Source organism: Macaca mulatta, chromosome 14 (genome assembly GCF_049350105.2).
Source record: "Macaca mulatta isolate MMU2019108-1 chromosome 14, T2T-MMU8v2.0, whole genome shotgun sequence".
Classification (NCBI taxonomy): domain Eukaryota; kingdom Metazoa; phylum Chordata; class Mammalia; order Primates; family Cercopithecidae; genus Macaca; species Macaca mulatta.
The window spans coordinates 2,168,526-2,229,473 of NC_133419.1; the positions used below are offsets into that span (position 1 = coordinate 2,168,526).

Consider the following 60,948-nt stretch of genomic DNA (forward strand, 5'->3'; position numbering starts at 1 on the left):
TTGCTTACAAGATGCTTAAGAGACCTATTAAGCAAACTTGATGTGTGGACCTGCGGTGCATCCGGATTCCATAAAGCCAACTGTACAAAACCACGAGACCCTGTGAGGACTGTGCCCTTGGCTGGGTCCCTGATGATATGAAAGAACGGTGGTTCATTTGAAGGGGTGATGTTTTTGGGGTTTCCTTTAGAGGCACACATGAAACATTACAGGTGAAAGGATTCAAAGTCTGGGATTTGCTCCAAAGTAATGCAGGGATGGGGTGGGGGATGGATGGGGCAGTAAGGGCCTTGAAACTGGTGCTGGAGGCATTCCAGGGCCCACCTGGGGCCCAGTGCATCCTCCACCAGCCAGACTGTACAATGGTTGGATCCTGTGTCTACCACTAGGACCCAGGCTCCATGAGCACGGGCTTGTGTGGCACACGGATGCATCCTAAGTCCTGGCACAGAGACTGCTCAACAAAGGCCTCGGTGCTTTTGCGTATGTTTGAAATTTTCCATAATAAAATGGAAAATGGGAAAATGGGAAAACAAAAATGGCAGCACCACTTACCCTTTGCAGAGTTTTGTCCACTTCGTGCCAGTGGGTGGCAGTCCTTTCCTCTGCCTTGGCCTTCCATGATTTCCCACCTACCCGCTTCACCTGCCCAACAGCCCCCTGCGGTTCTGGCAGCTGTGGACCTTTCCTTGAGGTCAAGGTGTGGAGCCCTGGGGACAGCTCAGGTCCTGTGACTCAGGGAGGCCACCGACCCGGGTGTGGATTCTGGGAGAATGCTGTGGGAGGGCCCTCCATGGGTGGCCATGGCAATGTACCCCCTCCTGTCCCTTGGCCAAGGCCAGTTCCCTGAGCCCTGCAGCCCCAAGCCACAGCTGGTCTACTGACCTCAGCTGAGCCTGGTCCTCATCAGACCAGGTGACCCCTGACCCCAGCTACAGACTCGGCTTTGACCTTGGCTGCTGGCTGAGGAGCCCCCACCCGGACTGAGGCTGCAGCTGGTGAAAGAGGAGCCCTGAGCTCCTCTGGTAACAGGGGACCTGGCCAGCCTGACGTTTGAGACCCATGCACCCCGGCAGCCTGTGTTGCCATGGTTATTCGGGAGCCACCCACTCTGGGACAACACCAGCTGCTCCCACCTTGCAGGGCTCCCATGGCTCTGTCCCAACCACTCCTTTCTGAAGGAAGGGGTGCCTCTGTGCCCTAGGGCAACCAGGGGAGCCCCACAACCCCTCCCCTACCAGGGCACTAAAAGGGAGCTTTGGGCACAGAGAGACTTCAAAGCCTCCTAGGCCCTGAGTCAAAGGTAGAGCCGTGTGATATCCTGGTGCCAGCTCTCTGACTGGGGGGAGCCTGGCGCAAAGCTTCCAAGCCTTCCTTGTTCCTTTCAAGAGCCGCTCTCAGGATTCAGGTGAGCAGAGGCCTGCGGGGCCTCCCCCGTGTGGGCAAAACCCAAAGCCAGCGAGAGGACAGCCCCCAGACACCTCTCACTAACTCCTCCCAGAGGCCCCTGAGGTGGGTCTGGTCAGTCCCATTTTCAAGTTAAGCCACTTGCCCTGGGCTGCCCAGCTGCCATAGCAGTGGAGATCTGAGCGTGGTGGCCTGCGCGGGAGCCCATGCCCTCAGCCCCACAGCAGGAGCTCTCTGGTCAGACCACCTCAGCCTAGCCCCACACCCAGCACTTACCCAGCCCTCGGGATGGGTCAGCAGCCTCCAGCCTGCCGCTTCCAAGCCAGCAAGCAGCCCTGCCTGGACAATCCACCAGCCCACCACCTCCTGGAGGACGCCCCCAGCCTCACAAGGTGTCCCGATGGCTCCGCTATCAACGGCCTGGCTGGACTCCAGATCTCACCCAGACCCACCCTGAGGAGGCAGCAGGGTTCAGGGAGTAGTGACAGAAGTATGGCCGTCACCTGGGAAGTGTAGGTGACAGGAGCCACTGGTAAACAGAACTAATTTATTTATAAAGTTCACGCTCCCTTAAAGAGGTGTGCCCCACACAGGCTTCTCCCTAGCTGTCATGGGAGCCTCACGCCAGGGACCCCGCCCCTCAGGCACCACTCGCGTCCAGATTTTGGCCTGCATGGAAAACTCCAGATAGTGGGGGCGGGGGTCCAGGTCATCTTTATTGTGCCCCAAGTCAAGGGTTCTTTGTACAAAAATAGGTCTCAGTTTGCCAGCAGTGTCCCTCCAGCAGCTCAAGTTAATGTGTAGAAAATAGATTCTCTGTGCCCTTAGAAAATCCTCTCCCCTCCGGAAAAATCTGCAAGTGTTGGTGCCCCCCGCCCCACTGCAGTCGAGAAGTGTGGGGAGGGGCGGCATCGGAGGAAGCTGCCAGCCCTCACAGGGCCAGCTCGAGGCCCGTTTCCACCGGGCATTGGTCAGGCAGGGCCGGACGGTCGAGGCGGGGTCGACAGTGGTGGCGCGGGGGCGGGGTCCCCGGCTCGCTGGGGGCGGAGCGCGGACCGGTCCACCTGGCGGGCTCCCAGACGATGAGCGCGCCGGCCGCTCGCTCGGCTTCCGGGGCTGAGGCTGCAGGGGGAAGGTGGGGAACCGAACGCGCGTCAACGCGGGCGCTGGCCCGGAGCAGACACCGCCCGGGCCGGCCCTGCCCCCACCTCCCCCAAGCGAAGTCGGCAGTTTCGTTTGCTCGGTTGGTTTTGGAGTCTTGAGTCCGTGGGTGCCGCGACTCGGTCTGAGACAGGGCGGGGGCGGGGCGGGCGCTCGGAACGGCGGTGAGTCAGGGCTCCACGCCCGCCGACTCATTTCTGCCGCCCCGGCCCGGGAGCGCGATTTGCAATGCAAAGTCACCCCGCCTCCAGCACCCCAATCTGCCCCAGGATCCGCCAGCACTCGAGACCTCAACGGCCCGACGGCCGCTCCCCTCCCCTCGTCTACCCCTCCCTCGTCGGCGGCTGAGCCGCGAGGGGAAGTTTTGCAATCCCGGACAAACAAACGCCGGTCTTGCACAGGCTTGAAAAAGTTTGGGGGAAATGAAGAGTGAGCGAAATCGAAGCCATAGCTCGGGCCTGGCGCTCGGCTCCGCTGGCTCCTGGGGGCGCGATCCGCCGGGCCTGCCCCCCACACCCCACCCCGTCCCTCCACCCCGGCCCCCGACCCTCCCTCCTCACTGCCGCCCGGCTGTTACCTCATAGGTCGAGGGCGCTCAGTAGCCCCCTAACCAGCTGGAGAAGTCGAGCAGCTCGCGCTCCGCGGGACTCAGCGCGCCCTCGCAGCCGCTGTCGTCCGACGAGTAGGCGGAACGCGGGGAGCCGGGCTCCGAGCTGCCCCCGCGGCCCGGGGACGAAGAAGCGCGGGAGGGCGAGGCGGCGACAGCGGTGGTCCCAGGCTGCCCGCGGGGCGCAGACGGCCGCACAGCCGGCGGCCGCAGCCCTCCCGCCAGCGCGTTGCGCACGGCGTCGTGCTCTGCCAGCAGGCGCTGCAGCGCGCGGATGTACTCCACGGCCGAGCGCAGCGTCTCCACCTTGCTCAGCTTCTTGCTGGCGCCGCCGTGCGGCACGTGCTGCCGCAGCGCCTGGAAGCCCAAGTTCACCAGCTTCACGCGGTTGCGCTCGCGCTCATTGCGCCGCGCTACGGCCGCTGCGCTGCCCCCGGTCTCTGCGGTGGCGGGTCGCCGCCGCCGGCTGCAGCGCAACAGTTCCGGGGACGTGGGTCTCCGCCGGGCAGCGCAGCTGACAGGGACGCGGGGCGCAGGGGTCGCGGACCTGGGCAGTGCGCCGCCGTCCATTGCGCCTGCATCCACCCGCCCGCTCCGGGTCCCGGCGCGCCGCAGGAAGGTGCAGGCAGAAGAGCCCGAGGCGAAAGGGAAAACGGTGGCGCCCCAAGGGGGCTTCTGGCACGGCGCCGCCAGGAGACTCCCCAGGGCACGTGTCCTAGGTCGTCTGGAGCCCGGGGACAGGAGGCCTAGTGGTGGCGGGCCGTACGCGCCAGGGAGCGTGGGACGCTCGTGTCCCGCGCGTGCGGCCGGACTCTCCCCGGTCTCCGCAGGCGCGGCGCAGGCGGCTCGTTTTTAAATGTATAGATAACCCTCCTCCGCGCCGCCGCCACCTCCTTTCTCACGCCCTCCTTCCTTGCCTCGCCCTCCCGCCACGCTTCGCCCTCCCCCTCGCGCGATCACATTCTGTAAAGCCCACAGCCTGCGCGTGTCCCCCTAGCCCATCCCCCGGGCGCAGTCCACAGATCCCCAGTGCGCCCAACTGGCGAAACCTGCGGGTTCCCGGTGCGCCCCCTGCTCCCGGCAGGTGCTCAGTGCGCCCCCAAAGCAAGGTGCGCAGGTCCTGAGTTGAGCCTTCCCGTACCCCCACCCTAATCCTGCGCGCAGCCCCGCAAGTCCCAAGAGCTGCCAGACCTCCGCACGCGCAGCGCGCGCTGTGGGAGGGAAGGCGTGGCCCTGGCGACAACACGGCAGTCTGGGAGGCGCGCTAGACCCCCCGGGGCAGCACGCGCGGAGCAGTCCACACCCGCGCCCCGCCCTCCTGGGGCCGAGGAGGCGGGGGCCAGGGTCTCAGCCAATCCTGGGCCACCCGTTTGGCCAATCGCGCAGGGCGCGGCCCCACGCCCGGCCCCATTGAGGAAGCGCGTACGCGCGGCGCGTGGCTCGCGGGGAGCATCGCTAACAAAGCTCGGTGCATGCTGGGCCCCGCCCTACTCCTCGCCCTCGCGACTGGGCTGGGCGAGCTGTCCCGAGGCGCACCTATGTCCCGAGCGCGCCTCTACCTGTGCGTTAATTTACTGGGAATGGGGGTGGACTGCGCCTTACCTGGGGCGGGGCGGGGCTTAAGGAGCGGTCGCGACTGAGGCCGGGTAGGAGGTTCAGGTTCCCGGGGCGCCTTCCCCAACCCGCCCCACATTCCCCTTTCCTCCACGCGCACCCTGCCTGTGGTTTCCGTGCGCCCCGGGCCTGAGGGCTCTGGAGGGCCTGAAGGTTTGAACCCGACAGCCTTGTGCCAGGACGGTGGTCGGGTCCACGCCCTCCCCCAGAGTGGCTCCCTACATTTGCACTATCCCCCACTTCCACCCCGTTCTGCCCTCCTGTTCTCCGTCGCGCTTCCCGTCGGTGCCTCTGGGATCTCACAGCCCTAGCTCCTCTTTCTGTGACCCAGGCTGTTTTTCTTCACCCACCTCTCCCCTGAGGGCACTGAGATTGGGCCATTGGCGGAAAGGTCTCTGGGAGCAGCACCCTTCCAGGGGAGGTGGGACGTCGAGAGCTTCTCCCTAAGAGATGCGGGGAAATGGTGGAGTATGAGAGTGCAAGCACTGCAGAAATGCGAAAAATGTAGTGTTAACGGAAGAGTTTAGGTCCTACCTCACTGTCCGGGAAACGCGTGCCCTCGGGGAAGCCTTTGCCAAGCCGGTTTTTCCCGAAGGTGACCAGATGCTCCTGGGCCACTGCTTGAGACCTCAGGGAATGGAGCTTTTTGTGGACCCAGCTGCCTGGAGCTGCTTTCCTGTTCCGACTGGAGGAGGTGAGGCCCAGGACCCCTCTTGGGAGCCTGGGAGCAGATAGCAACTGTTTACTGCCAGCCTCGGGGTGCCCACCTGCTCCGATTACCCTGCAGGATGCTGCTGACTGGCCCACCTGGGCCCCTAGCACACCTGTGCCCTGAGCACTCCTGGCCCTCCTGCCTTGGGAGGGGCCGGAAGAGTGGTGCCCACTTGGGAGCTGGTGGGCTGCAGTCTCTATTTAGCAGATGAGGAAGCCGACTTGGAGAGAACCCCGGATGTGTCCACTGTCACTCCGCCCAGTGGAGCGATCCAGGCAGAAATCGGGGCCCTGGGTCTGAATCCGGGTTCTCCAACCAGGGCAGAGGCGGGCTTTCCTCTACTCCCTGTCCCTGGTCTGAGACCCCATTCATCCCAGACGGTCACTTGGCAAATCACAGCCTGTCATGGATTGTCCTGCCCTCCTTCCGCTGCCTCCCTCCTTCCCCTTGTCAAGGCTGCAAGATAAGAATCCAGGAAGGATCCTGGAACCCTGCAAACTGGGCCTTGGAAATCCCTCCCGGACTTTGACCTCCCAGGCTGGGAGCCCCTCAGTCATCTGTTGCTGTGTAAGGAGCCACCAGGATTTTAACGGTCTGAACAACGATTTATTATTTCTTTTTTTTTTTTTTTTTTTGAGACGGAGTCTCGCTCTGCCGCCCAGGCTGGAGTGCAGTGGCCGGATCTCAGCTCACTGCAAGCTCCGCCTCCCGGGTTCACGCCATTCTCCTGCCTCAGCCTCCCGAGTAGCTGGGACTACAGGCGCCCGCCACCGCGCCCGGCTAGTTTTTTGTATTTTTTAGTAGAGACGGGGTTTCACCGTGTTAGCCAGGATGGTCTCGATCTCCTGACCTCGTGATCCGCCCGTCTCGGCCTCCCAAAGTGCTGGGATTACAGGCTTGAGCCACCGCGCCCGGCCACGATTTATTATTTCTCAGGATTCTGTGGCTTGACGGGTGGGCCCTCTGCTGCTCTGGGTAGAGTTGCATACACCCTGGGGGTCAACAGGGACGAGGGGTACAGCGGCTAGGTTGCTGTCTGTCCCGTCTTCACCCGAGTGCCTCCACAGCTGGTAAGATCTCCGGAGCAGGACCTGTAAGGCCTCTACAGATCACCCCAAAACTTCCTGTCTAAAAACTCAAGCCTCTCAGCGCCCAGGCATGGCTTCTTGCTACCCTGCCCCCAGGCACAGTCCTGCACTCACCTGCACCTGCTGTGCCACGGCCAAGCCAGTCCCCCACCACCGCCCACACCTCTCTCCACCTTCATCCTCTTCCCAATCTGGTCCTCCCACCACTGTGGAAACCCCGTCTGCCCCCAACGCCTAGCTTTGAAATAATAATTCCCTAGAGACCTGTGTCTCTCCCTGCATCGGCCCCTGCTTCATTCCTGGGTGCCACCGGCTGTGCAGCTTTTGACGCTGCAGCACCCCCCTTACTTCGGAAGCAGGCTGTCTCCCGGACTGGTGGGTCTCCATGCTATCTGGGCCGTCTTCTCTGGCACTCTTGGTCTCTCAGTCCATCCTGAGAAGCACAGTTCACAATAGCCACATGTCCACCAACAGATGAGTGGATAAACAAAACACGGTCTAGAATAATGGAAGGTTATTCAGCCCTAAAAAGAGACGAAGCTGTTTCTTGCCATGATGTAGGTGAACCTCGAGAACATGAGGTCGTGTGAATGAAGTCAGACACCGAGGACCACATAGCATGTGACTCTCAGTCTATGAAATGTGCGTAGTGGATGGATTCACAGACAGGAGATTCATGGTTACCGGGGACTGGGGGGTAAGAACAGAGGGATGGGAGTGACCGTGAAAGGTACATAGTTTCTTTCCCAGAGCCTGAGAATGTTCTGACATGGCCTGTCCTATTGGCTTCACAGCTCTGTACAGCACACACACAAAAAACATTGAAATGCACACTTTATGGAATGTGAACTGTATCTTAATAAAGCAGTTAGAAGACCTTCGAACATAAGCATGCGGCCTCATGAGCCCTTTGCCTGGGCACCCTGGCACCTCTCCCAGGCTCTACCTACCTCCAACTCTTCATCCCTGAGCTCTTGAACAGGGGTAGGCAAACTTTTTCTGCAAAGGACCACATGGTAAATATTTTTGGCCTTGCCGGTCACATGTCTCTGCCACGAGTCCCCTGCCTTGGGGAGCAAATGCAGGCATGGGCAGGGAGGAAATAACAAAACATGCTTCCTGGTCACTGAAACATGAAGTCCAGGTCACACTCACTGTTACAAAATACTCTGAATTTTCAGACTGTGGTTCAATACACATGCCATAAAATGGACCTTCTTAACCATTTGTAAGTGCACGGTTCTGTGGAATTAAGTGTGTTCATGTGGCTGTGCAGTCATCACCACCATCCATCTCCAAAAGTTTCTCATTTTCCCAAACCGAAAGTCTGTCCCCATTAAACACCAGCTCCCCATGACCTTCCCCCAGCCCCTGGCACCCACCATCCACTCTCTGTCTGTACAGATTTGACTGCTCGGGAGACCTCGTGTAAGTGGAATCCTGCAGCATCTGTCTTTTTGTGGACTGGCTGCTTACACTGATGGTGATCCCCTCAAGTTGCATCCATATTGTAGCCTGCATAAGGATTCCCTTCCTTTTTATGGGTGAATACTCTTCCACCGTGTGGGTAGACCACGATGTTGATCCGTTCCTCTGTCAGTGGATACTTGGGTGGCTTCTACCCTTGGGCTATTATCAATGATGGTACTGTGGACACAGGGGTGCAAATATCTCTCTGAGACCCTGCTTTCGATTCTTTTGGGGATAGACCGAGAAGTGGAGTTGCCAGGTCATACGGCAAACCTCTGTTTAACCTTTTGAGGAACCGCCATGACGTTTTCCACAGTGGCTGCCCATGGTGCATTCCTGCTGCACACGAGGTTCTAACGTCTCCACATCCGCGCCAACACTTGGTGCTTTCTGGGTTTGTTTTGTTTTTGTTTGTTTTCGAGACGGAGTTTCGCTCTGTCTCCTAGGCTGGAGTGCAGTGGCGCAATCTTGGCTCACTGCAACCTCTGCCTCCTGAGTTCCAGCCATTCTCTAGTTTCAGCTTCCCGAGTAGCTGAGACTGCAGATACCTGCCACCATGCCCGGCCAAATTTTTATTTTTTGTAGAGATGAAGTCTGACTATGCTGCCCAGGCTGGCTGAGGTGATAATAGTTTTTTGATAATAGCTAATGGGTATGGATTTTAATTTTTTAACCACTTAAGAATTGAAAGAAAGTTCCTAGCTTTGGGGCGATACAAAAGCAGGCCAGGGGCTGGATCTGGCCTGTGGGCCTCGGTCTGCTGACAGCTGCTCCAGAGGACTGGTATGTCCATGTGACACCTGGGCTGACCCTCATCGTCCTGCAGCTCTTCAAACTCAATTTGTTGCAGGTTGAACCCGGCCTCCTTTCCTCTAAGGAAAGATCCCTCTGCAGAGAACACCAGGTTGGCAGTGTGGGTGCTGCCTTTCCTTTCCCCTGTCCTCTGCTATCCGTCAGCCCAGCCACTTCTCCAGCCAGGTCCCCATCTTGCCCTTTGGACACTGCCCCTGCCTCTGCCCTGGTCTCCTGGGTTCTCAGTTTGCTGCTTCTGTCTGTGTACCACCTGGAAGTGGGGGGCCTTACCCAGCATCCAGCCCAGCTAGATCATGTCCGGGCCCTCAGGGTTCAGGCCCAACACCCTCGCGTGCCATCATTCACTGTCTCCTGTCCAGCTTGGATGTCATATCACCTGGAAGCCTTCCCTGATCCCAGTGGCCTCCTGGAGCCTCCTTGCCCCTGTGCTCCACAGGGAGCTGTGGCTGCCCAGATCCGCTCTGTCCAATAGGCTAACCTGACCTGCTCCTTCGACATCTGAGGTGCTGCTCATGTGTGTTCATGACCTGGGGGAACGTTGGGGAGCCCAGGCTCAGCAAAGAGGGGCAGGAGCAGGCAGCACTGGGGCTGGCGATGGCCCAGGGGAAGCTTTCGGCCTGGTTGGTCAGAGCTCCTGGTGACCAAAGGTGACTTCAAAGTCAACGTGAGCCTGACTCACATAAGATGAGCCTAGAGCATCCAAGAACAGCTCTGTGGCTGGCCAGCCGGGAGCTGCAGCCCACAGTCCTGCTGTCCCCCCAGGGAGCCGGCTCCTGCTCCTGGGATGAGCAAGGCTGATGTTGACTTTGAAGTCACCCACAGGCTGTTTGGAACTGGGGTGCAGGAGCTGGAAGTGTGGGGCACCCTGGGGAATCACAAAACCTGACTGATTGGCAGGTGGATGTGTGGCGGGAGTTGGGGAGATGCGGCAGGACACGGGGGTATCTGGGGGGCACCAATGTGGGCCGTGGACTGGGAGGTATCATCAGTAACTTCAGATTGTTTCGTAGTGACACTTAAAAAATACCTGAAGAGGGACGGGTGGAATGAACTTTAACATCATACCCAAAATATTAGCATTTCAACATGTAATCAGTATAAAAATTACTTGAGAGCTGTTTCACATTTTCTTTTCATACCAAGGTTTTTGAAATCAGGCATGCGTCTTTTTACATTCACAGCACATCTCAGTGTGGACCGGCCACATCTCAATGCTCAGTGGCACCCAGGGCTGGTGGCTTCCATCTTGGACAACACAGATCTGGACCGGGAGAGCCTCAGCTCCCTTGTGATACCAGTTTTCTAGTCTCTGTATCTGGCAGTGTGACATCTTGGGGACTTTCTGACTGTGAAGGGCCACCTCTCCCAGGATAAACTAATTCCTAGAGACAGTGAAGGAGACCCTTTCATAGGCAAACCCATCACTGCAGAGCCCAGCTCCAGCCCCCTCCTCTATCAGGGTCTCATACACTCGAGGGCACTACCCCTGCCCTTGTTACCCCAAGGCAACAAGCAGCCCCTAGGCCCCAGAACTCTGAACTTATTCAACCTGACCAATCCTAAGCCCATGTACCTTGCCTTGCCCATTCCTTCTACAGAAACCACAAGAAAGGTTCCTGCCCAGGTCCCCCTGTGGCTCCCCCACCTTCTGACTGACCCTGTGCCCACCTCCCTGCCTGTGGCATAGCATGCCACCTGCTTTGAGAACTGTGAGTTAGTATCTTTTCTATGGCAATTGACTCTTGATCTGTTAGCTTCACCGTACCTGAATAATAACACAACCTACATTTTAGAAAGCCATTGCCTCGCGAGACGGACCAGAAAGTTGGGGCCCAGAGAGGAGAAGCCACGTGCTCGAGGCTGGCCGGTGAGTGAGAGGCAGAGACTCAGGAGCCCATCACGGGGGTCCCTCAGTTCAGCTTCCTTAACATCCATCTCCGTACCCCACCGTGGAGACTTGGGGTTGAGAAGGGAATTCTGTGGCTGCACTCCAAGGGCTGGCCAATTCCAGGCAGGAGGCGGCACTCCCAGCTGGCTGGAAGAGAAGAGGCTGCTCGTTTGTCAAGCTCATGCCATTCCCCCATGAAACTGAAAGCTGTCCGGATATGAGACCATGGAGAAGACAGGTCTCATCCTCTGGGTCATGTTTCCTAATCATAGTACAATAAGGCTAGAAAGAAAACCTCAAAGTCCCAGCTCTAACATGGCAAATGCATGAAGAAAAGAATAGTCTTCTGAATAACTCTTAGGTTAAAGAAGAATCAAAACAGTGATGATGGGCCTTTTGAAAATCAACAGCCAAAACAACTTTATAACCTCAAACAAATTCCTTCAAAACAAGAAACTGAACACAAGCAAACAAAGCATTCAACTCTAGGACATCAGGAAAAGAAAACCCAAAATACATGTAAAAGACATAATAAGGGCGAATTAATGATGATGAGGAGATAAATTAACACGGCAGAAAAGTGAACTGTTGCTGAGTTGATATAATGAAAAACTGCTATTTTTAAAAAGACCAACAAAATAAGCACATTTAAACAAGAAAGAAGACACACTTTTAAAATAACAGAAAGGTGAAAGGTGACTTAAGTACAAATATGGAAAAGATTAAAAACTAAGGCTGTTCATTTGTGACCACAATGGAGAAACAGGAACTGAATTTACTTCTCTTCCCCCATCCCCTCCAAAACAACAATAACAACAAAAAGGGTCAAATTCAGGAAACAACAGTTTTCAAGACACTGGACCTATGGCAACAAAAGACAGTAGTCCTCAAGAGATGGCAAACAGGTGAAGGGGGCCCTACAGCTTCCCAGCTGCTCCCCTGAGTTTCTCAGCCATGGCCCAGAAGGAGGTACCCAGGCAGAGCCCAGTGGAGTGCTTGGAGGAGGAGACAGAGCTCAGAGCCAAGGAGGCCCAGGCAGCTGGGTTCTCAGGACAGAGCAGTGGACTGGAGAGAGCTGCATAGAGGGAGAACCCCAGAGAGCTGCAGAAAGTTCCTCCAAGGACTCAGCAAAGAACTGATCAGGGATGTGTGTGAAGAGCCAGAGGCTAGGGAAGAAATTGTCCTGAAGGATCAGAGAGAAGTGCCCAGTTCTCATTCAGGACTGGAGGAGGGCTGTCCCAATAAGCCAACATGGGAAACTCATAGTTCATGAGACCATGGACAGAGTATACAGCAGGCTCTTACCTCACTGGCGGGGATCTTTTGCTATAGACTGGACACTGTTCCAATCCCGCCTCACCCCCCAAAATCAAGTGTTTCTAAGTAACTCAACTATGCCCCAGGCAACACTAAAAAATAAAAGTACAAAAATATCTAGCACCTAAAAAGATAAAATATCTAGCACCTAAAATGATAAAGATTACAATGTATGATAGTTAATAAAAAATGCCAAGCATGCACAAAGCAGAAAAATATACCATCTAATAAGGATATAGATAAAAAGTAAATAAATATCCAGAGCTGACAAAGGCAGTAACCAGGAAAGAACATTAAAACAGGCGTTATGATTGTATTTCCTATGTTGAAAGCCAAGTGGAGACATGGAAGAGATGTGTGTGTGTGTGTGTGTGTGTGTGTGTGTGTGTGTGTGTGAGACACACATATGTATCTTCTATGTCTCTGCTTAGGGGGATTCTATGGCTGCACTCCAAGGACTGGCCAATCCCCAGCAAGTGGCAGCACCCCCAGCCTGCTGGAAGAGAAGAGGCTGCCCTTCTGTCAACCTCATGTCATTCTTCCATGCAACCAGAAGCTGTCTGGATATGAGATCATGGAGAAAGTGGCCATACACTCAGAACAGGACAGGTTCATTTGGGACTATTTATTTGTTTATTTAGAGATGATAGCTACAATGTCTGAGATAAAGAATACACTGAGCTGGAAAAACAGTAAGGATATTATGAAAGAAAAGGTCAATGAACTTGAAGACATTGCAATAGGTGATATTCAAAATTAAGCATAGAGAGAAAAGAGAATTGTTTAAAAGCAAAGAGAACATTAGTGAGCTATGGAAAAATTCAAGTGGTCTAATATACTTGTAATCAAAGTCCCGAATGAAAGGACAGAAGAGACAGAAAAAGTATTTGGAGAAAAAAATGACAGAAAATTTTCCAAAGTTGATGAAAATTGTAACACACAGATCCACAAAACTCAACAAATTGTGGTAAGGAGGAACTTGAAGAAAATGACAGCATCAAGACACATCTTTCTTTTTTTTTTCTGAGATGGAGTTTCACTCTTGTTGCCCAGGCTGGAGTGCAGTGGTGCGATCTCGGCTCACTGCAACCTCTGCCTCCTGGGTTCAAGCGATTTTCCTGCCTCAGCCTCCCGAGTAACTGGGATTACAGGCATACATCACCACACCCAGCTAATTTTGTGTTTTTAGTAGAGACGGGGTTTCTCCATGTTGATCAGGCTGGTCTCGAATTCCCAACCTCAGGTGATCCACCCGCCTTGGCCTCCCAAACTGCTGGGATTATAGGAAGACACATCTTCATCAAATTGCTTGAAATCAGTAGTAAAGCAAAAACTAGATAAATAAATAAAACCTTAAAAGCAACCAGAGGAAAAACGATATATTTACATATGTACAAAAGAACGACTTATGTACAGAGGAATAGAAATAGGTTGAAACAATATTTGTACGCCTGTGTTGATAGCAGCACTATTTACAATAGCCAAAAGGTGAAAGCAACCAACTAGCCATTGATGATGAATGAATAAACAAAATGTGGTCCATCCATGCAGTGAAATATTATTCAGCCTTGAAAAGCAAGGGAATTCTGACACATGTCACAACATAGATGAACCTGGAGGACATTATGCTGAGTAGAATAAGCCAGACACAAATATTGTACGGTTCCACTTACGTGAGGTAGCGTCATTAAATCCATAAAGGCAGAAAGTAGAATGGTGGATGCCAGGGCATAGGAGTTAGTGATTAATGGGATCGAGATTCAGTTTGGAAGGATGAAAAAGTTTTGGAGATGGATGGTGATAATGGCTGCACAACAATATGAATGTACTTAATACCATTGAGTTATACACTTAAAAGTGATTAAGGTAGTAAATTCATATGTCATGTATATTTTACCACAATTAAAAAATTAGACAAAATACAAAAATAAAAAAGGATGATACAGATTTCTCACTGGAAACAATGCAAGGAAAAGACAATGGAGCAACATCTTTAAACAACTAAAAAATACTGTCAACCTAGAATTCTATACCCAGTGAAAATATCTCTCAAAAGTACAGATGAAATAGTTTGTTCAGACATTCAAAAGCTGAAAGAATTCATCACCAGCAGACCTGCACTACAAAAATATTAAAGGAAGTCTTTCAGGAAGAAGGAAAATTATATGAGATAGAATAATAGAATTATGCAAACAGATGAAGAGCACCAGAAATGGTAACTATACGGATAAATACGTATAAATTTTGTTGCTATGTAAATATTTTTTAAAAATAGTGACTACTTAAACAAAAACAGTAACTGATAGGGAGTTGATACCATATGTAAAATTAGATCGTATGGCAATACCACAAAGGCGAGGAGGGAAGAAATGGAGGTATACTATTATAAAGTTCTTATACTATATGTGAAGTTGTATCATTTAAGTTTAAGGTTGACTGTGATAAGTTGAAGATGTAAGCTATATACCCTACAGGAAGCACTAAATTAAAAACAAAGAATTACAGTAATTAAAAATTAATGGAATCATTAACAAATTATTCAGTTAATTCCCACCACCACCAAAAAAAAAAAAAAAAAGAAAATAAAAGAAAAACAGAAAAAGAGAGGAAATGGGACCAAGACAGATAGAACAAATAGAAATGACAGTTTTATATACTCAGGCCTAACCACAACAATAAACACATTAAATGTCAATGGTCTAAATACCCAGTTAAAACCTCATAGGTTGGATAACAAAGTAATACCTAACTCTCTGCTCCCTTCAAGAAACACACTTCAAATGTAAATATAGAAATATGTTTAATGTAAGATGGTGCTATGGTAAGTGGCTTTTAAGGAGGCCCCAAGTATCTTAGTATTCACACCCATGGCTGGGACTAGGGGGAGGCAAATAAGCCACTTGCCTCAGTCATGAAATTCAAAGAAGGACCAGAAAATTCAGCAATCAAGACAAATAATATTTTAATGCAATATTTTTAAAAATACAAATTAATGCAAAAATATATGAAGACCAAATTATCAGAATTTTAAATAAAGACAGGATGAGTAACAGTACCATACCATGCTGAGCCTCTGTTGGAGCCTGAAGCAAAAGGGAGAATTCAGCCTTCTGAGAAGCCCTGATTTCGAGGCACCAAGCTAAACTGTGCTTGGTTTCCTGGCCCACAGGAGTCTGTGAGATAAGTATCTGTTGGTTTAAGCCACTATGTTTTGGGGTATTTGTTAGACAGCAGTAGATAGTATGAAGTTCAGGATTCTGTGTTGAAACTAATCAAAAGAAAGCAGGAGTGGCCATTTTAAAAGATTTCAGGATAAGGAATATTACCAGGCATTAAGAAGGTCACTTCATAACAATTAAGGGGTCATTCATGAGAGCGTAGCAATCCCAAATGTTAATGAATAAAGCAAAAGCTGATAGACCTGCAAGGAGAAACAGATTAACTCACAATTATAGTCAGAGTCTTCAACACTTATTTCTAGATACTTGATAGAATAAATAGAACATCATAAAAATATAGAAAAGGTAAACAACACTATCAACTTACTTGACCTAGTTGACATTAATAGAAAATCCCACCTGTTAACAGCAAAATACACATTCTTTTAAAGTGCGCATGAAGTATTTACCAAGGTAAATTGTCTTATGGGCCATAAAACAAGTCTTGAAAAATGTAAAAGAGGATTCAAGTCATACAAAGTATATTCTCTGGCCATAATGAAGTTAAATTCTGCTCATAACAGAGATATATGAAAAATGCCCAAATATTTGGAAATAAATAAAATAGATCTAAATAACCCATGGTTTAATAAATAAATCAAAAGAGAAATTAGAAACTATTTTAAACCAAGTAAAAATGAAAACACAGCATTTCAAAATTTATGCAATGCAGTACTTGGAGGGAGATTTAGACAGCTAAACACATATATTAGAATAGAATAAAGGCCTGAAATCAGTGACCCCAGCTTCCTCAGAAACCAGGAATACAAACCCAGTGTAAGTGCAAAGAGTACAAAAATAAGAATCAGAGTAGAAACAGTGAAACAGAAAACAATAGAGCTATCAGTGAAACAAAAAGCTGGTTCATTGAGAAGGTCAATCATATCGATAAAAGCCAGACTGGTCAGGAGGAAAAAGAAAAAGATGCTATTTGCCAATATCATGAATGAGTGAGATGTCATCATTACAGATCCTACAGATATTAAAAGTATAATAAAAGTGTATTAGGAACAACTTTATACCAATAAATTCACCAACTTAGATGAAATAGACAAAATCTTTTTAAGACACAAACTAATAGCAGTTACTTAAGAAGAATTAAATAACCAGAATAGTACCATATTTATTCAGTAAATTAAATGCATAGATAAAATCCTTCCTTCAAAGAAAACCCCAGGCCTATATGACATCACTAGTGAATTCTATCAAATATTTAAGGAAGAAATAAAACCAATTCTACATTAATCCAGAAGCATTGAAAAAGATGGAATACTTTTAAATTCATTCTATAAGACCAGCATTACCCTGATACCAAAGCCAGACAATCACAACACAAGGAGAAACTACAGGCTGACATTCCTCATGAACATAGATGCAAGAATTCTAAAAAAAAGTTTAGCAAATTGAACTCAACCGTATACAAATGGGGCCTATTCAAGGAATGCAAGGTTGGTTTAACATTCAAAAAATCAACTCAATGAATTGACCACATCAAATTTAAAAAGAAAAACCATATTATAATGTCAATAGCACAGAAAAAGCATTTGACAAAATCCAAAGGCCATTCATGATTTTTAAAATCTCAGCGAACTAGGGATAGAAGTGCAATTTCTCAGCCTGTAAAGGGTATAAAACTTAACGGTACAAGACTGGTTGTTTTCCCCCTAAAACCATAGACAAGACAAAGATATCCTCATAATTTCTATTTAGCAATGTCCTAGAGGTTTTAGTCAGTGGAACAAAGCAAGAAAAAGGAACAAAAGGCTTCCAGTTTGGAAAGAGCAAAATTGTCCTCATTCACAGAAAATGATCAGCTGTGAAGAAAACCTGACCAAATCTGCAAAAACACTACACTAATTAAAATGAGTTTAGCAAGGTTGCAGGAAACAAGATCAATCTAGACAATCAATTGTATTTCCATATAATAGCAAAGAACAATTGGAAATTGGACTAAAAAATGTCACTTGCAAAAACACCAACATATTACTCAGCTATAAATATGGCAAAAGATGTGCAAATCTGTACACTGGAAACTGAAAAACATTGATGAGGGACATTAAAGAAGACTTATCTAAATGGAGAGCTATGCTGTGTTCATGGATTGGAAAATTCAATATTAAGATGTCAATTTTCCTCAAATTAATCTATGAATTCAACAAAATTCAAATCAAAAAAATATCAGAAGCCTTCTTTGTAGAAATTGGCAAACTGGTTTTAAAATCTGTAAATTCTTAATTACTCATACAAATGTATTTTCATTCTTCAGTTGGCATTTTATCTGTAAAAATCTGAGAAGTATCAGGTTGGCATGGAGCATATCATAATTTTTCACATTAAAAGTAATAGAAATATTTTTTAATTGCTTTTTCTTTCACAGAAGGGCAGTCATGAATGAATGTATATCTCTATATAATACATACACATATTATATATAATACATATATAATATACATAATACATATATATAATATGTATTGCATGCATATATTCAGAGACGGAATCTCACTGTGTTGCCCAGGCTGGAGTGCAGTGGTGCGATCATAGCTCACTGCGGCCTCAAACTCGTGCCCTCAAGCTATCCTCTTGCCTCGCCCTCCCAAAGCACTGTGATTACAGGCATGTGAGCGACTGCACCCAGCCTAAATGGATATTTGTAAGTGTGGAATATGTGTATACAAGAGTCTGCCTCCAAACTCTTTACCACTCTGTCTTTGGTCTAACTTTGCTCTTGTGCCAATCCCATGGGATTTTCCTATTAGGCTTCATCATATGTCTTCATATCAGACAGAGCAAATTCCTCTCTTTTTGTTCTTTTCAATCAAAGTTGACATGTAACAGACATATGCCAGACATCACTGGAAATGCTATACTCACCTGAGGACCTTGGTAGAATTTATTGCTACTACACAGACAGACATGTCTTATGGGGATGCCTTAATATCACAAAGCTGTCAAACCCCCCTACATGAATGTAAGGATCCAGTGCGATCCCAAGCCACATCTCAGCTGCGGTGTGGCAAAGGCTCCACGACCTTACTCTGACACTAAGATTGAAGTGTAGAATTCCGTGAGTGGCTCAGTCAGCTTTGAGTGTTTGCAAAGTGAGTGTTTCAGTGGCAAATATTCCTAGTATTCTCTGAGGCTTCATGTGCCTAAGTGTATTTTCATCTCGCTGCTGCATTTAAACACCAATCATACCCATTAAATCCTGTGTTCAAAGTTATCTTCCATGCCTTCGAAATATTACTCTTTTGTCTTCTCACATCCAGTATCACTCTTGAGAAGAATGATGCGACTCTTTCTTGTTCTTTTTAGGCAATTCTGCTGATTTTCTATGGGCCAATTTAGGACTTTGATATTTTAAAACTTCACTGTAATGCATCTAGGTTCTTTCTTATCTGTCCTTGTTGGCCTGTCGAGAGCCCTTGCCTGTGTTTCTTTAATTCTGGGGTATTTATTTTCATTGTTTCTTTAAATACCTCCTCTCTCTTTTCCTCTGCCTTCTGAGACTCTTCCTAGCCAATCCACTCATTTCTCCTTTTCTCCTCAAATATCTCTGCTTCCCTTTTATGTTTTTTTCTCATTATTGCTCCTGAACCTTCTAGAACAATTCCACCACTTGATATTTTATCTCACTTGTTTCCTAGCAGCACCCATGCTATGATGTAACCCATTCACTATTGAACTGGCTTCACATTCAATATTTTCCCCTAGCTCCTTTTATGTGCCTCTTCATCCCGTTTCACACTGTGCCAACACCATCCTTTTTGTTTTTGAGGGTTTTTTTTTTCTTTTTCCAAGGCTGGAGTGCAGTGGCGCAATCATGGCTCACTGAGCCTCAACCTCCTGGGCTCAAGCAATCCTCTCGCCTCAGCCTCCCAAGTAGCTGGGACAACAGGCACGAACCACCATGCCCGGCTAATGTTTGTATGTTTTGTAGAGATGGGATCTTCCCACGTTACCCAGGCTAGTCTTGAACTCCTCAGTTCAAGCAATGCGCTCACCTTGGCTTCCCAAAATGCTGGGATTACAGGCATGACTCACTGCACCCAGCCCAGCCATGTTTTTGAGTTTCTACCAGGATTGCTTTAGCCTCACAGTTCATATTTTTCAGCAGTTCTTGTTTGTATGCAATGTGATGATCAGATTGCTGCCTCTCTGCTCTCGCAGGTACGCCCAGGAGTTCGGGCTCTGCCTGAAGTGACAGCGACTGCGTCGGGCAGTGTGTTGCAGGAGGATCCAGGGCCTGGCCCTGGCTGGGCCATCCCAGGCCGTGGAAGAAGAGGAAAACGTTCCTTGTCTTCCCTTCCCTTCCCCTTTCCTTTAACACTTAAAACATATTTATTCCTCCCCTCCCCTCTCCTCCCAACTAGTAAATATAGTAGGATTCCAACTAATAAATATAGAAGGAAGAACGAGATTACAAGTGTCATTTGGCAACTGGCACAGTAATTATTTAGGCACAAATCCTCAACTGATGCTAAAACTAGTGAGTAAAAGTCTCAGAAGCCACAGGAAGTTATGTAGCATCAAGTCTCTCCCCACAAAATAGAAATTACCAAGCCGAGAACATCAACGTGACATTGGAGAAACCTGCCAGCTACAACTTTAACCGTGTTCCAAGTTAACACTGCCAGGTCTTTCTTCCTCTTTGGGCTGTGATGGAGCAGTTAGGACCACATGTGGCCTTCACTGCACACAACCAGCAACCGGGATGCAGTCGCAGTTTGTGAAGCAAGTTCTCAAATGCTGGACGATGCACCATGGGTGATCTGTGAAAGACGTGCAACCAGCCAGGGGAGCCTGGTGATCTTCCAGCTGACCAAGTCTCCAGGCTGGGCCCTGGGTCTCACCAAGGTGAGGAGACAGAGGTCAGAACTCAGCAAGGATGAGGCAACTAGAATTTTCAGGGCAGATATTTGAAGGGTGGAGGGGAAGAGAGAAAGACAGAGAAGGAGAGAGACAGAGGCAGAGATATGCAGAGAGGGAGAGAGGGAGAGCAAGAGAGGAAGGGGGGGAAGAGAGGGAGGAAGCGATAAAGACAGAGGGAGAAACAGGGATACAGAGAGGGAGAGAGAGATAGAAAGGGGAGAAGAGAGAGAGAAAGAGAGAGAACTCCAGGGATCTGCAGAGACCCTGAGATCTTTGGCTGAATATGGATCCACACATGCATGAAGAAAAACCACCTGAGGCTGGAGAAAGAGCCCCCGCAGCTCAGCCCACATGGGTCTGGAGACAGTTTGTGTTCCCACCAAACTGTATAATACACAGGATGTCGGGAAGGGTCCTCATAAGAGTCTCTCTCGAGTGCTGATTCTAAACCAACCCTAGACTAAAGGCAGCCCTGGATTCATCCTGCAAAGCTTAGAAGCAGAGCTCCAAAGATCATATGGGTATCAGGAACTCATGGATGCCAGAACAAAATCCAACAGCAACTAAAGGAATACAACAAAATCCAGCACCTGACCGTGCAATATTTCGTGGGGGGTGGTGGAAGGCCAGGCGTGCAGAGGAACAGGGAAACGTGACCCAGAACCAGGAGAAAAACCAGTCAGTGGTGGCCGGTGCAGAAAGGCCAGAGGTGCTACTGTGACCAGACGAGGACTGAAACAGCTGTTTTTAGAGGTGCCCCATGTGTAAGAAGGTCAATTAATAGAAAGAGGGTGATGAAGCAGTGGTGGCTGGGTGCCCACAGTTGGAGAATAGGCAGAGATACAGGAATCCTTTGTACTATTCGTGAAGTTTTTCTGCACATTGGAAATGGTATCAAAACAAAAAGTTAAAAAATGAAAGACAGGTGGGGTGAGCCTAGAGCAAGGAGCCCCGGGACCCACAGAATTTTGTTGATTCCTCTGACTGTTGCTGCTAGCCAGGCACCTTGTGTGAAATTTACCATTAACTCTCTGGAAAAAAATCTGCTTTGGGAGGAGGCCATTGCCCGTGTGGCCACCTCCAGGCCTGAGACCAGAGCAGAAGGTTAAAGGAACAACTGCTTGGAGACGGCTGGCGGATCTGCACCTGTTTATATCCATCCCCCTTCCCCTATGTAAGGTTTTAACTCTGTCCTGCTGTTCTCCCTGCTGTCCAGGCCATTGCTGCTGATTTCTGCAGCGAAGCGGCCAGCAACAACTGTCTCAAAGCAACCTGGGAAAAGACAAGCTTGCCTCCAACTACTGCTCTTGTCACTGCTTCTAGCTGTCTCCTCCCCAGGTTGCAGCTCCCAATACCACATACATGTGCGCATACACACACGCATGCATGCGTGCACACACGTGCACATATAGCACAGCATTCATGCATACATGTGTACCCATACATGCACACACTTGCACACACAGGCATGTACACACATGCACAATGCATACACACACACATATGCACGTGCACACCAGCTCACCACAGCTTGTAGTATCCTTAGAGATTTACTGCATTGTTGATTTTTCCTCAAGGCTGTTTCTCCTCCTAGATGCTGGAGCTTCTCCAGCATTGATTTTGGGGACGGAAGCCTGGGCGAGGTACACTTTCCGGCAGCCAGTGCCAGCTTTTAGATGGTCACACTGCCCATTGTGGACAGATTAGATGGGGGAGGGGTGGGACCTGTGAGTCCAGCAAGGGGATTATTGTGGGCAGAGGCGCAAGAGGCACCAGCAGGCTGCACGGGCTCCAGGAGATAGGTGCGGACCTGAGAGCCGTTCTGGACACTGGGCTCAGGGAAAGAAGCCGGTCACAAAAGGACAAATCCTGTGTGATTTCACGGGTAGAAGGTCCCTAGGGTGATCAAATCCATAGAGACAGAAAGTGAATGGTGGGTGCCAGGACCTGGAGGAGGGGACGGGGAGTGAGTGTTTAATGGGGATGGAGTTTCAGTTTGGGAAGATGAGAAAGTTCTGGAGATGAAGGGTGGCGACAGCTGCACAACAGCATGAGTGTGTTTAATGCCACTGAAATGTAGTTTAAAATGGTTAAGATGGTCAGTTTTATGTTATGGCGATTTTACCACACTGTTTTTGAAAAGAGGCATCCTGGAGAAAGCGTCAGTACTACTTGTGGGGGTGGGGTGAGGAGTCAGCTCCAGTGGCTGTTGGGCTCTGGTCTGAGATGAGAAGGGAGGCTGGCCCTCGGGGGAAGGGCTGCAGGGATCAGGGTTCCTGGGTGGATGCGTGGAGTCTGGGGTACCTGGGAACTATCCCCACAGAAATGGGAGGCCACTACTGAAATTCCAATGAGGAACTCGAAGTAAAAACTTAACAAATGAAAGAGAAGTGGGGTGAGCCCTAGAGCACAGAGCCCCAGGACCCACAGAATTTTACTGATTCCTCCTACCGTTGCTGAGGGGCTCATGGGAGGGGCTGGGCTGGAGGGTCCCCTGCAGTCAGTGGCAACCCAGCCCCTGGGCAATGAGGGACCACGCAAGAAGGAGGAGAGAAGAGAAAAGGCAGGAGCCCTTTCCCTTCACTGGCGGAGTGGGTAGAGTTAGGGAGAGGCTGAGAAAGAGCAACACAGTCAGCAACCAGAAACACGAGGAAGACTTGAGACGCTGGTCCCCCCATGCCTGGAGGGCTGGAGTGAGGGCACAGGGGGCCTGCTGGACCCGGGAGCGTGGAGCTCACTGGTGACACCTGAGAGTCAGGGGACTCCCAGGAATGACATGGAATCCAGGATACCATGTCCTCCGGCCTGGCAGCAGGGCAGGCAGCTGGCTGGGGCCCAGACTTCCAGGAGGATGCCACCGCTGCCCAGGCCGGCTGCAGTGCACAGCATAGCAGCAAGGGCCCTGGTGCGTTGAGCAAACGTCCAGGCTTAAAAAGAGCACGGCCGCCGCGTCCCTCCACCACCCAGAGCTGACTCAGGCCACGTGTGACCCACCCTACCACTAATGAGGCAGCTCCGGGAGTCCTGGAAGATGTACATTCCGCTCAGCTAGGGCAACACCGTGCCAATCCCTCCCACGGGCTTCCACCTGCACCTCTTGCTTTCTACGCAGCTTTATTGAAATATAATTCACATACTATAAAATTCACTCTTTTAACTGTACCATTCAGGGGCTTTCAGTATATTCACAGAGGCATGCCTCCCTCAGCACCGTCTGACCTTAGAACATCCGCGGCACTTAGAACCCCTGAAAACAACTCCCCACTCTCTAGCAGCCGTTCTCCTTACGCCAGCCTCTGCCAAACACTGACCCACTTCCCACCTCCATGGAGTTGCACATTCTGGACATTTCATATGAATGGAGTCCTCTGATTCCCCACCCACAATTTTTAATCATACTTAACTTCCAAATAAAGACAAAGTCAAATCTCTCTTCCACCCAACAAGATGCGGCCAAGCGTATACAAGAGAACAACACGCTCCCTTCTGCCCCAGAGAAGAGGAGAGTCCCTGATCCTGATTCATCTCTGGGTGGTGTTCCTTCCCCTTCCAAAAAAAAAAAAAGATTTCAAAAGGGGCATGGGATTCAGCTGACTCTTATTCTCCCTTTGATATCCTAGTTTTTTTTGTTTTTTGTTTTTTGTTTTGAGACAGAGTCTCGCTCTGTTGCCCAGGCTGGAGTGCAGTGGTGCAATCTCGGCTCACTGCAAGCTCCGCCTCCTGGGTTCACGCCATTCTCCTGCCTCAGCCTCCCGAGTAGTTGGGACTACAGGCTCCCGCCATCAAGCCCGGCTAATTTTTTGTATTTTTAGTAGAGATGGGGTTTCACTGTGTTAGCCAGGATGGTCTCGATCTCCTGACCTCATGATCCACCCGCCTTGGCCTCCCAAAGTGCTGGGATTACAGGCGTGAGCCACTGTGCCTGGCCTTTTTTTTTTTTTGAGACAGAGTCTCGCTCTGTTGTGCAGGCTGGAGTGCAGTAGTGCAATCTCGACTCACTGCAACCTCCACCTCCTGGGTATTTTAGTAGAGATGGGGTTTCACCACATTGGCCAGGCTAGTCTTGAACTCCTGACCTCAGGTGATCCGCCTGCCTCAGCCTCCCAAAGTGCTAGGAATACATGCCTGAGCCACCGTGCCTGGACTGATAGCCTAAAATTTAAACACTGAGATGTTTGAGATAATTAAATATCAACTGTTATCAACGGTACACTTCATACAGTAGTACCGTATGAAGTGGTAGGGAAGAGGAGAAGAAACAGTGGCTAATGTGGTCCCCCACCCAATACACTCGGATCAAAATAAGAAGAAAACACCCACATCTATTGTAGGCTTCATTTCTGCAGCAGCCGTGCAGCGGGAACTAGCGTTTCAGCCTCCGTCTCCCGCATAGCCTTTGCCTCTGCAAGCACTCAGCTGATGTGGCTCTTTGCCCGGTGGGATGACCTAAGCCTTCATTCCTGGAGAGCCTGGGTCATGAGTGGCCCTGCTTGGATCGGGGGTGATGGTTTTCCATGATTTTAATCACAGGACATGGGAACATGAAGAGGCGCTGCAGGGGACCCTCCGCATTCCAGACGTGCTCCTCTTCATCCTCCTTGTGCAACCCGGCCGATTCTGCCTGATAAAATCAGTCCCCTGGCCCGGGCAGTAACTGCCTTCTTTACCTGTTGATTTTCTGCAGTGAGGATCCCAAAATGACCTGGTGCAATTTCACCTTCCAGTCTGGTGGAGCCATTGTGGTGCCTCTGCGGGAAACCCTCCTCCCTCGAGAACTCAGACTTCTACACCAAGAAGACCTAGAGTTGTGAGGACAGGGAGCAAACACATGACCAGCAGAATTTCATGAGGGTGAAAGAGAAGCCATTGCTGCTTCCCCTCCTTGACTCCCAGAACCATGAGGTCTGGGCTGCAGGAGAAACCACTCCACAGACTGACTTTAATTCAGAGCCTGGACCGCCTCCTGGAGGACACAGCCCGTTCTGCAAAGCGTCCCCACTCAGCAGGCACCATGTGAGTCTCCAGAAGGCCATTCCACGGTCATGTTTGTGAGCTGCTTCGGGGAGAGGAGGACCACAGAAGAACTTCAAAGTCACGAGCATGGGGCCTTTGCCCTACTCCATTAACTGTGGCGAATTCCTTGAGCAGCAGTGTGAGAATGCTGAATGAGGCGCGCCAGAGTCCACAGGTGGTTTCAGCAAAAGCACCGTGGGCACGGAGGGCCAGTCCACCTGCAGAGCAAGCCTCTATCCTGGTGAAAGTACAGCAGTGCCAGTTCCATGCCGGCAGCTGTCTCATATCATCCACTCCACCTGGAAGCTGGTAGATCCCCTGCAACACTGGGGCAGGCGGGCACTTAGTGGATGGGCCTTGGTGAGTGGAGCTCCTGTGCTGAGCCTATGTGTGACCTCCATCCCAGCTACCTCAGTCCCTGTCTTCACCAGCCCACTGGCAATGAAGGGTGGCTGGGGAAGGAGCCTGACTGATGGCCGAAGAAAGGGCTGTCTTATCTACCTGGTCAGTGAGCTTCTCCTCGGCTGAGGCGGTTGCTCTTTGGCAAATGACACGTGGGCTGCAAGGATCTTCACACTCCGCCCTTTCAGAGGGCTCTAACCACACAATACTTCCCCACACCTCCTGTTACCGTTTTCCCAAATGCGTTCCTTCCAAGTCCCTGACCATCCATCTGGCCGAGCCAGGAGCAACTGATCATGAGTGGGTGGAACCTGTAGCTCTGACCTCTCCTTCCAGGCAAAATGAAAACACCCAGGGACCCTGCCCAGAGTTCTGCCCACTGGGAGCCCTTCCCTTCACTACCATTGCTCAGAGGGGCTGAGCTCCATGGTCATCCGTGTGTATCATGCAGAAGCATCTGTAAGCTGGGACCAGACTTGTTCTTCCACAATGATCAGGCTGCAGGGAACTTCCTACGAAGCCACAGGTGCTGGCTGAGAGAGTGACTGCAGAATGGCAGGAGTAGGGACCACAGGTGTTGGAGCCACTTTTACATGTAACTTGCTTGTGTCTTCAGGGCCTGCCTGAGCCCCCCGAGTTGTATATGCTGCTTCCACTTGAAGACAGAACATAGCTATGCAAGCCCGACTCTATGGCTTGCTGGGTTCAGCAACATCCCACTCATGATGTATAGTTCCAATCACATGGTGACTTGGTGGCCTGTCCAGTCTCTCTGAAGGACTAGATGCAATCCACAGAGTTATCCACAGATGATGGCAGAGCTTGACTGCCATCAGTCTGTGATTCAACTGCAGGAGCCTATCATGGCCCCTACACAGCATCCTTATCTGCCACAGACACCTCAAATGCCATAGGATCTGTTGGTCCCATGGCTCAAGTTGCTCAGCAGCTTTCATGGCCACATGCACTTGCTGCAGAGCCTTCTCTTGTTCTGGGACTCACAGAAAGCAGACAGCATTTTAGGTCATTCCTACATGGGTCGGGATATCACATATGAGCTGCCTCCAAGATCCAAAGACACCCACGAGGCACTGTGCTTCCTCTGAGGTAGAAGGAAGGGTCAGACATAGATCACAGCATGGCCCAGACCACTGGAACCCCAGCAATTTCATCAAAGGGTCAGGGCCCCAATTTGTATGGAATTCATTCCCCACCCTCCCCAGCACACACCATATTATCAAGTTGTGCTTGTGTCACTGCCAGTTCTGCTCACCAGGTTTGCAGACCAGTTCTGCAGCAAGATCAGCTGCCATTGTCAGTGCAACCAGCCAGGGGAAAGGTTGTGGAAGGGAAAGCTGGTCAAGGTAGCTGTTGACTAGATTATGACCTAGAGTTGATGTACCCCAGAGCAGGACAGTGCACGTGTATTCCTGCCCTTGCCAGTTGAAAGCAACTAGCTTCTGGTGGCCTTTACTCAGAGGTATCAAGGAATCAAAAGCATTCATCAGATCATAGCTGATAAGCTGGACTTCATTAACATGTAAAGACTTCTACTTTGCAAAAGACACCGTTAAAAGAATGAAAAGACAAGCCACAGAGTGGGAGAAAATCTTTGCAAAACACATATCTAATAAAGGACTTGCCTCCAAAATAGTCAAAGAACTCCTAAAACTCAACAATGAAAAAACAAACAACTGAATGTAAAAATAGGAAAAATTATGAACAGACTCCTCACCAAAGAAGATGCACAGATGGCAAATGAGCCCATGAAAAGAGGTTTCGTATCACATGTCATTAGAGAATTGCAAATTAAAACAACAATGAGATGCCTATAAGAATAACCAAAATCCAAAACACTGACACCACTAAATGGTAGCAAGAGAATGGAGCAACAGGAACTCATTGACATCACCAAATGGTGGCAAGAGCATGGAGCAACAGGAACTCTGTCATTGTTGGTGGAAATGCAACATGGGACAGCCACTTTGGAAAATAGTTTGGTGGTTTCTTACAAAACCAAATATAGTCTTACCATATGATCCAGCAATCATGCCCTAGGTGTTTACCCAAATAAGCTGAAAACGTACGTCTACCCAAGGACCTTGACATTAATGTTTGTACAGCTTTATTTATAATTGTCAAAACTTGGAAGCAACCAGGAAGTTCTTCAATACGTGAATGGATAAACAAATTCTAGTACACGCAAGGAATGGAATATTATTCAGTGATAAAGAAAAATGAACTATCATGGCATGGAAAGATGTGAAGGAACCTTAAATGCATATTGCCAAGTGAAAGAAGCCAATCTGAAGAAGTCTACCTATCTTTTCAGGTTGTATAATTTCCCACTATGTGACGTTTTGGAAAAAGTAAAACTATGCAGACAATGAAAAGATCAGTGGTTTCCAGGAGTCAGTGGAGACGGAGGGAAGAATAAATGGAGCACAGACAGATTTTAGGGCAGTAAAATAATTCTGTATGATACTGTAATAGTGGAGACATGCCATTACACATTTGCCCAAACTCATAGAATGTACACACCAAGAGTGAACCCTCATATAACCTGATCAATGACTAGGTCAACATTGGTTCATCAGTTGCAAAGATGTATCACACTAATTCCAGATATTAATAATAAGGGAAACTGTGTGTGGGGAGAGGTGCTATATGAGAACTCTCAAATATGCTCAATTTCTCTGTAAACATGAAACTGCTCTAAAAAATAAGATCTATATTAAAAATCAAAGCTTTCACCAGATCAATGGTTGTAGACCCGGTGTCCAGGGATGCTTTGATTTGCCCCGGTGATCAGTAGTCATATCTGGAACAGCAGTTGCAATTGGAGTCCTGGTTAAGTTTACCAGAATTCACTGTCCTTCCTTCTCCAGGACCCCCCTGTCTTCCACACAAGCCAATTTAATGAGTGGAACGAGGCTGCCATAGTGGTCGTCACCCTGCATCTTCCAAGTCCTCAATGGCAGCACTGACCTTTGTGGTCCTTCCAGGGCCGCAGGTTGCTTTTGACTGACGATTTTCCTAGGCAGAGTTCACCCCATGGCTTCTACTTGGCCTTTCCCACCATAGCAGCCCCCACCCCTCAGGTCAGGGGACACATGTGGGGACTCTGCTGGCTGCCACATAAGTCCATTTACTCACCTGTCTGAGGCTAGGGAAGTGACCTCTGCACCCACCGAGAGTTGGACCTGAGCTAGAGCTCCATGAGTACCCTGGCCTCCACACGCCCCTCCTCTGACTATTAGATCTGACGGGTGTTTGTGTCCCCAGGAGTGGGTGTCAGGGTAGAGTTAGTGTCCAGTAAGTCCCCTGAGTCTGAGGACAGACTAGCCACCCCAGCAAATGGCTGCAGGTCCCTGAGGGGAGACTGGGGGAGAGAAGAATAATGTAAATTTGTGAGAGTATGGCAACGTCCTTCCTCAGGGGCACACAGTCCTCCTTTACTTGGGCACCAGGTGAGGGAGGCCACCCATTGCTCCAGTTCCTGTGGCACCATGAGCCTCCGGCCAAGGCCACAGGGTTCCGTGGACTGGACTGTTCCAATCACTGCCAGAGCCAGTTGCCATCTCAGCCACAAGCCCAGGGCCTCGTGGCCACCCCTGCTGGGCTGTGCCCTGCCCTCCTTAAAGGTTGTGAATGAGCTCCCCACTGGGGCACCCCTGACCAGCTCACTCTTCTTTTGTCTGCCCTGGCCCTGATGCTGGTGTTTGAGATATCAGAACTCACTGGAAACCACCCTAAGCAGAGATCACTCTGGCTGACGCCGGGGTGCAGTCCACATGTGATGGACTCTAAGGCTGAGCAGTGTTGGCTGAGCCCCCACTGCACCTTCCCTCCCACTCTGGGGTGCTCAGCCTCTGCCCAAGGCAGGGGGGACACTTCTGGCAACTGGTGACCCAGAGATCATGGGCTGCAGGGATGGCTCTGAGTAGGCCACACAGCCATCCCGAGAGCCATCACTGGGGACACAGGGGGCCCTGCAGCCAGGGTGTCAGTGTGGGGGCAGCCCAGCAGACCCCAAGCCACCCACTGAGGTTGCTTCTCAGGGGAGCACTGGCAGGCTGTCGGCTCCTGCCTGGGCCCCGGCCTCTTGCCCCTGTCCCACCTCCCACCTGCATGGTCTCCAGCATTGCCCAAATTCACCATCTTCACTCCCAAGTCCACGGCGGTGTCTCATCCAGGCGGGTGAACACTCATGTGTTGGGAGGCTGGCAAAGCCTGGCATGGGGGGGCACCATCCATCTCCCTTCTTGGTCTCACTGCCTTTAAACACCCCACATCTATCACCTCTGCCCCCAAGGCTCCCAAGTTCACCCCATGCCAGCCTCAGCCCAACAAGGCCTGTGTTTCTGGCCAGCCCTGCTGGGGTTCTCAGGGCGTCTACCCTCTCTGCTCCCCACTGTCTCTAAACATATTTCACACATTGCTGGGGCAATATATGTGACTCACAGCTTCCCAGAGCCATCCCAGAGCTGTTCAGTAGACATGAGGTAAATGAACGAATGAATGAATGAATGAATGAATGAATGGGTGAGTGCTGGGAGCTGTCTCAGTTAGCTCCAACTGCCATAAGGAAGCACCAAGGGCTGGGCATGTAAACAGCAGGTGCTTATTTCTTGCAGTTCTGGAGACTGAAAGTCCAACATCAAGGTGCTGCTGATTCCAGTCTTTGTGAGGGCTCTCTTCCTGGCTTGCAGACGGCCGCCTTCTCTCTGTGTCTTCATACAGCTATCCTTCAGTGCATGTAAGGAGAGAGAAAGAGAGAAGAGGGAGCTCCTAAATGACTCTTCGTATAAGGGCACTAATTCTATGGGACCAGGGACCTTCATGTCCTCATCTGTCCCTAATTACCTCCCAGAGATCCACTTCCTAACACTATCTCATTGGGGGGCAAGGCTTCAACCTATGAATTATGCAGGAAAACGATTCTGTCCATAGTGAACGCTGACACTGAACCCGCCTCCTAAGGCTTTCTCTCACCATATTCCTCACTCTGCTTAAAGATCCTCTGCAACCTTGTGCCCCTCCCAAGGGTCCCTGCACCTGTCCAAGAGAGAGGGCAGCCTGGCAACAGGCCTGGGCCCTGACCCTTGAGCATCAGGGTCTGGCCTGAATGGGGATGGTCGTTCACTTCTAGGTTCCTGAGAGAGGCAACACTGCAGCTTTAAAGGTGTCGGGAGCTCACTGCCCCCGTTTGTCATGAAACAGTCTGTTCATCAAGGGCTAAATAAAGCACACTGACCACCAGGAATGGGGTTGCAAGCTTCTGCCCTGCAGTCTGCCTTGTCTGCACAGGGAGTGTGGGGACCATTAGGAGGAGGGTCCGATGTGCATTTTTCTGCCAGCGGGTCTTCCCCTGCCCCCAGTCCTGCCCAGGCCCAGGGGGTCACTCTAAAGGCATCTGGCTCTTACCCTGGGCATCTCCTGCCTCTGCCCCACTCCTCCACTCCCACGGGGTGCCGAGTCTCAGCCCAGGCTGGAGTGGCCCAGGCAGGACAGCAGGCTTGGTGGTGCCCGGCCCCACAAACTAGTGGGTGGCACAGCGTGGATGTGGATGGAGACACCTCCCCTACAGTCTGTCCCTGGCATCTGTGACACATGTGTGGGATCCCTTTAGACTCCCCTGGGAGACAGCTGTGTCTTTGAAGGGGCACCATCCCTGGGTTCCCTCTGCCGTCACTGAAGGCAGAGTCTAGGCTCCCAGGGGCGGTGGGGGAAGCAGAGTGCCCATCAATGCCCACTGGAGTTGGCCAGTGGAGGCAGCAGCCCATGGCACTGAGAGGGAAGGCCATGGACTGGACTGTTCCAATCACTGCCAGAGCCAGTTGCCATCTCAGCCACAAGCCCAGGGCCTCATGGCCACCCTTGCTGAGCTGTGCCCTGCCCTCCTTAAAGGTTGTGAACGAGCTCCCCACTGGGGCATCCCTGACCAGCTCACTCTTCTTTTGTCTGCCCTGGCCCTGATGCTGGGGTTTGAGATATCAGAACTCACCAGAAACCGCCCTAAGCAGAGATCACTCTGGCTGCCACGCCCCAGAACCTCCTTTGGTTGAGAGCAGAGCAGTGCCCAGAGCCCAGAACCCGGTTTGAGTATGATCTTGGCTCTCAAGGGACAGGCCAGAGTCCCTCCAGGGGAAGGGGGCTGCCCAGGCAGTGGGGGTTCAGAGGTCCCCTGGGACCCGCCCAGCTGACCCAGGCCTAGGGTGATCCAGAAGGGGAGCTGCCCTCCTCCTCCCTGGGCTCAGGAGAGGCTGTAAAGGCAGCTCCCGGGGTGCATCTGTGCTGCAGGGACAATTTCAGAATCAAGTCAAAGGACAGAGAGGAGCCAGATTCAGGCACCCACGTGGCCCCCACAGGTCTCTTCAAGCTCCAGGCCCCACTCCCTGTGACACAGGTGGGAAGCTCTTGAGTGCCTCCCCGATGGAAGGGGCCGCACTCACAGACAGCACAGGGGCCCCCAGGCTCCAGGCCCCAGAGCCCGGCTGCTCACCTGTGATGGACAAGAAAGGGTCCCTGTCTCAGGAAGGTAGAGGCTGCCACCTCCTGGCCCGAGGACGCAGCCTCCCAGTCCTCCCAGGCCTGCTTCTAAGTCCAAGTCCCACCCCAGCCGGATAACCAGGGGCAACTGCCCAGGTAAACTGCGACAGCAGCAACAGGCAAGCCAGTGCAGAGCTGGGTGATCCATAGTTTCATGAGCAGTGGCAGGTGGAACAAGGGCGTCATGGGCGGAGGGCTGGGCAGCTGCAGGTGGCATCCCTGAGCCAGGCGCCTCCTGGTGGGTAAGGACGTTGTGGAGCGAGCAGGCGCACCTGGGACCCAGGAATTCACAGGAAGGAGAGAGGAAAAAGGAAGTCTCTGGCGGGTAAACACTGTCACATATGCATGCATACACATCCACACCCGCACACACATCCACACCCGCACACGCGTCCACACCCGCACACACATCCACACCCGCACACACCTCCACACCCGCACACACCTCCACACCCGCACACACCTCCACACCCGCACACGCGCCCACACCCGCACACGCGCCCACACCCGCACACGCGCCCACACCCGCACACGCGCCCACACCCGCACACGCGTCCACGCCCGATCTCTTCCCTGGAAATAAAGCCAGGGGACCCTAGGCCAGCTTGCAGTGGGGCCCAGCCCTTAGGACAGGCTCCTTGGTGGGGTAGGGGTGGGGGCAGCTGTCCTCCTGGGCCAGCTCCTTGGGGCTGAACCCGCGCTCTAGGAGCCTTCCAGGCTCCCAGGGGCTGGCACCACCTCCAGAGTAGGTGGGCAGGGCTGTGTGGGGTGGGCAGGGGCATGTGGGGTTGGCAGGGGTGTGTAGGGTGGGCATGGGTGTGTGAGGATGGGCAGGGCTGTGTGGGGTAGGCAGGGGCATGTTAGGTGGACAGAGGTGTGTGGGGTGGGCAGGGGTGTGTGGGGTGGGCAGGGATGTGTGGGGTGGGCAGGGGTGTGTGAGGTGGGCAGGGGTGTGGGGGGTGGACAGGGATGTGTGGGGTGGACAGGGATGTGTGGGGTGGACAGGGATGTGTGGGGTGGGCAGGGGTGTTTGGGGTGGGCAGGGGTGTGTGGGGTGGACAGGGATGTGTGGGGTGGGCAGGGGTGTGTGGGGTGGGCAGGGGTGTGTGGGGTGGACAGGGATGTGTGGGGTGGGCAGGGGTGTGTGGGGTGGGCAGGGGTGTGTGGGGTTTGCAGGGCTATGTGGGGTGGACAGGGGTGTGTGGAGTGGGCAGGGATGTGTGGGGTGGGTAGGGGTGTGTGGGGTGGGCAGGGATGTGTGGGGTGGGCAGGGGTGTGTGGAGTGGGCAGGGATGTGTGGCGTGGACAGAGGTGTGTGGGGTGGGCAGGGATGTGTGAGGTGGGCAGGGGTTTGTGGGGTGGGCAGGGGTGTGTGGGGTGGACAGGGATGTGTGGGGTGGGCAGGGGTGTGTGGGGTGGGCAGGGATGTGTGAGGTGGGCAGGGGTTTGTGGGGTGGGCAAGGGTGTGTGGGGTGGACAGGGATGTGTGGGGTGGGCAGGGGTGTGTGGGGTGGACAGGGATGTGTGGGATGGGCAGGGTGTGTGGGGTGGACAGGGGTGTGTGGGGTGGGCAGGGGTGTGTGGGGTGGGCAACAGCCTCACAGTGGCTTCCCCTCAACAAGCCACTTCCTCTTGCAGAGGGGGTGTCTGGGTGGGAGGGTGCGGCCCAGCAAAAGGAGTGGGGGTTCCCCTGGCTCCCTGCCCCTGCTGGTGGGGCACAGGGAGGGGGGCTGTGGTCAGACCTGGTCTCTGGAGGGCCAGCCTAGGGTTCCCGTCCACCTGTCCGGGAGTTTGACGCCACTTTGAGATGACAAGTGAGGCCACCTGGGCACAGCACTGGTGTGAGAAGGTGCCCACCAGGACAGGTCAAGAACCCAGGCCTGCCCTGCTCCAAAATTCTTGAGACCTGGCGAAGAGGCACCCCATAAGCGGGTGGTGTTCCAAGCCTGCCTCACCAGCTCCAGGGAGGTCAAGGTTGGAGAAAGAATTCCAGGGATGAGCCGGACATAGCCAAGAGCAGCTCATCTTCCCTGGAGAGGACAAGCTGGCCACTTGCACAGCCCGGGGGCCTCCAGGCCCTAGACCTGGTACCTTCACTCTTGCTGCCACCCCTAGATCCATACCTGCGCCCCAGCCTGAGCCACACCTAGGCCTCCAGCTGAAGTGACACTGTGGGTACCAGGCATCTGAGGTCTCCACAAGCCCCCACAGACTCAGGGTGGGAATTCCTGGGGGCCCGAGTTGCAGAAGGTGCTGCCGGGGGTTGCTGGGCTGGACAGGGGTCCTGGTTGTCCCTGCTTCTCCGCCGAGGGAGGGAGGAGGTGGCCTGAGCAGTTCCTCCAGCAGCACTCCTGAGTGGGCAGCAGCTGGGCCCTCTTCCCACAGCCACGCTGGGGTTGCCATGCCTGCAGGTCTGGGGGTCCCCTCCCCGTCGCTGAGGTGCCGACCAAATGTAGGAGGAGCAATTCCAGCACCGAGGGGCGAGCAGAGCACCCCTGGGAGGGCCGGGAGTGGCCCCTGAACGGCGGACTCACCGGGAGCATCTTCACACTCTTCCGGCCCACCCTGCCCCAGAGGCCCACGGAAACCCTGCCTGTATTGGGGCGGCAGCGCTGTGCCCACCCACGGGTAATGACACGGCTTTGTGTAATTACAAATTCGAGGTTTACAAAGCCTCCCCCTGGAGGCCCCATGTGGGTGTGAGTGAGGCCCCAGCCTACCCCTGTGGCACCAAGAAGGCTCTGCAACAAAATACCCATTAGTGCCGCCCATGAAGGGTTAAAAACCAACGACCTTCTCAAAACGTAAGCTGTCACAGGACATTTCAAAGGGTGTTTCCTAAGAACACCTCAGTAACGATGTTCCAAGGAGACCCCATCTCCAAATTCCTGCAAGGATTACGCCCCCAAGGCCCAGTCCACACTTGCACACTCCCAGGACGGGCAGCTCACCTCCTCTTCCCCAGGCACTGTTTCCTCTGCATCCCACACCCAGCTCTGCCCATGACCTTCCCCCTCTCAGCACTGTCCTCGGTGGCCACACCAAGAAGGGCCTCAGATGTCGGCAAACGCCCTGGTGTCTTGGGCTGGGCTGGGGATACCAGGGTGAGGTTGAGGGGGGAGCCAATCTCACTGCCCCTCCCCTTCCTGCCTGCCCTTCTTCCGGGGCACCCAGCAGCTCGGTCCTAGGGCGATGTTGACAGACAGACAAAGAGGCGGATGCAACCTACCTCTTGGGCAGGGAGCTGCGGTCTGAGGCCCCTGCCCAGCTGGAAACCACAGGGAGGGGAAGGGAGGGGAGGGGAGAAGAAGAGAAGAGAGGAGAGGAGCCGTCATGGGGCCTTGGAGTCGAGTCAGGGTTGCCAAATGCCAGATGCTGGTCACCTGCTTCTTTATCTTGGTAACAGGCAGGTTGGGCAGGAGTGGGTGGTGGGTGGGGGTGAGAAGGGGTGAGGGGTGGCAGGGCCTCAGCATGGGGATTACCCCTCCTCTCACACACACACCAGCCCTACTGTCCCTGTCCTGCCCTCGTAGACATGTGTCTGGGGCTCCTGGTGGCAGACAGTCACAGGCAGTGACCGCCATGGGCAGCCCCCTCTCTCCTCCTGAGGGGCAGGCAGCACAGAGCCCGGAGGAGGCCTGAGTGGGGCCGAGGCCTGGGGCGAGCTGGGGCGGAGGAGCACTGGTTACCGGGCTCCAGGGATCGTCCCCCCTTCCTGCCCAGGAGGGTGCTGGCACAGGGGTGGGGCTCATCCCACTCCGTAGACAGCATGATCAGAGGTCCTGGGTGTCTGGGGAAGCTGGGCTGTGTGTGTATGCGTCTACCGTGTGTGAGTGCCTGTGAGTGTGCTGGGCGTCTGCAGTGAAGGCCCCCTGAGACCACTCCACAGAAACACTGGGAATCCCTGCAGCTGAGCCTGTCACGGGACCAGGAAGCTGGAGAGAGCCCCAGCCCTGTCCCCTGGGCCCAAGCTGCCCCATCCTGCAGCAGTCCCGTGTCCCACACTCTGAGTCTGTCCTATCCACAGCTGCTGGGCCTCTCTGTGGCCACCATGGTGACTTTCACCTACTTCGGGGCCCACTTTGCTGTCATTCGCCGAGCGTCCCTGGAGAAGAACCCGTACCAGGCTGTGCACCAATGGGGTAAGCGAGGTCCAGGCCTGGCTGCATCGGGAGGGGCTTTGGGTGCAAGGGCGGCTGGTAGGAGCTGAGCCCAGCTGGACGTCTCACTGGCGGAGTGGTGCCAGGCCCTGGGCAGGAGCCAGAGGTGGTCAGGGGCAGGGAGGGGCTGCCCTGGAGTCCTAGCTCCCCTGGACAGAGCCTCGGGTCTGGGTGATAGCCGGTGTTCCTGCCTGACTCTTGTGCCCCACAGGAGCGTGGGCACAGTGTGGGTATATGTTGGGCAGGGTCAGGACCTGGCTCTGTGCAGTCAGGGCTGAATCCCAGGCAGGCGCCACCTGGGAGTGGCCTGGGGCCGGGCTCAGCAGGTCCATGAGGGCTCCACATGGCTGATGTTCCACTCAGGACCTGGGACATGGGTGGGCAGGGGTGGGGCTGCTCTAGCCAGACGCCTCCCTGCAGAGACTCAGCAGCGACTTATCCAACATTCAGAGAGCGGGAGCGAGAGCCAGGGTCTGCTGGGGCCACTTGGGGGTAAGGCTGAGGAAGGCCCCTTTAATGAGGGGATGCCGGAACCAGACCTGCAGGGGACTCTCAGGCAGGAGCTTAGGGGGCCCAGGAGGGCTGCAGCCCGGGGGGCAGATATGGGGAAAATGCTGCCTTAGAACCCACTGCTTTTCCCCAGGTCTTAGGACCAGGGCCTCCCTGGAGGAGGACGCCTGGGGCCCAGGTCCAGGTCTGGACTGATAAGATGACAGCTCCAGTCCGGCCACTTGTCACTAGGGCATGGCGGGGAGCATGTGGCTTCTAAGATAGCCCCACAGGCAGGGAGGGCAGGGAGGAAAAGAGGGAAGGAGGGGCGGTCCCCCAGGCTGAACGAGTCCCGCCTCCCTCCTCCTTCCCTCAGGGCCCTGTCTGGTGGAGAGACGGCGCCCACTCAGAGCCCCCCAGAAGTCCCGCACAGCCCCTGACTCCGAAGTTAGATTTCAGACCCAGGCTGTGTGCACTCAGGACCTGTCCTGGGCACCCCAACCCTCCTCCTCTCTCCTCCCAACCAGCCTTCTCTGCGGGGTTGAGCCTGGTGGGCCTCCTGACCCTGGGAGCCGTGCTGAGCGCTGCGGGCACCGTGAGGGAGGCCCAGGGCCTCATGGCGGGGGTGAGTTCATTGTGTTCCCAGATGCCCATGTCCCCAGAAAAGAATCAGGAAGGAGTGAAGAGCTGGCAGGCCTGTGCGCCACCCCCACACCTGAGTGACTAGGCAGAAACAGAGGTCCCAGGGATGCTGACCAGTCGAGACCCCCCACCTGGGTAGCCAAGTCTCCTCCACCAGGCCCTACCTCACCTTGTCATCCACACGCCCAGCAAGGGTTCCTATAGGAGCCCTGAAAGAGAGAGATGGTGCTCCGCACAATGGGAGCTGTTTCCAAAGTCCCTGGGAGGGTCTGATTCGATTGCCCAGCAAGCTCTGGGAGGGCACTGGGAGCACCCCATTTCCTGTTCGGAGGAGGCCGGGCCGGGCAAGGGAAATGCCTCTTGAGCTCTCCAGCCTGGGTTCTCCTGAGCTGCTGGGGGTGTCTCCCCAGCCCCGAGGCCCCATAGGCCCCTCCACCCCACCCCATAGCAGTGGCCCCTTGTCGCCCCCATTCCTACTCCTCCCCATGGGCTTCTGTCTTGGTCCTTGAGGGCCCTCGAAGGTCATCGCAGACCCCACCTGGCGGCAGCCTCCCCACGCCTGTCCTGCCCCTGCCAGGCCCACAGCCCTTCTCTCTCACCACAGCTAAGGCAGCTCCTCCCTGGCGCCCTGGGGTCCCACCTGTCCTTCTAGCCTCCTGTCTCCCCATTCCAGCCGTGAGGAGCTTGTGCTGGGGGCTTTGCTCTCCTGTCTGGCCTGTGAAGCTGGACCACTCTGGAAGTCCCTGAGGGCACAGCCTCCTGGGTCCCCAGGGCTGGCAGGGATCTCAGCTCAGCCTTCAAGTTCAGCAAATGCTTGTTTAATGACCCTGGTTTATAAATGTCTCCAAGGATAGGAATAGAGTCACCTCCTGGAGCTGCTGCGGGGCCAACCAGCCCTGGGTGGGCCCATGGGGAGCAGAGAAGGACCCAGCAGCTCCAGCACTAGCCAGGATTCCTGCTCTGGGGCACAGGAGCGTGGGCAGGGACAACCCCAGCCTATGCTATCTGGCTTCAGGGCCAGGTGGGAGGCCCCAATGGGGAGATGACAAGGCAAGTAGTCTGCCCCTCAAGAGGGTGTGTGGCCTGCAAAGGGACACCTGGATGGAAGGAAAGGCTGGCAACAGGGCCAGGCCAAGGGGTCCAGGTCTGAGCTGGAGGCCCAGAAAGAACCGGCACTGGGGCTGCAGCACCATCCACCAGGGGGCGCCATGGTGCTGGGCCTGAGGCCACATATACAGAAGCCAGCTGGGCCACGGGGGTCCTGTCCCGGTCACCAGCCTTTCCCACCCCACCTTGCCCCCATGGACAAACCAGCCTAGCACCCTGATCTGTGGCCAAGGCGGTCAGCGAGCACCTGGGCTCGGGTTCTGTGTCCCCAGCCAGCCTCAAGGCCAGGGTGACTTGATATGCGGTTCAGGCTTGTAGAGCAGCCTGGGAGGCCCCCAGCTGGATGCCTGCACTGGGCTGGGGTCCTGAGGACACTCCAGTCCGAGCTGGGTGGGCTCCAGCGCACCCCTCAAGCCCCAGTGTACTTAGACCCGGCCTGGATGGTGAGCTCAGCATGGCCACAGCAGGGAGCTGGGAGATCTACCCAGTTGAGCTGCATGCATGTGTGTGCATGAAGGTGAACTTATGTGTATGTGTGTGCAAATATACGTGTGTGCATGTGTGTGCATGAGTGTGTGTGTGCATGTGCATGAGTGTGTGTGTGCAGGTGCCTCTGCGTGTGCGTGTGTGCAAGTATCTGTTACCGGTCTTCACCTGCCCCTGTTGCCATATGGGTGTGGTGTCTGCGTGTTGCATCTGGCACATCTGTGTGTGTGTCTGCATGCACGAGCACAGGTCAAGGGGCTAGGGATAGGGAGCAGGGAGTGGAAAGATTTTTTCCAGTGGGCTGGGTGCCTGGATGCTCCCCACAAGGCCCTTTCCTGCCTGCCCCCACCCCTCCGGCCTCTCCCCTAGCTGGCCTCTCGCACAGGAAATGAAAGAGCTTGCTGGGCTGAGAGAGCAGAGCTGGCAGCGCTGCCCAAGGAAGCACATTCAATTCGCTTATGTATGTATTTATTTCCATCTAGAATGAGGAGAAAGAAAATGGCCAGGGCAGACCTGACCACCCAGCAGCCTCTGATGGTGAAGACCTTGAGGAGGTCTGCATGGGCCCATCCACCGCCCAAGATCCTCTCTGCACAGGGGGTTGGTGGGGGGAGAGAGAGAGAGAGAGAGACTGTGGATGCTGTTTCTCCTGAGGAATGAAAAGGTTTCTGGAAAATGCTGGTCTCCTGAGCTGGCTCAGCGCCTCAAGCCTGGGAGGCAGCACTGAGTGATAGCTTCCAGATGGGGACGGTGGCCTTCAGCCAGCAAGAAGGAGGAGGAGGAGGACAAAGAAGGAGGAGGGAAGAGGAGAAGGAGGGAGAAAGAGGGAGAGGGAAGGGGAGGAAAAGGAGGGAAGAGGAGAAGGGGGGGAGGGAGAGGGAGGGAGAGGAGGGGGATGGAGGGGGAGAAGAAGGAGGGAGGGGGAGAAGGGAAGAAGAGGGAGGAGGAGGGAGGACAAGGGATGAGGAGATGGAGGAGGGGGAAGGAGGAGGAAAGAGAAAAGAGGAAAGGTGAAGAGAAGAAAGAGGAGGAGGGTGGAAGGAGGAGGAGGAAGAGGAAGGAGGAGGAGTAAAGAGAGGAGGAGGAGGCAGCTCCCAGGCCATCGCCCATCAGGCCTTGCAGCCTCCAGGGCAGGCAGGAGGGTCATGGGGAGCCGCCAGCGCCCCGTCCCTGCAGGGCTGGAGGCCCCATGCTCTCGCCTGTGTTTGGGGGCCAGCAGGGCTCCCCAGCTCTTTCCACGCCCCTCTTGACCAGCTTCCCCTGGCATGCCGGCATTGTTGCTGCCCGCCTGCCAGCATGTGTGGGTCTATTCCACGGACACCCATGCTCCTGGTGTCACCCTGAATGGGGCCCAGGGTTAGAAGGGCCCAGACCCAACCTGCCTCAGCCTGTGGACCACCCAGCTGGGCACAGTGCTGCCTGCGGGGGCTGGCATTTCACCAGGGCCTCAGGACTCCTGGGGGAGCTGCCTGGTCGGCGGCTAGACTCACCATCAGGTACTCCGGGTCCTCAGGGCACCAGCATGAAGGCAAAGGCAGCCGCCCAGACCCCGAGTTGGGGGACATCCCCAGGCTCAGGGCACCAGCACGAAGGCAAAGGTGGTCGCCCAGACCCTGAGTGGGAGGACATCCCCAGGGTTCTTAGCCTGGGTGACCTCTGCCGCCCTCCATAAAACCGTGTCGGGGGCATCTGTCTGCTCTCAGGGGGGGTCTCTCGTGTTCCCCAGCTTCTGCAAAGGGGCTCTCAAAAGCCTGGAAGCCCCGGCCAAAAGAACAATGGGGCAATGCCGGGGGCTGGTGAGCAGACGTTTCCGCCGGAGAACGCCCCACTCCACAACTAGGGGCACTGGCACCAGTGAGAGAGAGGGGACAGTGGTTGGCCAGGCCATGGGGACCCAGGCAGAGTATGGAGAGAAAGGGAGGTGAGGGAGGTGGGCTCACCTGCAAAGAGAGAGGCCACAGCATCCTGAACAGGCGCCATATCTGTCCCAAACCTCACCAGTGCTGGGCTAGCTGGTGGCTTGTTTCAGAAAAGAAGGCAAAACAGAAGAGCCTACAGCACCGGCCCTGGAGAGGCTCAGGCTCAGGGCAGGCTCTGCCCGGCCCTGTCCAGGTCCATGCCCCTCAGGAAGCAGCCCCAGTGGGCAGAGGTCTCCATCTTCTCAGGGGCGCCCTGCCCTTCCCGGGCAGGGGTGCGGTGCTGCCATCAACAGGTCCCTGGGGGCCAAAATGGGAGAACAAGGGACGAATTCCCAAAAAGCGCCCAGGAAGGGGATGGGAAGGTGCTATGGAACCCACGGACCCAGCGCCCATGCTCTCCCCAGGCCAAGTCTCCCTCTCAGGCAGTGGGGAGCGGGGCTCAGATCCATGCCTCAACCAAGCATCCCGCTGGGGGCACAGCCTGAGGGCACTGCCCTGCCCAGGCCTGCCAGACCCTACCAGGCCCCTCAGTGATTGGCCAGGCCACTGCAGTGACCAGCCCCCCACAGTGACAGGCCCCCCCCCGCAGTGACTGGCCCCCCAGAGTGACAGGCCCCCCCAAAGTGACAGGCCTCCCCGCAGTGACAGGCCCCCCCACAGTGACCAGCCCCCCACAGTGACCAGCCCCCCACAGTGACTGGCCCCTCCTCAGTGACTGCCCCCCAACAGTGATTGGTCCCCCCTCAGTGACCACCACCCCTGCAGTGACAGGCCCCCCAACAGTGACTGGTGCCCCAAAAGTGACCAGCCCCCCCACTGTGACCAGCCCCCCCCAACAATGACCAACCCCTTCTTAGTGACTGGCCTCCTCCACACAGTGACCGCCCCCCTCAGTGTCCAGCCCCCCCACAGTGACCGGCCCCCCACAGTGACCGCCCCCCACAGTGACCGGCCCGCTCTGCCCCCAGGGCTTCCTGTGCTTCTCGCTGGCGTTCTGCACACAGGTGCAGCTGGTGTTCTGGAGACTCCACAGCCCCACCCAGGTGAGCACCAGCTGCCCCTACCCTGCAGCAGAGAGTCCCCCAGCAAGCCAGTGGGCACCTGGGTACGGGGGAGCAGTCCGGGGAGGGGCAGCCCCAGCTTCCAGGCTTGCACTGACCGGGTGGGGTGGGGGAGGCCGCAGCCTGGGTTTCCCCTGTCTGAGGCTGCAGGGAGGCCAAGCGCTGGAGGTGAGTGAGGGCCAGCAGCTCCCTGGTGGGGAGGGACCTATGCTGTACCCAGGCCTTCGCCCCAGCCTCATTTTCTTGAAGCCCCTCAGCCCACCCCCTCCTGAGCTGATGCCCCTCAGGTTTGGGGGAGGGAATGAGGAGGAAGAAGGAGGAAAGTCACTGGCTTGGCCTTAGGGGTTGACTGGAAGGAGCAGAGTGTTCCAGAACATGAGACCTGAGGGCCCCCGCTCCTGATGGAGGCCTGGTGGGGGGGACAGTGCCTGGAGACCCACGGGCTGGGGTGTCGCAGCCTCCACCCGCTCCACAGGACGCCACCCATCCTTCCGTGCTGGATGCTGACCTGCCTGGAGGACGGGCTGGTCTAGCTGACCCTGAGCAGGGGCCAAGGGCGTCCCTGTGGAAAGGCCAGCAGCTTGGAGAGGAAGGAGGCCTCCCTGGCCCAGCAGAGAATGAGAGCTCAGTAACAGAGCCAGCCCCACCTTCCCCTTGAGAGCCCAGACCTGGTGAGAGCCCCCAGGGCAGCTGGGTAGTGCCAGGGACAGCTGCAGGCAGGGTCATCGAGTGGGGCAGGAGAGCCTGGCAAGTCACAAGAGGTGATTTCTTGGAGCCCTAGCTGGAGTCCTAGTGGCCTTGTGTATTCAAGTGCCTGGTTGCCCAGGGCCCCCAAACACAAGCTTGGCCATGATAGATGCTGAGGCTGGTGGCAGGCAGGTCCTCTGGCTGAGCTCTGCAGGGCGCCTGCTGTGCCAGTTCTTGAGCCGTGCTGGCAGCCTGAGTGTGGTGGCCCCCACCGTGGTTTGCAGATGGGGGGACTCAGGCCCTCCATGGATGGGGGGAGCTCAAAGTTACCCTGGCAGTGCCAGGGCTGGAGGGGGCTTCAGGCTTACCCCCAAAGGCTCTTGGCCCCAAAGAGTCTGCCCACCTCTGGCATCATTTGGGATGAACCACCTGAACCAGGTGGGAGAAACATCATTTTCTCAGGCCCAGAAGGATCCCAGAGGGACTGAGCCCCCTAAAGAGGGCTGTGGCTTTGAGGATTGGCACAGTAGTCTTACCAGAGTGATGAGCTGGGCCAGGTCCGTGTTTTGGCCTCACGTTTCCTGTCCATTGTGGGGTGGTCTAGGCTCGTTTGAGGTCTGGGTCACAGTGGAGGTGGCCGAGGTCAAGACAGCTGCCAGGGTGCCCGGGCTCGTCTGGGGCAGCTGCAGCCCATGCCCCATGCTTCTGTGTGTTTATGGCTCTGACCCTGGAAGCAAAATTCTGGAGGGGAGGGGGCCATGCAAGGGCTACAGGACAGAACACAGCTGGGGCCTGCTCTCCAGGAAGGGAAGGGGGTGCAAAAAGATAGATGCCCCAGCCGGGCTTGCCTATGGCCTGTCCCGGCCCCAAGTAGCATCCCCCACACACACCATCTTTGTCTGGCCCGTGCGCCCAGCTGGCCTTCAGGGGTCAGTTCTCAGGGCCTTGCCTGACCCCAGGCAAGGCACTGGGACTTCCTCCTGGGCCTCTGGGCCCCATCGGCCCCTCCCAGTGGGTCTTGACTTCCGACATCATCCGTGTCAGGCCTGGTGGCCACAGAGGTGGCCTGGGCGAAGGAGCTCTGAATATGAAGTCAGTGTCCTTGGGGCACCCTTGGGCAAGCTACTTAACCTTCCTGGGCCTCAGTTTCCTTTTCTGTGAAGGGAGCACCGAGACCCAGGGGCTGCATGGGTAGGAATGGCCGGGTGTGTGCAAAGACTCTTCCCCCTTACCTGCGTGCCCCCTGCCGTGCCCCGTTGCCCAGGCTGGTCCTCTAGGACATGGAACTCACTCGGAGCTGTGCTGGGTGTGGATGGGGTAGCTGTGGTGCCAGGGGCCAGGGCCTGAGCAGGAGGGGTGGTTGCACATCCCACCTCCTGCCCTTTGCCCTCAGGGCCCACCAGAGCCTAACGGGCTTCAACCTCGGGATCCCTGTCCAACAAGGTCCTGCTGGCAGCACAGACAGCGGCAAAGACCAAAGGGCCCAAGCTGCTGGCACCAGAAATGTTGAAGTGAGAGCCGGGGGTCCAGATCCCAGCCCGGCCCGTTCACCCTTTCCCCCTGTACCTCCCCACAGGGCCCCTGAGGTGTCCTGAACACAGGGTCAGCGTGACTCATGTGGCAGCCCTGCGGATGGAAAGGCAGAGGTTGCAGGAGGGAAGGGACCCGCCACATGCCCTTGGCAGTGCCCCGTGGCCACAGACCCTGGCCCAGCACTGAGAGTAGTAGGGTGCCCCTCCCCTTCCCCAATCCTTGCCCCAGGAAGTCCTGGCTGCCACTTCCCTGGGACGCTCATGCGGGCAGGAGGCATGGACCAGGCTTCAGGGATGAATGTGGAGCTTGAGGGCTATTAATTACGTTCTCCTCCAGGCCTGAGAGTCACTTTGCTGCAACCTTCCCCCTGTCCCCGGACGAGTCTGCATCGGGAATAATTCATGCTCGAATTAAGTACAGCAGTGTGGGGTGCAGCCTCATCCTCGCAGTCTGGCCCCACCCTGGAGCCACTTCCCTCCCTGGATCCTCCAGCCACCGAGTGGGCTCAGGCCAGAGCCGGCTCTGGACCTGTGGGGCGGGTCCACAGGTCTCCTGCAGCTCCTGGTCCCCACCCGCCGCCAGGACCTGTCTGTACCTTCCTGAGCACTTTCAGCAGACACGGGATGGAGTCAGGGCCGCTGAGCCCAGGCAGACACCAGGGACGATCTGGTCGTGGGGGGAAGCCCCAGCGGGGACCCCTGGACTTCAGGCCTCAGTCTGGGCAGGGGTTGGAGAAACACACAGCAGGTCGGGTGGGTCCAGCAACCGGGAATTCTGCGCTGGCCCTGCTGCTCCAGGTCTTTGTCCTGAAGCACCCCCCGGGCACCGGAAGATGGAGCTCAGTGCATTGGTACCCTTCAGGGCGCACCTGCCCCCAGGTGTCCTGAGAAACACAGGCCCCAGGGTCCTTCATCCCCTGGGATGGAGACAGTTGGTGAAGCATCACCTAGGAGCCCAGGCCCCGTGGGGAGTGGCCGGCCTGGCCTCCAGGGCCCTCTAGAGCCAGGCTTTGGGGCAGGAGGCCTACCTTGCTGAGCTCTGCTTCCTCAGTCGTGGGGAGAGCTGCTTGGCAGGGCCAGGCAGGGCCAGGCAGAGCAGGCAGAGCCAGGTGGAGCAGGGAGAGCAGGGAGAGCAGGCAGAGCAGGGAGAGCAGACAGAGCCAGGCAGAGCAGGCAGAGCCGGGCAGAGCAGGTAGAGCAGGCAGAGCGGGCAGAGCGGGAAGAGCGGAAAGAGCGGGAAGAGCCGGGCAGAGCAAGCCCCTCAGCCACTAGCAGGCGTTGTCACTCTCGCCCCTGCTGCAGTAATAAGGACACCTAGCTCAGAGCCTCAGAGGCACCCGTGTCCTCCCTGGGCCATGGCAGGCGCCTGACAATGAGGACAGTCACTGGAGTTGGGAGGGAAGCAGGAGGGTAGGTCTGAGCCAACCCCAGGCCCACTCCACCAGGCCTCCGGTCCTCACCAGGACCTCCACCCATGAGGACACAATGGCCAGGCCAGACTCCACCCCCATTTCACACTCACAGACGCTGAGGCTGAACAAGGCCCCCGCCCAGGCCAACAGTGGTGTGGCCAGCTTGGCACCTGCCCCCCAGGGCACTGCGGGGAGGACAAGGCTGGCTGAGTTGGGGATGACTCATGGAGAGTGGTCTGTCTTTTATTAGCCATCAGTGGGAGGGATGCATTAGGGTCAGGAGCCAAGTTTGGCCTGGAAAGTCCATCTGACTCCTGTTGGGGCCTCCAGGCTAGGGCAGGGCTGACCGAGAGCCTCCACTGCCCACTGCCCACCCAGTTGGCCGCTGTCAGAGCTGCTACGGGGGCTGGGCCCCAGTGCAATGAGGACCGCGGGAAGCCACCCTTCCTTTCTGGAGGGCAGGTGTGAGCGGCCAGAGCAGGCCTGGGGCTTCCATTCTCCCCCAGCCCTTTAGGGCAACTGCTGAGCACCCCTCCATGTGTCCTGACTGTCAGCATGGCATTTGGGGGAGAACTGAGGGCCTCTGAGGCAGGAAGGAGACATCAGAGGGTAGGGACCTCAAAGAGGGCCTCGCCCTGAGCCAGGAGACCAGTGACTCCTGGAGCAGTCACAGAAGCCTTCCCGTAGGAGGCGAGATTCCAGTTTGTCTTTGAAGGGGTAACTTGGCAGGGGACAGCATCTTGCTTAGGAGGGTGGAGACATGAGGTCCAGGTGGTATTAGGGTGTGGAGTGCAGATGGCACATCCAGCCAGGCCCCGTCACCTTCCACCTTCTCCACCCCCTGCCCCACAGTGGCCTCGTCCACCCAGATCTGACTCCAGGTGCCCAAGGCTTCTCTGGTCAAAAGCCTTACCCAGAGCCCAGCTGCCCGGGGTTCTGGAAGGCAGCTGGGTGATTCTGGGGAAAGACCTAGAATCCCCCAGCTTTGTGGGAGCTGAGGTCCTGGCACAGGGTCTCTCAAGCCTTTTCCACCAGGCCCAGCTCCATCCCCCATTTCCAGGTCAACAGTAGCGTGATGGAAACTTCCCTGAGCTGACCTTGTAAGACCACAGGAGAGGCAGATGCAGAGCGTGGCCTCGATTTACCCTGCAGGACCCTCTGGGGGCAGGAGGGCCACACTGACGGCCATTGTGTGGAGGCCCCACTGTTGATGTTGGGAGGCACTGTGACTGGCTGCCCAGGGATCCAGGCTACCCCTTGGGGAGATCCACCTGCTGCGAGGAGGGCGGTGCTGGGACTTCACTCCACTAAGGGCCCACCAGCCTTTGGGATGTTGTGGGGAGGGGGCTGTGTCCCTGGATCTCTCACCAGGGCCAGGACCTCCCCGTGGTCTCTCGGTGTAGGTGGAGGATGCCATGCTGGACACCTACGACCTGGTATATGAGCAGACGATGAAAGGCACGTCCCACGTCGGGCGGCAGGAGCTGGCGGCCATCCAGGACACGGTGAGCGTGGGGACGGCTGGGTGGCAGGGCGGTCAGCCTCTGTTTGGACTGCAGTTCAGAGAACAGGCACAGGGTGGCCAGTGTGAGGTCTGGCCAGGCACTAAGGGGTTCCAGGACATAGGCCAGAGCTGCCCCTCAGGGCTGGCGGCACAAAGCCCCCATCCTCTGTCTGCCCGGGACAGGGCCGCCTACCAGATTCTCGAGGCCCAGTGCAAAATGGGAGGGCAGGGCCCCTTATTCAGAAACACTGGAGGATTTCAAGAGCATTAAAGCAAATACGGGGCCAAACATAGTGGCTCACGCCTGTAATCCTAGCACTTTGGGAGGAGGTTGAGGCAGCTGAATTGCTTGAGCCCAGGAGTTCGAGACCAGCCTGAGCAACATAGGGAGACCTTGTCTCTACTTAAAAAAAAAGCACACACGGCCCGTGAGCAGGGCGGGGAAGCTGCCTGGCTCCAGCAGGAGTTCCCTCCCCAGCGCGCAGGCAGCGCGACTTGAGAAAGCTCCCCTCACCAGGCCCCGGCTGCACAATGGCTGGAGCCCCCAGCAGAGGCAGCTGCAATACCCGGAGCCCCAGCCCTGGCCTGCAGGGAACCCCACCTGGAGCCTTGTGGTGCCTCAGTTTCCCCATATGTGCTGCCCGCCTCCTGGGGTCTCGGAAGCCCATCACCACTCCCTCCCTTCTGTTCTTGTAGTTTCTGTGCTGTGGGAAGAGGTCTCCTTTCAGCCGTCTGGGGAGCACAGAGGCTGACCTATGTCAGGGACAGGAGGCGGCAAGAGAGGTGAGGGGGGGACCTGGAGGCTGGCCAGGCAAGACCCTCAGGGGCTGGACACCCTGGGGCCCAACCCCGAGACCCAGAGCCATCCTCCCACCACCCCCCACCTTGGTCTCCCTAGACCCTTGGGACCTGCCCGCTGAAGGGCTCAGGGAAGGTTCTGGTGTGATCGGAGGCTAGTTAGGGTTCACGGCACACCAAGCCTGTCAGGCGGCCGGGCTAGGCTCAAGACATAGACACAGGCCCCTTTGCCCAGCTGGACGCAGGCCTGATGCGCCGTTCACTCCTTCAAGTCAGTTCCAGTTTCGGGGCTTCCCAAGGCCAGCTGAGCCCACAGAAGCCTCTTGGAGTGCACCCATGAGGGCTCCGTGCCAAGGGCTGCAGGACCAGCATGGTGGGCTCTATCTAGGGGGAAGGGTGCAGGCGTCCTGGGGGGCATCAGAAGGAGTGGAAGGGCACTCAGAGGAGGAGAAGCGAGGCCAGAGGGTCAGCGTAGGCTAGGGTGTGGCCAGGGCTTCAGCAACAACAGAGCGGGGCCCGAGGCCAAGAAGGCTTTCCTCCCAGAGCCCTGGGACAACCTGGGCCCTCCGCTCTTTCTCCCGGTGCCCAGCAGCCCTCCCCCAGCCCACCCTGCCCCCTCCCTGCTCCTCTCCCCTACTGTCCTGGAAACAAACCCACCCTATCTCACAGTGGGAGGCACCTGGCCACCCTCCAAGAACAGAGGGGACGAGAGCAAATGGCTGGAGGCCTGGCAAGGGGTGGAGCCACAGCCCAGGCTCTGAGGGCAGAAGGGCCGGTGCTGGGGACACTGCTGGGGAGGCACCAGCAGCATCAGGGATAGGGCTGACAGTCAGGATCCCTGTGCCACCCAAGGAGAGGTCCGAGGTCCCCCGACTGAAAAACAGGAGCGAGGGCCTGCCTTGAGCACCCTGGGGATGGCAGGGCCATGGGCCTGACTGCAAAGCCTCCTGGGGAGCCGGAAAAGCCAGCACAGGTGGCGGGCACGGAGCCACCCAGATGGATAGGCATGGGCAGGAGGGAGGCAGACCTGCCTGTGGGGGGCAGGAGGGTGAGCCCTGACACCCTACAGAGGCCTCCACAGCCTGCCCCAGTTGCCACCATCTCCAGGGTTCAGAGACAGGCCTGTCACCTCCCTTTTCTGGAAAGATGCCTCTCGTGCCATGCCCTGGGGTGGCACTGGAAGCCCGGGATGGAACCAGGACCCTGGGACAGTGCGGGGACTCCCCTCGCATCCCTCCACCAGCTGGCTTCCCGCCCTCCCTGTTAGTCATCGTCCTCTGGTCACCAAGGCGCTGTACCCGGCCCTGGGCTAGATGCTGGGAACCCAGAGTGAATTAGAAGTGGCCCGGCCTAGGGGAGCCAATGTGTGGCCCAAGATGGACACTCAGGACAGCTGGGAGACAGCACCTGCTGGGCCCAGGGCAGTGCCCGGGTGCCCACAGGGGCCAGCCCTGTCCCATTGGGCTTCACCTGCTTGTGCTGCCTTTCCCTAGAGCCCTGGGGGCTTCCCAGGAATGTGCTACACCCACCTCCCTGCTGCCCTGGCATTGGCCTAGGTGGGCGCTGCAGCTCCATGGCCCCACAGAAGCCGCTTGTCCAGGCAGGGAGGGCCGGTCAGGGCGGGTGCCATGCCTGCTGCCCTCTCGTAGGACTGCCTTCAGGGCATCCGGAGCTTCCTGAGGATACACCAGCAGGTCGCCTCCAGCCTGACCAGCATCAGCCTGGCCCTCACGGTACCCCCTCGCCTCCCTCACCGCCCCTTCCTACCTCCTGCCCCTCAGCCTGCCCAGCGCCTGACTCAGATGGAATGGTGACCCGGGACAGGCTCTCTGGTCCTGGGCCTCACTGGCTGCCAACCTCGAGGAGCTGGTCCGCTGTGACAGTGTTTGCCTCCTGCAGCTGGGCCGCCCCCTCCCACTGCAGAGTCCTGATGCTTTCTGGGGAGGGGCACCCCCAGCCTGGAGCAGTGGGGCAGCCTCGGGTGTCTCCCTCCCAGGTGTCCGCCTTGCTCCTCAGCTCATTCCTGTGGTTTGCCATCCGCTCTGGCTGCAGCTTGGACCGCAAGGGCCAATACACCCTGGCCCCACGGTAGGGCCCCCTGCTGCCCCCACCCTCTCTGGAAGGTCCTCCAGCTCCGCTCGAGACAGCCACCGGGAGGGAGCCCCGGACCAAGCCGCAGGCTGATGCCGTAGAGGAAACGCTTTGGGGGTGACTGAGTGCCAGGGTGGGGTGGGAGACCTGAAGAGTTTCCAGACCTGATGCACTGCACCCCATAGCCCACATGGGGACCCCCCTTTGCTTGTACCAGGCCTTGCCAAGACCTGGAGATGGATGCTTCTGGGCCCCCAGATTACAGCCCCAGGCCAGGATCTCTGTGCTTGAATACCCCGGAGCTCCTCATGCTTAGGGGGCAGGGAGGGTCCAACCCGAAGCCAGGCAGCTCTTCCTGCCCCCATGGAGCTGGCCTGTCTCTGCCTACCATGCCCATTAACCCACCCACTTGCTCTTGGCCATCCAAGCCCCCATCCCTGGGTCCTCTGCATTCTACAACAGCCTCACAGTCCCCCTAGAACATTCCACAGCAGCTCCATAATCCCTCTAGAACATTCTGCAACAGCCCCATGATTCCCTCTAGAACATTCCACAGTAGCCTCACAGGTCCCCTGTAGAACATTCCACCACAGCCCCATGATCCCCTCTAGAACATTCCACAGTAGCTTCACAGGTCCCCTGTAGAACATTCCACCACAGCCTCATGATCCCCTTGCTCCTCAGAGCATGTGGCCGCCAGCCCCAGGAGCCCAGCGTCTTCAGACGCTCCCAGGGTGGACCCGCACATTGTCTCCGCTCCGAAGCAGATGCTATTGATCCAAGAAGATACTCGGGTAGTCTTCGGTGGCTGCAGGACAGTGATGCTGCGCCTGGGCCCCTCTCCCACCACCTGCCTGCCCACAGAGGTGAAGACGCCCCTGCTGTCAGCCCTCATGGGATCCCTGAGGGGAGGGTCCGAGCTGTGAGGAGGGGAGTGAGTGAAGGCCCAGCCAGAGAGCCAGCCTCCATTGGGAACAGACGCAAGGGTAGGAGTAGCTCACCAAATCCCTCCATGGGAACGGGCCGGGTGCAAGCACAAAGGAAGCCACGCTGGAGGCAGCAGCCCAGGGCTGACTTGCAGACACCGGTGGTCCACGCCCTGGAGGGCTCCACCCAGACACAAGCTGCAACGGTTTTCTATGCTGTGTAAGCAGCAGCACAGACGTAAGGACTGCAAGCAGTGACCATTTATGATCTCTCAGCTCTCCAGGGCAGAAGTCCGGGTGTGCTCAGCGGGTGCCCTGCGAGGGGTCTCTCGGGCTGACGTCAGGCCTTGGTGGGCTGCACTCTCATCTGGAGGCTCCAGGGAAGCGTGTGCCTCCAGGACCATTCAGGCTGTTGACAAGTCGGCTCCTCATGGCTGTAGGACTCAGGTTCCCACGTCCTTGTCCCTGCTCCCGCAGCCCCTCCACCTTCAAACCAGCAATGGTGCATTCAGCAAATTGTAGTCAAATATACATCACATAAAATTTACCATCTTAACCATTTTTAAGTGTATGGTTTGTGGCATTACATACATTCACATCGTTGTGCAACCATCACCACCATCTATCTCCAGAACTTTCCATCTTCTCAAGATGAACCTCTGTCCCCAATAAACATCAGTTCCCATTCTCTGCCCTGGTCCCTGGCACCCACTATCCACTTTTTGTCTCGATGGTTCAGCTGCTCCAGGGACCTCATTTGTGTGGGGTCACACAGGATTTGTCCTTTTGTGTCTGGCTTATTTCACTTACTCTTATGTCCATAAGGTCCATCCGCGTTGTAGCTTATGTCAGAATTTTTTTTTTTTTTTTGAGATGGAGTCTCGCTCTGTCGCCCAGGCTGGAGTGCGGTGGCCAGATCTCAGCTCACTGCAAGCTCCGCCTCCCGGGTTTACGCCATTCTCCTGCCTCAGCCTCCCCAGTAGCTGGGACTACAGGCGCCCGCCACCTCGCCCGGCTAGTTTTTGTACTTTTTAGTAGAGACGGCGTTTCACCATGTTAGCCAGGATGGTCTCGATCTCCTGACCTCGTGATCTGCCCGTCTCGGCCTCCCAAAGTGCGGGGATTACAGGCTTGAGCCACCGCGCCAGGCCAGAATTCTTGAAAGAGAAATCTTATCAGCTTTCCCGTCATCTCACAGCCACATGGTCCAGGGATTAAGGCAGGACATTTAGTGGGGATCCGGGAACATTTTAGATATTCTGCCTGCCACACCTACTCTTACTGGACGTTCAGACCACGTCAATGACGAATTAGCTCTAATGGTCCCTAAATGTGTGCACAATCTGCTCAAAATTCTAAGTCCTGGGTGGAATGCCAGCCAAGTTGGTTGGCCCAGCCTAGGCCAAGGCCCTAATGAAGCTGACAAAAGAGAAGGAATGTCAAGGCCCTTCTAACTTCCATAGAGGGCGTGTGGCCCCATCTCCCACCAACACCAGCCAAGAGGGATTCCCCCAAATAAGAGCAGTCCTGTGATGAACAGCCAGAGTGACACAGGCCAGCTACAGTCCACCCTGTCTTTCCAGTGACACTCTCACTTCCGAAAATGAGAACACTTCCACCTGACACGCAGCGCCCCCACCGCTGAAAACGCACGGGCCTGGCCTCCTCCGCCGGACACGCAGCGCCCCACCGCCGAAACCGCACCGGCCTGGCCTCCTCCGCCTGACATGCAGCGCCCCCACCGCCGAAAGCGCACAGCCTGGCCTCCAAAGGAGGACACCAAAGGTCTCCTGGGTTCCACATCTGGTGACAGCCCAGGGTCTCTGGTGTTGGGCGTTCCCGCCGCTTCCGTCCTCAGCACGTCGCTGTTCTACAACCTATGGATTTAATGTGAAGGGAAGCACCAACGACACGTCCAATACACAGTCACCGTGGAAAGAAAAGGGTGGGAGAAAGGTGAGTTCCGTTCTGGTGAAGTTTAGACACAGCACAACGAAAGCAGAAACTTTGCCAGAAGCTCCAGATGTGTCACATCTGCAGCTGGTCATGAAACCGTGGGGTGTATTCATGGCTCACATACTTCACACCCGTGTTTTCTCATCCAGGCAGCCCAGTTCTCCATTCCTGCAGGGTCTGAGTCCTGAACCTTGTTGCTGTGATTGTCCACCGATTTCATCCCTCGATTTGGGAGAATGGGGGAAGACCTGGGGGCCACCTAAGCCTGCCCATGTTCAGTAGTCACGTCTCTGCTTCCTCTTGTAAGGACCACCCTAGCTGTTCCCAAGGGCCCCTTAACCCACATGGCATCCGCAGTTTTCAGCTCCATCATTCCATGACTTATTCTCTGACCAAAGCACTCCTCTGTTAGTTACTAAAATCTCCAAACCAGGCCAGGCACAGTGGGCTCACACCTGTCATGCCAACACTTTGGGAGGCCGAGGCAGGAGATGCTTGAAGCCAGGAGTTTGAGACCAGCCTGGGCTTGTTTCTACAACAACAAAAAGGAAATATTAGCCAGGCATGGTGGCACACACCGGTGGTCCCAGCTACTCAGGGGGCTGAGGTGGGAGGATCTCTTGAGCCCAGGAGGTCCAGGCTGCAGTGAGCCATGATCACAGCACTGCACTCCAGCCTGAGTGACAGAGTGAGACCCTGTCCAAAATATAGGCAAATAGGTCAGGGGCAGTGGCTCACGCCTGTAATCCTAGCATTTTGGGAGGCCGAGGCAGGCGGATCTCTTGCGGTCAGGAGTTTGAAACCAGCCTGGCCAACATAGTGCAACCCCATCTCTACTAAAAATACAAAAAAATTAGCCAGGCATGGTGGCGAGTGCCTGTAATCCCAGCTACTCAGCAGGCTGAGGCAGGAGAATCACTTGAACCTGGGAGGCAGAGGTTGCAGTGAGCCGAGATCATGCCATTGAACCCCGGCCTGGGCGACAAGAGCAAAACTCCATCTCAAAAATAAATAAATAAATAATAAAAATAAATAAATAAAGTACACAAAAATTAGCTGTGCATGGTGGTGGGGGCCTGTAATCCCAGCTACTCAGGAAGCTGAGGCAGGAGAATCACTTGAACCCAGGAGGTGGAGGGTGTGGTGAGCCGAGATTGTGCCACAGCACTCCAGCCTGGGTAACAGAGCAAGACTTCACCTAAAAAATATATATATATATGTGTGTGTGTGTGCACATATATATACATAACTCACTAAATAAATAATAATAAAACAAATGTCCAAACCAGAAGAGTAAGGGCTAACAGGGCCCAGAGGCAAACCTTTTGTGAATGTTCTAACCATAAGTGCTGCCCTCACTCTCACCCCTAGGCCCCCAGCCTGTGGATTCTGGTTTGGGGGAACGGCACCATTCATGAGGGACCAGGACCATATGCTATAGGACCTCGCTGCAGTCTTGAGGTGGTATCTCCTAGCTGAGCTCCTACGTAATCCTGAGTGGTCCTGAGAAACCAGATCACCATCCTGCAGGGGCGGGTCCTGTGGAGGGACAGGGTACATGGAACCCTGGTGAATCCCATGGTGTCTTCCCACTACCCTGTCCTTCGGCTGTAAAGGCAATGCCTTGGCTAGAAACAGCAGTGCATGCAGGAGCAGGCGGTAGGCTGGGAAGGAAAGCACCAGTGCTAGTGGAGGGGAGTAGGTCCAGATCAAGAATCATCTTTCCCATCATCTCATAGTCACACAGTCCAGGGACGAAGACAGAACAGTAAGCGAGGAGAGGGGAACAGGATCATTTAAGACCACAGCTGGAAGATGTCCCTGAATGTTCGCACAATTTGTTCAAGGTTCTAAGTCCCGAGTGGGACACCAAGTTGGCCCAGCCTAGGCTGAGGCCCTAATGTAGCTTAGCTAATAAGAGAGAAGGAATGTTGGGGCCCTTCTAACCTCCATAGGGGGGTGTGGCCCCCCATGAAGTGGAAATAGTGCCAGTGGGGGAGCATCAAGGACCAGGGCCATATCCTATAGGACTTCACTGCAGTCTTGCGGTGGCATCTCCCAGCTGTGCTCCTAAATGATCCTGTTCTCCCTCTGCACTAAATGTCCTGCCTTCATCCCTGGGAAAAGCCAGACCCTCTCCATGAAGGAAGGTGTCCAAAGGCAGTCAGCCAAGGCAGTCAGCCCATGGCCAGGTGGCCACAGCTGATCGGTCTCCCATGAGCTGTGGTTCCCTTCTGCAGGGCGGGACGGCACACTACTGACCTTGATCGGGCATCGGCTGCAGTGCAGGGGTGTCTGGAAGAGCTTGGTAAACTGAGTCCCTGTGGCTGGGCCACGGCGGCTCCCCTCCCCTCCATGTCTGCCTCAGGGCAGCACCAGCTCCCTTAGGGCAGAGGCTGCCTGTCTGCCATAGGTTCCAAGAACCTTATTAGAGCTCAGTACCCAATGCACTTCATGTCTGCCTCAGGGCAGCACCAGCTCCCTTAGTGCTGTCTGCCATAGGTTCCAAGAACCTTATTAGAGCTCAGTACCCAATGCACTTCATGTCTGCCTCAGGGCAGCACCAGCTCCCTTAGTGCTGTCTGCCATAGGTTCCAAGAACCTTATTAGAGCTCAGTACCCAATGCACTTGACAGTAGACAATGCCCAGTCGTTCCAGCTGCAGGACTCAGCAGACAAACAACACCCAAGTCAGACTACACCTGATGTCCCTGGACAGGGTCAGTCTCCACCCAGGCCCAGGGGACGCCAAGTGCTGTATCTCCAAGCGAGAAGAGGTACTGGCCACAGAGGGCAAACTCTGCTCCCCTCGACGGGCACTGTGGCCTCCACCATGGCTTGGCTCGGGCTCCGAGGGTGCCTTGGTCAGCCAAGACCCCAAGAGGACCCTTGGGTCCCCGAGCCACAACAACTGAGTTGTGTGGCTCAGCCCACGCAGGAACAGGACCACATGGGCATCATCACTGGCTGTGCCTCCTGTGGAAAGCAGGCCACCCGCTGGTGTATCTGGACACAGGGGAAGCACACATGCAAATGCAGGCTGTGTTTCCTCCAAAGAGTGCTGCACACGGATGAGTCAGGGTGCAGGACTGGTCCTTCACCACCACCGAGTGGGCATGCCCGGCTGCTTTGTTGGACCCCAGAGAGAGCTTCAGGAGAAAGCAGGAGTCTCTGTTTTCACAGGGTTTCCTTCTCACCCCGCCACACATGGTTTTTGTTAAAGCAACCTACAACTTCCTCCCCTCCAGGTCACATCAGCCCAATGTCCTGTGGGCTGGGGAGATGGTCAAGGTCCACATGGGCTAAATTATGACTGAGAGCTAGGGCATTCATGTATTGCCAAGGCGGGTCCACACTGCCGTCCCTCCCAGTTAAGAGCAAACCACCTTTATGGTTTTCTACATGTTGGGATAGACTGAAAAACAACAACAAAACAGGTGTTTGCTGGCCAAATAGCTGCTTGCCAGTACAAATGCCTGTGCTGATTTGTTCCGATTAAGAAGAAAACTGGTGCTCACTTCAGCAGCACATACACTAAAATTGAAACCATACAGAGAAGATTAGCACGGTCCCTGTGCAAGGATGGCATGCAAACTCTTGATGCATTCCATATTTTTGGAACATACCTCAAAATAATAAGAGCCATATATGACAAACCCACAACCAATATCATACTGAATGGGCAAAAGCTGGAAGCATTCCGCTTGAAAACCAGCACAAGACAAGGATGTCCTCTCTTACCACTCCTATTTAACATAGTAGTGGGAAGTTATGGCCAGGGCAAACAAGAGAAAGAAATAAAAAGTATTCAAATAGGAAGACAGGAAGTCAAACTACCTTTGCTTACGGATAACATGATCCTACATCTAGAAAACCCCATCGTCTCAGCCCAAAAGCTTCTTAAACTGATAAGCAACATCAGCAAAGTCTCAGGATACAAAACCAACGTGCAAAAATCGCTAGCATTCCTATACACCAACAACCGGCAAGCCACGTGAACTCTCATTCACAATTGCCACAAAAAGAATAAAATGCTTAGGAATAAAGCTAACAAGGGATGTAGTTCAAGGAGAACTACAAACCACTGCTCAAAGAAATCAGAGATAACACAAACAAATAGAAAAACATTCCATGCTCATGGATAGGAAGAATCAATATCATGAAAATGGCCTCATGCCCAAAGCAATTTATGGATCCAATGCTATTGCCATTAAACTACCATTGACATTCTTCACAAAATTAGAAAAAAACTATTTTAAAATTCATATGGAATCAAAAAAGAGCCTGAACAGCCAAGGCATGGCACTGGTACAAGAACAGACACATAGACCAATGGAACAGAATAAAGAACACAGAAATAAAACTGCACACCTACAACCATCTGATCTTTGACACACATGACAAAAATAAGCAATGGGGAAAGGATTCCCTATTTAATAAATGGTGCTGGGAGACTGGCTAGCCATATGCAGAAAATTGAAACTGGACCCCTTCCTTATGCCATATACAAAAATCAACTCACGGTAGATTAAAGATGCAAATGTAAAACCCAAAACTTTAAAAACCCTAGACGAAAACCTAGGCAATACCATTCAAGACATAGGCATGGGCAAATATTTCATAACAAAGATGACAAAAGCAATGCAACAAAAGCAAAAATTGACAAATGGGATCTAATTAAACTAAAGAGCTTCTGCACATCAAAAGAAACTATAAACAGAGTAAACACACAACCTAAAGAATGGGAGAAAAATTTTGCAATCTATGCATCTGACAAAGGTCTAATATCCAGTATCTACAAGGAACATAAACAAAAGTGCAAGAAAAAAAGCAAACAAACCCATTAAAAAAAGTGGGCAAAGGACATGAGCAGACACTTCTCAAAAGATTACAAACATGCGGCCAACATTTGAAAAAAAGCTCAACATCACTGATCATTAGCGAAATGCAAATCAAAACCACAATGAGATACTGTCCCACACCAGTCAGAATGGCCCTTATTAAAAAGTCAAAACATAACAGATGCTGGAAAGGTTGTGGAGAAAAAGGAATGCTTTTACACTGCTGTCAGGAGTGTAAATTAGTTCAGCCATTGTGGAAGACAGAGTGATAATTCCTTAGAAACCTAGAGGCAGAAATATCATTCTACCCAGAAATCCAATTACTAGGTATAGACCCAAAGGAATATAAATTGTTCTGTCATAAAGACACATGCATGCGAATGTTTACTGTAGCACAATTCACAATAGCCAAGACATGGAATCAACCTAACTGCTCATCAATGATAGACTGGATAAAGAAAATGTGGTACATATACACCATGGAGTACTATGCAGCCATAAAAAGAAATGAGTTCATGTCCTTTGCAGGGACATGGATGGAGCTGGAGGCCATTATCCTCAGCAAACTAACACAGGAAAAGAAAACCAAATACCGCATGTTCTCACTTATAAGTGGGAGCTAGATGACGAGAACACAAGGACACACTGGGAGAAATGACACAGAGTGGGGCCTGTTGTTGGGTTGGGGGGTGGAAGGAGGGAGAGCATCAGTAGGAATAGCTAATGGATGCTGGGCTGAATACCTGGGCAGTGGGATGATCTGTGCGGCAAACCGCCATGGCACATGTTTACCTATGTAACAAACCTGCATATCCTGCACATGTACCTCTGAACTTAAAAGTTGGAAACTTTAAAAAGAAGAATATCTGAAACTAGGGCTGCAATTATGTTACTACCTGATGTCAAGACCTCCCTGAGCGGGCAGTGGCTCCCACGTTGAAGAACTGTGCTTTGATGGCGTGCGCAAGTAGAGGAGGGATTGTTGAATCCCTGCGTACGTGCCTGTTCGTCTCCACTGGAAATCACAAAACACCTGTCCCAGCTTATGCATGGTGATCCCCCTTCTCCGTGATTTCACTTCCTGCAGTTGTCATGACCCATGGTCAACCACAGTCTGAAAAACAAGTGAGCACAATAAGATACTTTGAGAAAGACAGACCACATTCTCATACCTTTCATGACAGTATATTGTTATAATTGTGTTTTTTTCTCATTAGTTATTGTTAATCCCTTATTGTGCCTAATTTATAAATTAGACCTTATAGGTATGTATGAATAAGAAAAAAGCACAGTATGTATAGGGATCAGCACTATCTGAGTTCCAGGCATCCACTGGGGTCTTGGAACACAGCCCCCGTGGGTAAGGAACCCTGCGGTGCTCACCAGCTGTGCCTGTGTGTTCTGATGTATCCCTGCTCACAAATCTAAACATTCTGCCAATCTGGTAGGTGTTAAATGGTATCGCATTATAGCTTAATTTCTATTTCCCTATTTACTTGCCAGGTTTTCATATTTATTGGCCATTTCTGTTTCCCATTATGATGTGAAATGCCTGTTCACATCTTTTGCCCATTGTCTGATTGGATCTAGGCCTTTTTCTTGCTGGTTTATGGGGGTCTTTCTATGTATTGCTAGATGGAATTCATTTGTTGTTTATATGGAGGATGAATATTGTCTCCCAATTTGTGATTTGACTTTCACTTTCTTTATGGTGACCTCTGGTGAACAAATGTTCTTAATTTATTTTTTACCTTTTAATGAAAATCTTAATACAGAAAAAAATGCAGAAAGAATAATACAATGAACATGCAAATACCCACCATGATAGCTAATTTTATGAGTCAACTTGGCTGGGCCACAATGCCCAGCTGTTTGGTCAAATACCAGTCTGGATATTGCTGTGAAGGTATTTTTAATGTATGATTAACATTTAAATTAGTAAACTTTGAGTAAAGCAGGTTACCCTCCATGAGGTGAGTGGGCCTCATCCAATCAGGCCTTAAGGAAAAAGACCGAGGCTTCCTGGAGAAGAAATAATTTAGCCTTGAGACTGAAACGTACAAACTCTACCTGAGTTTCCAGCCTACTGGCCCACCCTACAAAATTCAAACCAGCTAGACCCACAATCACAGGGTCTAGCACCTTAAAATAAGTCTCTGTGTATGTGTATATATGGATATATATGTAATGCATACATATATTGTATATACTATGTTTGTGTATTATATTAGTTCTGTTCCTCTGGAAAACCCTAATACAGCCAGCACCTAGATTAAAACAACATAAGCATTTTCCCTTGTTTGCTTTCTCTCTCTCTCCATATATATATATATATATATATATATATATATATATATATATATGCACGCACACACACATATGTGATTAATGTAAATTACAAACACATGACCGTGGCACCTCAAGCATAAATCAATAGTTCAGAAAATTCAGCATTCATCTCCAAAAATAGAGGATATTTTCCAATGAAAGTACAATCCCACTATCACATCTAGCTAAGTTAAACAATCATTCCCTAATAGCGTTGAAAACATAATCCATATTCAATTTTTATCAAGTCCCCCAAAACACATTTGTTGCTGGTTTGTTCCAGCCAAGATGGAGTCAAGTCCCATGCTTTGGGAATGTCTCTGTAGTCCAGTTTCTTCCCCATCCCCTGCCCATAATCTTTTCCCCAAGCCACTAACTTGTTTCAGGAGCATGGATCAGCGGCCAGACGATCCCAGACTCTAGGTCCCATTTCCCAAATGTGTCATTCTACCTGCTCCACTCTCCCCTGCAAATTCCTGTAACTAAAGCTCAGAGCTGAGGGCTTGACCATATGGGAGACTCCTCAGGGGATGCTGTTAGACTGTGTGCTCCTTAAAGCCCACATCGGAGGTAAATGATGTCTGCTTGTCCCTCATCAGTGAGGCAAAGGCCACCAGGGGGAGAACCAGATATTTCCATTTGCTATGGTTTGAATGTTTGTGACCCCTCAAAATTCATGTTGAAACTTAATCCCCAATGCAGCAGTATTAGAAGGTGGGGCCTTTGGGAAGTCGTGAAGGCTCCACCCTTAAGAATTGGATTAACACCTGATGAGAGAGGCTTCACACAGCATTCACCCTTTTCCCCTTTCATCTCTTCTGCCATGTGAGGATACAGTCTTTGTCCCCTCTGGAAGATGTAGCAACAAGGTGCTA

At 54.0% G+C, this 60,948-nt stretch overlaps 3 protein-coding genes, 1 long non-coding RNA gene, 1 other non-coding gene and 1 pseudogene across 16 annotated transcripts; 2 read left to right on the top strand and 4 right to left on the bottom strand.

Annotated features, from left to right (window-relative positions):
* Positions 1 to 2,105: 2,105 nt before the first annotated feature.
* Positions 2,106 to 3,892, bottom strand: ASCL2 (achaete-scute family bHLH transcription factor 2). The gene is made up of 2 exons (XM_028833052.2): positions 3,146 to 3,892; positions 2,106 to 2,529 (listed from the first exon to the last, which is right to left on the bottom strand). Exon 1 carries the CDS (start codon positions 3,743 to 3,745, stop codon positions 3,164 to 3,166), a length of 582 nt encoding a protein of 193 aa, XP_028688885.2. The 5' UTR covers positions 3,746 to 3,892; the 3' UTR covers positions 2,106 to 2,529; positions 3,146 to 3,163.
* On the bottom strand, positions 3,833 to 5,013 carry LOC144334043 (uncharacterized; annotated as a pseudogene).
* Positions 5,014 to 32,115: 27,102 nt separating this feature from the next.
* C14H11orf21 (chromosome 14 C11orf21 homolog) lies at positions 32,116 to 35,226 on the bottom strand. The gene is given in 4 exon segments (XM_028833059.2): positions 32,116 to 32,172; positions 32,175 to 32,369; positions 33,877 to 33,970; positions 35,086 to 35,226. Coding segments are annotated over 4 exon segments (399 nt in total). The 5' UTR covers positions 35,139 to 35,226.
* A 56-nt stretch (positions 35,227 to 35,282) lies between these two features.
* On the top strand, positions 35,283 to 51,509 carry TSPAN32 (tetraspanin 32). 12 transcript variants are annotated; one of them, XM_015113358.3, is made up of 10 exons: positions 35,283 to 35,533; positions 36,162 to 36,276; positions 37,311 to 37,408; positions 41,906 to 41,980; positions 47,033 to 47,134; positions 47,830 to 47,916; positions 49,581 to 49,664; positions 49,928 to 50,019; positions 50,707 to 50,888; positions 51,225 to 51,509. In XM_015113358.3, the coding sequence occupies exons 1-10, from the start codon at positions 35,468 to 35,470 to the stop codon at positions 51,284 to 51,286; spliced, it is 963 nt and encodes a 320-aa protein (XP_014968844.3). In that variant the 5' UTR covers positions 35,283 to 35,467; the 3' UTR covers positions 51,287 to 51,509. The 12 variants fall into 12 exon arrangements, with proteins under 12 accessions (XP_014968844.3, XP_077817842.1, XP_028688886.2 ...); XM_077961716.1 differs by lacking the exon at positions 49,581 to 49,664; XM_028833053.2 differs by having other exon boundaries at positions 50,707 to 51,306.
* Positions 39,470 to 45,675, bottom strand: LOC144334044 (uncharacterized). The gene is made up of 5 exons (XR_013403408.1): positions 44,814 to 45,675; positions 43,222 to 44,601; positions 40,959 to 41,234; positions 40,509 to 40,631; positions 39,470 to 39,607 (listed from the first exon to the last, which is right to left on the bottom strand). It is a non-coding gene; the product is annotated as an uncharacterized LOC144334044 (long non-coding RNA).
* Positions 51,510 to 56,414: 4,905 nt separating the features above from the next.
* Positions 56,415 to 56,521, top strand: LOC114672463 (U6 spliceosomal RNA). Its single transcript, XR_003722879.1, has one exon. It is a non-coding gene; the product is annotated as a U6 spliceosomal RNA (small nuclear RNA).
* The last annotated feature ends 4,427 nt before the right edge of the window (positions 56,522 to 60,948 follow it).

What these genes read in the sequence shown, in the direction of transcription:
- ASCL2 (XM_028833052.2), bottom strand. Translation starts at nt 3,745, where the DNA reads ATGGACGGCGGCGCACTGCCCAGGTCCGCGACCCCTGCGCCCCGCGTC.
- TSPAN32 (XM_028833053.2), top strand. Translation starts at nt 35,468, where the DNA reads ATGGGGCCTTGGAGTCGAGTCAGGGTTGCCAAATGCCAGATGCTGGTC. An exon ending in TCACCTGCTTCTTTATCTTG is followed by an intron (nt 35,534 to 36,161) that starts GTAACAGGCAGG and finishes TCCTATCCACAG; the next exon opens with CTGCTGGGCCTCTCTGTGGC. An exon ending in GCATCAGCCTGGCCCTCACG is followed by an intron (nt 49,665 to 49,927) that starts GTACCCCCTCGC and finishes TCTCCCTCCCAG; the next exon opens with GTGTCCGCCTTGCTCCTCAG.